Source organism: Lepus europaeus, chromosome 6 (genome assembly GCF_033115175.1).
Source record: "Lepus europaeus isolate LE1 chromosome 6, mLepTim1.pri, whole genome shotgun sequence".
In the NCBI taxonomy this organism is placed as follows: Eukaryota; Metazoa; Chordata; class Mammalia; order Lagomorpha; family Leporidae; genus Lepus; species Lepus europaeus.
Window position 1 is genome coordinate 102,750,170 of NC_084832.1, and position 71,537 is coordinate 102,821,706.

At 42.5% G+C, this 71,537-nt stretch overlaps 3 protein-coding genes and 1 pseudogene across 3 annotated transcripts in view; 3 read left to right on the plus strand and 1 right to left on the minus strand.

The window, feature by feature from the left end:
• The first annotated feature begins 3,351 nt into the window (after nt 1–3,351).
• Nucleotides 3,352–12,009, plus strand: GABARAPL1 (GABA type A receptor associated protein like 1). Its single transcript, XM_062194825.1, has 4 exons — nt 3,352–3,695; nt 8,450–8,528; nt 9,513–9,631; nt 10,739–12,009. Exons 1-4 carry the CDS (start codon nt 3,606–3,608, stop codon nt 10,802–10,804), a joined length of 354 nt encoding a protein of 117 aa, XP_062050809.1. The 5' UTR covers nt 3,352–3,605; the 3' UTR covers nt 10,805–12,009.
• Nucleotides 12,010–29,752: 17,743 nt separating this feature from the next.
• On the minus strand, nt 29,753–30,921 carry LOC133762169 (3'-5' exoribonuclease 1-like; annotated as a pseudogene).
• Nucleotides 30,922–33,049: 2,128 nt separating this feature from the next.
• Nucleotides 33,050–44,556, plus strand: LOC133762170 (killer cell lectin-like receptor subfamily E member 1). Its single transcript, XM_062195210.1, has 7 exons — nt 33,050–33,120; nt 34,082–34,277; nt 37,431–37,535; nt 38,075–38,113; nt 39,128–39,291; nt 39,411–39,511; nt 44,445–44,556. Exons 2-7 carry the CDS (start codon nt 34,100–34,102, stop codon nt 44,554–44,556), a joined length of 699 nt encoding a protein of 232 aa, XP_062051194.1. The 5' UTR covers nt 33,050–33,120; nt 34,082–34,099.
• Nucleotides 44,557–66,390: 21,834 nt separating this feature from the next.
• LOC133762485 (natural killer cells antigen CD94-like) overlaps nt 66,391–71,537 on the plus strand; it is a 5,787-nt gene continuing 640 nt past the window's right edge. Inside the window, exons 1-5 of the mRNA XM_062195484.1 lie at nt 66,391–66,619; nt 67,272–67,364; nt 67,508–67,570; nt 69,592–69,743; nt 70,906–71,009. Coding sequence (XP_062051468.1) covers nt 66,613–66,619; nt 67,272–67,364; nt 67,508–67,570; nt 69,592–69,743; nt 70,906–71,009 — 419 coding nt within the window. The 5' untranslated portion in view covers nt 66,391–66,612. The remainder of the gene's footprint in view (nt 66,620–67,271; nt 67,365–67,507; nt 67,571–69,591; nt 69,744–70,905; nt 71,010–71,537) is intronic.

Genomic DNA, 71,537 nt, shown 5'->3' on the forward strand with positions numbered 1-71,537 from the left:
AGTGAAATCTCGCACGCCTCTGGGGTCAGGTGCCAAGGCTTGTCGCTAAATCAACGGCAAGGCATTCCCTCTCTGTTCTTTCATGGTGGTCCTTGTGGCCCACAGTTGGTGAGAATCGATGTAGCCTGACCAGGTTATCTTGCTCTGGTTGTCTGGTTTCTATGATGGCCATGAGGGATTCAGTCCAGCCTGGGGTCTACATATAGGCGTTAGTTACTTTCTGTCTCAGACCTGGAATTCCCCTGAGCACAACCTCTTGAGACAATACCGGCCACCAAGCTGTTATCTGTTGGAGAAGCAAATGACCTCATGAGTCCAGTGAGTAGAACCTGCAGTGCTGGCTGTACCACTCCCTCAGTTCAGGGAGTTAGGGTATCTAGGAGAGTGGGGCCTGATGGTATTGAACATCTGCATTCAAGGCACTATTTGGGGGCTTGGTTTCAGAAGAAGTCTGGCTAGACTATGCTATGCCAGGAGACACACGTTGGGACCATAGAGAGAAGCGGTAGCCAAGGATTTCCCATTACCATAAGTGCTAACGAAGCTGCCTTCAAAGAAGTCACGGTCAGACTAAACCAAGAAAGAATTGCCTCGCTGAGCCCTACAACCCCAGATAAATGAGCAAAACTTCTAGATGATATTACTGTGTCAAGCCACCATTTTGAAGCAGTTTGTTATACAGCAAGAGCTAATCAGAACTGTAAGTCAAATAAAAAGCAATCAAGGCTAAATTAAAGTGATGGCAGTCGAGATGGAGCAAAGTGGGCACATTCACATGCTTAAGAAGGAAGATCCATTCTCGCACAGTCCTGGGAGCAAGAGCTATTCCCGGTGTCAGGGTCGAGCAGTCTCATCGTGACGGTATTTGGCATCTGTTTTGTAGGTGACAGCGTATGTGAACATTCAAATGAAATAAAGCACTCTCTTGCTTATTCCAAACTTGGCAAGTGGTTTTGGCAAATGATTGCAAGTCTCTGAACCTCTAGCCATTATATTCCTTACCAGAGGTCAACAAGCAGAAGCAGGAGTCCACCCCTGGCACTCTGATATGGGACACAGGCGTCCCAAGTGGTGGCTTAACCAGCTGTGCCAAAACTCCCGTCCCAAATGTGGGTTTTGAAAGTGGCATTTTGTCTGGTTAAAAGAGGAATCTGAAATGTTTTTATTAAATGTGTTAATTTATAAATTAGCTTCCGTATAACATTTTAAATGTCACGCTGAGAATAAAGGTAAGGAACACACTTTGGAAACTGACAGATTGTGTATTCTAAGATAAGGCATTGGCCTTTAGAAAAGTTGTGGCAAAAAGATTAACCAAAATTTCATCTCCAAATTAGTTTTTACATATTGTATAAGTTGCCTTTGTGCTTGGATATTTTTAAAATAAAGGTTAAAATCAGCATTTCAACTAGCTACGATTGTTCTCAACAACACTCTCAGCATTTTAATTGCCACCATAATTACCTTTCTCAACCGGATGTAAAGCAGTCCTCTAAAAGATTTACCTAGGTTTGAGTCAAAGCTAAAATGAATGAGTGGCGATTAAACTAATTGCAACTTGAAAATAAGGGCTGGAAATTCTATACAATGTGATAAAATAATACGAGGATTTTCATATATTAACAGAAGAACAGAGCCTACCACTGTGGCAGAGGCTTATTAAGCTGCACCTTGCCATACTGGCATCCTCTAACAGCAGTGGGTTGAGTCCTGGCTGCTCTGCTTTCCATCCCGTTTCCTGCTAAAGCGCCTTAAAATGCGGTAGAAGACAGCCCAAGTTCTTGGGCCTCTGTCACCCAAGACGGAGACCTGGATGGAATTTTTTTTTTTTTAAGATTTATTTATTTATTTTAAAGAGTTACACAGAGAGGAGAGGCAGAGAGGGAGAGGGGTCTTCCAGCACTGGTTCACTCCCCAACTGGCTGCAATGGCTGTGCCGATCCGAAGCCAGGAGCTAGGAGCTTCCTCTGAGTCTCCCATGTGGGTGCAGGGCCCAAGGACTTGGGCCATCTTCTACTGCTTTCCCAGGCTATAGCAGAGAGCCAGATGGGAAGTGGAGCAGCCAGATCTTGAACCGGCACTGCAGGCCAGGGTGTTAACCCGCTGCTCAACAGCGCTGGCCCCTGGATGAAATTTTTGGCTCCAGACTTTGGTTTGGCCCAGACGTGGCTGGTGTGGCCATTTAGGGAGTGAACCAGCAGACGGAAGCTCTTTCTCTCTCCCTCTGTCACTTTGCCTTTCGAATAAATCTTTAAAAAAAAAAAAATTGACAAATGCCACGGGGAAAAGGAATTAACAAGAAACGGGACCAACAGGACTATGAAATTCGTTTTCTCGTTTCGATAATGAAACAGTTTTGTTCTGTGGGTTTGCTTTTTGAAGGCGACGCTGATAGCCCTTGTCTAACAGTTTTCAGAACTCACAGACTGGCACACAAGGGAACCCTTCCCCTCTCTTCGCAATCTCTGCCGCCCTCTCCCTACAGACTCCAGGGATCCCCGGCCACCGCAGTGCTGGGCAGGTCTTAGGTCCCCAGGTGGTGAGGAACGGGACGCCTCCTGGCACCCGGCACCTGAGGTAGTGCCCTCCGTTCACGTGCCGGGCCGACTGTACCCCGCGCATCTATTTCTCACGAGCAGTTCTGCAGAGTTAAAGACAAACAACCACCACCCACACATCTGAGCTCCACCGAGTGAGGGGCCTCCACGGCTCGACGAGGCCCAGCTCCCGGGGTCCCAGGGGGAAGCGAGCCGTTGGCGAGCGTGAAGTCCTCGGCGCCCTCAGCACCACCACCTCCCCGCACTCCGGCCTGAGTCACGCCCTGCTGGCCGCCGCTGCCATTCGGAGAACGGACCGCGGCGGGGACCAACACAGGACGACGCGACGACGCGGGGCGGGGAGGCTGCGGAGCCCGCAGAGGGCAACACGCAACTCCGCGCCGCTCCCGCAGGGCCCGAAGGCATCCCAGGAGGCGCGGGACCCCGGCCGGCGCAGGCTCCAGGTCCCAGCCAGCGGGGGACCAGGCTGGAGGGGCGCCCTTTGTATTTGTTTTGGATCCCAACCAACAGACGCCAAGGAGGGGGAAGGAGACATCTTTACAGCCCGTTGTCTTCACTAAAACCCGTTTTTCATGTCAAGTCGCAGTAGAATAGCAAGTATAACGCGTTCAGGTTTGCAGTGGGCTCCACTCGGGGGAAAAAAAAAAATCAGGCAGGGTGAAAATCAATAGAAACAAACAAGGTTTCTGTTCACCTCGGTTCCGCCGAGTCCGGAGCGCCGGGGGCCGAGCCGGGGGCGGGGCCTGAGGGCCTGGGCGCGGCTTCGTGACGTCACAACCCCTGCGCGCCGCTGGGGTGTTTTTGTGTTCCCTGCGCTTGGGCACAGCCGCCCGGGTCTCTTCACCTGGCCGCTTCCCACCTGCAGGCCGGGGGCCCGAGGTGCCCCTCCTGAGCGCTGGGCCAGGCGGCGTGGCAGAGGGCGCGGACGCTCCCGAGGCGGTCCTGGTACCCCCAGAAGTTGGCGGAGGGCAGCGGAGCGCGAGAGACGCAATCGTCCGCGAGGGAGGCAGGCCCGGTCCGGGCGTCTCGGAAAACCTGCGGTGCATCATGAAGTTCCAGTATAAGGAGGACCATCCCTTTGAGTATCGGAAAAAGGAAGGAGAAAAGATCCGGAAGAAGTATCCGGACAGGGTCCCTGTGAGTGTCGTGGGGGCGGGGAGGACGGAGGGGGTCGGGGCCCGTGGGTGCGGGGCGGCGGGATGGCAGCCCTGCGGCGCGGAGGGGGCTCCGCGAGCCTCTCCCGGCCGGGGCCATTCGGCCTGCGGACCTGGTTTGGGGGGGGGGGGGGGCTCACAGCCCTAGCGGAGGCCGCTGGTTCCTGGCGGCAGAGCCCCTGTCTGCGGTGACTCAGCAGTATGGAGGGCTCGTGCAGGTGCAGGTGCAGGTGCAGGAGGGCACGCAGTGGTGCCTGTCTGCCCGCGGTGTGGGCGTGTGGATGCGGGCCGCTGTTCAGCACGCAGCGGAATTGTGATGGGAGCCACTGATGCCTTGGGGTTTGCCTCTGAGGATGCTTCGCCTTTAATTACCCAAGTTGGCTTTGGCCCTCGTGAGCTCTGGGCCTGGGAGGTCCTTTCTTGATTTCTCTTAGAACTAGGGAGGGGAGGGCTGGGGACGCCACGAGACGGGCCTGGCCCAGAAAGCAAGGTCACGTTCTCTGCGCAACAGCCGCCTGCCTCAGCCTTCTCGGCCCCGGGGGCCCGTGGGGGGCGGGGAGCGGCCGGCCTGCCCTTGGAGCTGAATGTGATCCGATGGGGCCTGACACCATAAGGCGGGACTGAGGACTTTTTCTTTCGGATTTGGACACTGGCTCACGTCGTTAAAGCTGGTGCCAAGAGCGAGGAGGAAGGGACATGAAGCCATCTCTCAGCATCCGGGCGTTTTTCCCGTTGCCCCCTCCCCCGCCCACTTGCCCGGCTCTTGTCTAATGCAGGTTGCGTAGCCCAGGAAGACTTGGGCGTGCGGGCCAGGGGCTGCAGCCCTTGGGTGTTTGGAGATGGGGGCGCAGAGTTTGTGATTATTTCCATCTTCAGACAGGGACGGTGGAATGTGTTCCGTGTGACTTGAAGATGTCAAGAGTTGCCATTATGTGATGTGGCCTCTCCTGACTCACACGGACTCTTTGGGAATTCTCCAATTCTTCCCTAACTCTCATGGTCTCATTGCAGCCAGAAGCAATCTGGGCTCTAGCCCCGCAATGGAAACTCTCTAGCCTTGCCATTCCTCAGCTATTTTGTACACAGTGGTTTTGGGCTACAAAGGGGAGCTAATCGTTACCCAGCGCCCTGTGCGATTACCTGCCTCTTCCTGGACCTAGGGTGCTTGCTGTAAATGTTTCTCCCAGATCTAGCAATTCTGGAGGAATGAGGTTTAAAAACAGCGGCTAGCTTTCACCGCTGGCTTACAGCAGGCCGCGTTCTCAGCGCTCTAATGTCATTCACTTAATCCTCACATTGCAATCCTCACTCTGCAGATGAAGACTGGAACCACAGAGAGATGAAGTCACTCCCTAAAGACTTGACCTTGCGAGTCTGTGGCAGAGCCTGGATTCCAACTCTGTTCCTTAACCTCCTGTGCTGTTTGGTTTAATTTCTAATACAGTTCTGGCATTGTGCACCTCACACTGCTGAGTAGTGGAAATGAACTGCTGCTACCCTCCAGAGTTCACAGGGTAGTCTGGTGCCAGACAGGGCACGTGGTAAGCAGAACGACTGTGAGCCTAGGTTCCGGTAGCTTTACATGGATGCACCTGCTCCTAGTTAGCATTCTCCTGTATTTTCTCAGAACAGCGCTTTCCTTTTCAGCCCTTTCTGTATATCCCCCCTCCCTTTCCCCCCGGGTATTTCAGCTTATCCTTCCTGTTCTTTCTGTGCTTATAGTTTGGAGTTGGATGTCTTACTTTCTGACAACTAGTAAGCCATTCAGACCACCCCTCGGATGGCAGGAGTCCACCAGTTAGGGTTTAACCAGCTGTGAGCCTCCCTCCCAGCCACTCAGTGGGTGCTTGGCCTCTGGACCCTTTTCTAGCTGTGACGCAGGAAGAAGAGTTCTGCCCTGGAAATTCAGAGACCTGCTTCCAGGCCTGAGCTTCAGGAGCACCCACTGTGCCCTGGGGCAGAGCCTTTCATCTCCGGTGCTAGACCCCAGGAGAGCGTGAGCATAAAGCCTTTCTTTCTTTTTTTAAAGATTTATTTTATGTATTTGAAGGACAGAGTTACAGAGAGAGGTAGAGACAGAGAAGTCTTCTGTCCGCTGGTTCACTCCCCTTTGGCTGCAACTGCTGGAGCTGGGCCGATCTGAAGCCAGGAGTTTCTTCCAGGTCTCCCACGTGGGTGCAGGGGCCCAAGGACTTGGGCCATCTTCCACTGCTTTCCCAAGCCACAGCAAATATCCGGATTGGAAGAGGAGCAGCCGGGAGCAGCTGAGACTAAGCGGCACCCACATGGGATGCCGGTGCTGTAGGCCAGGGGTTTAACCCGTTATGCCACAGTGCTGGCCCCATTGTAAAGCATTTCTAAGGCCTCTTCCTTCTTGAGATTCTTGGTACAGGTGTGGTCTGCTTTCTCATAGAACCTGTACTTAGTCCCACCAATGCCTCTGCACAGCCACATACAAAAGAACATATGTGCTTTGGCCTCAGGAGAGGAGGGGTCCTGGGGTCCTGGAGTTACCGATAATAGCTACAGCAGATTGAGAACCTGCAGCATAGTTGAGTATACACCATCCATTTTTAAAAATCAGTGAACAGCTCTGTGGAGTAACAGCCACTTTTCACAGATGAGGGAAACTGAGGCCCAGAGAGGGGAGGCATGTATCCCAGTGTGCCCGGAAGTGAGGAGTGGAGTTTGGATTCCCGGAGACCAGGCAGTTTCTGGGAACTTGCAGCCTTAGCCGCCACCCTTCCCCTCCTGCACCTCCCACAGGCTCCCCCAGTTGTCACTGTAATGCGCTCCACCACTTTCTTCTGGCCCCCTCCTTTGTGGTTTCCCTCTGTTCTCACTGATGGGAGCTGCCAGGTCTGAGTTCCTGTGATGCACAGTGCATGCTCCTCCACTTCCCCTTGATTCGATGGCCCGTGCTGTCCTGTCCATCCTCATTTTGGGGTCTTCTCTGGTCTCTTGCTGAAGCTCTTCTGCTTTTTTCATCTTAATGTTTCCCTCAATCTCTTTATCCCAGTTTTTTTTTTTTTTAAGGTTTTATTTAGTTATTTGAGAAGCAGTTACAGACAGTGAGAGGGAGAGACAGAGAGAAAGGTCTTCCATCTGCTGGTTCACTCCCTGAATGGCCGCAGCCAGGAGCCAGGAGCTTCTTCTGGGTCTCCCACGTGGATGCAGGGGCCCAAGGACTTGGGCCATCTTCTACTGCTTTCCCAGGCCACAGCAGAGAGCTGGATTGGAAGAGGAGCAGCAGCACACGAACCGGTGCCCATATGGGATACCAGTGCTGCAGGGGGAGGATTAAACTACTGCACCACAGCCCTGGCTCCCCAGTTTTTTATTTTTAAATTTAAGGACTGATCATGGACTTTCTCCAATTACACAAGAGACATTTTATCATTTTAATTATTTTATTAAAACCTTCACCCCTTCCTCTTTTTTTTTGTTTTTTTAAAGATTTATTTTTATTTATTTGAAAGAGTTACAGAGAGAGCCAGAGCCAGAGTGAGAGCGAGAGCAAGTCTTCCATTCCTCTGGTTCACTCCCCAAATGACTGCAATGGCCAGAGTTGAGCTGATTCAAAGCCAGGAGCCAGGAGCTTCTTCCAGGTCTCCCATGTGGTTGCAGAGGCCCAAGGACTTGGGCCATCTTCCACTGCTTCCCCAGGCCATAGCAGAGAGCTGGATTGGAAGTGGAACAGCTAGGTCTCGAACCATGCCCATATGAGATGCCAGTGCTGCAGGCTGGGGCTTTAACCCACTGTGCCGTAATGCCGGCCCCACCCCTTCCTTTGAATAGTTCTTGATAATTTACAAAGTATTTTCATGTAACATTTTGTGTGTTACTCAGGTTCACTTCATTCATAGCATGAGTTTGTAAAATATGTCTTGGCAGACTCTTTTCCTTATTACTCATTAGAATGCTGAAGCTCAGAGAAGTTAAGTGACCTGTTATTTAGTAGTTGTTTCTGCTTCATTTTAATTTTTCTATACTTTCTGTATCTTCTATTTAGAATGATTCTATCTTCTAAACTAAAAATCCAAAGCTCATGGTTTTATAATATTTTTATAAGCTGAAATTTGTAAAAGACCTTTTATATGTTTATATGCATTTTTGTTTTCTTATTACAGAAATCCATGGTGTTTATGAAACTTGAAGGCTTACAGAAATATTTAATGTAGACACTGGAGATTCCTTGAGGTTCTAACTTAATGTTCCTGGATGCATTATTGTACCGACATATTACAGAGCATCTTTGAAAGAACCATTTTAAAACTTTTTCACTTAGTAGTGTCTTGAACATTAGTTGGTAGTCATTCTTGATAATTTTGACAAAGCATAAAATTTAAAACACATAGCTGTACCTAATGACATTGGTATGGAAGAATAAAATGAGTAGTTGATCAGGACCTTCTGAGAAAACCCAGACAGCCTTCCTGATGTTCTAATTAAATACCAGGAGGTCTGTGTCCTCTAGTGCACCTTTCAGGTCACTTGTAAAACTCTAAAATCCAGGTGTTTCTTTTTATTTTTCATTATGGGCCCTCTGTGTTCTTTTGTTACAGCAGTAATGAAACTAAAATCTTCCTTTGAAGGTGCCTCTTTTCCCATTGATGTGGAGGAGGAGAAGTGGAGAAGTAATGCTTGGACTCAGTTCCAGGAGGGTAACTGCAGGAAGCAGAAGGGAAAACAGTAGGCTGGGTCTTGTGGTTTTCATTCCTGCTCTTGTCTTCCTAGGTGATCGTGGAGAAGGCACCTAAAGCCAGGGTGCCGGATCTGGACAAGAGGAAGTACCTCGTGCCCTCTGACCTCACCGGTAATGTCCCTTTTCTCCCATGCCCTCTGTCCCCTGAGATCATGAGATTGAGAGTATTGCATGGAGTCGAAGGATCTGAGTGTGGCTCTCCGCAGACTTGGCTGACTCAAAGATGATGTCAAGTCCCTAAAGCATTTCCCTTCACTGTGCCTTGTTTGATTCAGACACAGAAGAGCCCAACACATTGGAGGAAAAGATCAGATGTCCATTATTTAAACCACCTATTAAATCAGCTTTGCTATTGTGATGTCAGTTTGTTAGAGGAGAAGTACCAGCCTAGTTTCTTGGGAGGATCACAGTTTAGAGATTATCGGTGAGATGTCTCATCTCCTCAGGCCATGTGGTTTTGTTATAGGTTTTGTATTGAGTTTGGAATTATAAAGAACATATTTGATCTTCACCTTGATCCTTAATGGAATACCTACTGTGTTCAGGAGACACTGAAAGATTATAGATCTCCTTGCTCCAGAGTTAATAGATTTGAATATTGACTTTCTAGAACATTTTCAGAATTCTCAGGAGATGTAACACACTACTTCACACTTTGTGCCCCCACACTGAATTGAGTGACCACCCTAAGACTCCTGGGGTCTGGTAGACCTCTTTCCATCTCTGGTTTGTCTTGGGGGAAGTGGGGGTGGAAGGGTGTTACAGGTCAGCTTTAGACAATGATGGGAATGTTTGGTCTGGCTATACATAGAACTCCTGTGCATCAGGTAAATCTTGGGGTGGATCTGCTAACAGTGGGTCTGAAATTAATGGGGGACAGAAGGAGTAAATTCCGCTGTGTTGCGCTTGGGACTCTGTGGGCCTCTCAGGTTTCACTTTTTATTCCCAAGGCTGCAGGAGGATGGTTGGCTCTGCTCAGATGGTCTCCAAAGCTGATACTTAATCTAGAGGGTACAGGTGCAGGAGAATTTACCCTTCCTTTAATCTCTTGTTTTCTGCTCTTCGTGCCTTCGTTTTCCTCCTTCTTTCATCCAGTTGGCCAGTTCTACTTCTTAATCCGGAAGAGGATCCACCTGAGACCTGAGGACGCCTTATTCTTCTTTGTCAACAACACCATCCCTCCCACTAGTGCCACCATGGGCCAGCTGTATGAGGTAATGCTCCTGGTCGCAGCAGTTCTGAGCAGTCTGATGCGCTGTGGCTTTTGTTGATAACACTGGGAAAGTGGGGCAGGAGGTGTTACTTACCAGGATCCTCTTACAGATGGCAGTGTCAGGCCCCGGGTGATCAGACAGCACTTGTCCTGCAGGGATGCAGTCCTCAGGACTAGATTTATTCCCGCTGACAAATCTCTTCTCAGTCTGACTGCTATTGTAATGCGGATGGTCTTCATTGAAGTGACTGGAGGTGGTTGCTGATAACAAAGAGTCCAAACATGGATTCACTGCAGTTCTTCTTTTTTTCGTTGGTGACAAATAGTGTTTAAGCAAACTATGCATTCAGATCTCAGTTCATTATTTTATTGCTATTTATTTGAGAAAGCAAATGGTGTTAAGTTTAGCCCCTTCTAGCTCTGAAACTAACCTTAAGCTCTAAACCGAAATTTTGGCTTAAGACAACCATATAGATCCACACAAGGGTAGCTCCTTATTTCTGAGTTCAAAACTAAGACCATGAAACAGATTCACCATTACCTGGGCACAGTGAACTGTAATTGAAATTGAAATGCTAATTGAGGCCCAGTCTTCATTTTGATTGATTTATCTTAACAAACAAACTTGGGGAGAATGACTTACCTGACTTGGTTTAATTGGTAAACTGTCAGAATCTAATGAGTAAGCTATAGTAAAGCACTTTCTCACATTGGAAATTGAAAGTAACATTATAATTGTTGTACTCCTTAAAGGATTTCACACGAGATGCTGCCTTCTCATGGCGCCTCAGTAATGACACAAACTCTATGGGACTCCTATTCCATAGTGTATCTTCTCCACTAATATATATTCCTGTACATGTCTTGTGGTATGTTTCCCTTGCTAATATGAACTTTAAAAAATATTTTAAATTATTTATTTGAAAGGCAGAGTGACAGAGAATTAAATGAGCTCTTCTACCCACAGGTTTAACCACTTCTGCTTACTCGTTTAATGGAGACTAGCGATATTCTTCATACTTACTTGATAAGGCTATGTGTGGCTCAGAATCCTAGGAATAATGAAGATGAATAGGTGTCCTGAGCTGTCTTCTTTTCTCTTCCCTAGGACAACCATGAGGAAGACTATTTTCTGTATGTGGCCTACAGCGATGAGAGTGTCTATGGGAAATGAGTGTTGGAAGCCCAGCAGATGGGAGCACCTGGACTTGGGGGTAGGGGAGGGGTATGTGTGGGACTTGGGGGAAGAGCAGGAGGGCTCCCACCATGAAGGAGACAGAATGTGAAGACATCGAGAAATATTACAGCACACACACTGTCATCATATTTTCACATGCTCAGTTGATATTTTTTGCTGCTTCCTCGGCCCAGGGAGAAAGCATGTCAGGACAGAGCTGTTGGATTGGCTTTGAGAAAGGATTGAGGATGGCATAACTTTACAGCTTTGCTGAGAATATTTGTGCAATTTCATAGGAGGGTCAGCGTATGGACCAGGCAGGGCCAGAGACAGTTGCGGTCCAACAGTGACTCCCTCCTCACCATTCTAGTTTTGACATTCACATGAGACCAAAAGGGGAGGAAGACAGGAATGTTTTATGACTTGTGGTGGTGGGCCGTGCCTTCTGGGGACCAAGCCCATTGTAACTGAAGCACTGTGGCCTTCCACGACTCCTCCCTTCCATCTAAGTTGTATCGTCACACACAAACATCTCAGTACCACCCCAGAGGTGGCAGTAGACACAGGCACAGAAATTGAGATGGCACTCTCTTACCTTGAAAATAGGAGTTAGTCATGACGGTGGTTATGATTACGAGGTAGTCAGGCCAGCACTGAACTGGAACGGACTTGAGTGTTGAGCCTCTCTAACCTGCTGTCTCTCTGGTGCCCCTTATCCCACACCTCTCTTGGAACTCAATGGGCCCCAGGCTAAAACTACTCTTTTAGCATATCCCTTAGAGTTTCCCGTGTATAGGGACCGAGATGTCTTAGGTATGGCAGAGGCAGGTGGATCAGCCAGACTTCTTCCTCTCCTGCTGCTGTCCCTGCAGTCTCACACGCACAGGAGTGCTGACGGTGGCCGGCTGCTTCCCTCCTTTGGTTTCCACGCTGCGGCTGCTCGTTACAAGAGTTCGGAGGGCTGATTTTCAGTCACTATCGGGGATTTTACGGATCTGTTTTCCCTGCGGGGGTTACATGGGGTGGGGGTGGGGCCCAGGGATCGCACTCAGACGTGACATTTCATTTCATCTCTGCTACTAGAAAGAGTCCTTCCTGTTGGGAAATCTGTGTGTCAGTTCTGTCAGCTGCAGGTTCTTGTCTAACAAAGGCAATGCTGTCAGGCCTCAGAAATAAAGTAATTTGCTCACCTTCAGAGTTTACATGGAGTTCATAAGTGTTGCTTTCATTCAGTGTCCGTTAGGGTAGATGGCATGCGGACTCTGAGCAGAACGCTGGGGGCGAGGTGAGCGAGTGCTCACCTCCATGATCAGATGTATACGTGTCGTCTCAGCTCGTAGCTGACCTGGAGTTGCCCTCGAGGGTGAGTGTTAGAGTGGGGCAGTGTGCCCGGTGTGCTGGTGATGTGTGCTTTGTCAGAGCTGAAGGTGGAACTGCCTGCATCAGAGCATGGTGGGCGGGTCGGGGGTGTGCGGATTACAAATGAAGATGTCTGGGCCTTGTCCCAAACGTATGTGACTCAATCACAGCGTAGGCGTCTGGAGTTTTAATAGCACCTCCTGGGACTCTGCACACTGAAGTGTGCCAACCACTGCCTTTGCAGCAGGTTTTGCTGCTTGTTCCAACCATACCTCATTCCCCCCACCCCCACTACATCTTGGTCAGATGAGAAGCCACCATCTCCTCTAGCAGCAAACGAGCACCAAAGTAAAGCTCCTGGTGTGGGAACAAACTTGACTTCGGCTCACACGAGAGTCTTGCATTCAGTCAGGAACCAGCATGTAAGCTGTAAGAGAAGGAACAACAGAGATGTTCTCTCCTTGCATGAGAACCTTAAAAGCCATCTTTAGCCTCCTGGAGCCTCTTGCAGCTGTACTCCCCGGGGTGTCTGCCTCTGTAGAGTTTTATGGAGTATGTCAGAGTCACCAGAAAGGAAGTTAGGAAGATCCATAGCAAGAGTCCAACCATCAAGCTGTGCCCAGCCAACTGATTGGGAAAGTGAGGATTGAGAGGACAGGAGAAGCCCAAGCCCAGCAGGCACTTTATGCAGACAAGTATGGAAAACCGAGGAATTTTGATCAAAGCCTTGAAAGTAGACACCTTGTCACGACAAAATGCCAGGTTGCTCTTCCCTAATAAAGCCAAAAGGAAGCTAATAATTACTTGCTTAGATAGGAACTTAGCAACTCACTATGTGGGAATGAAATTAGAAGAATGCCTAAAAGCAAACACATGGCAGACCCCAGCCCTTCTTAGACACCTGAAACAGTCCTTTTAGTGCAAGGGGCTACAGATTGTTGCTAAACTTCACAGTCTGTCCGGAGGCTTTGACTTATTTTACTTCTGCTATTGCTGAGTTTTCTTAGAGAAAATATTGTATCCTTGGATAGGATATCGTATGCCATTTTAGGCTAGCCACCTGATTTTACAGATCCTGTAAGTAGCTTGGCTAAGTCCAGAGGCAAACTTCACCAGATACTCCAGTGTTCTGATTTGGTGGTGTCTCTCAGTGCCACTCATGGTTCCTGTGTTAGACATAGCAGTTAAGATGCCACTTGGGCCATCTGCTTCTCCAGGACTGCCTGGGTTCAAGTCCTAGCTCCACTTCCAATTCCAGATTCCTGCTAATGTGTGAGCTGGGAGGCAGCAGGTAATGCCTCGAGAACTTGGGTCCCTGCCACCATGTGGATGGAGTTCCTGGCTCCTGGAGGCACCTGGCCCAGCCCTGGCTACTGTGATGTGTGGGGAGTGAGCTGGCAGATGGAAAATCTTTCTCTGCCTTTGCCTCTCTGCTTTTCAAATGAAATGAAGCAAAATAAAAATTAGGGAATAAAAGCTTAATGCCCTCAGGTCATTGTGGTACTGGTCCAAACTAAAAGAATTTAGGAAGTGTCCTTCCGATAACTGGAGCTCCATGTCCCTAGTTAGGTTATTTGACTTTGTATATTCTGGGAGTGAGGATTTAAATGAAAGTCCATTCTTTTCTGAAAAAGAGGCCAGTATAACATTGTCGGGATGAGTGAGTCCTTATCTTTTTCCATATAACTTGAGTAGAAAGATAAAAGTACTCATGTGTAAGGTAAGCATACATCCAGACTTGCCAAGGATAATCTTGACTTGTGTCTAATGTCCCGATTGAGTTACTAGTGGTTCTTTATTTCCCCAGGGGACTCCCATGGTTGAATTTTCTTCCTTCAAAGCATTGTGCACCTCTAAAATTTTTATAGACTATATTGTATAATCAGAGATCAAGATTGCAAAGGGACAAAACAAGTGATGGTTAGCTTAGGGACAGTGGTCACTAGGAAGACAAATTCACTGCCTTATATACTACCACAGTCAGTCATGTGGACAGTACTCCCCAGAGTCACGTGGTGTATAGTTTCCTGGGCCAAACAGTGGTCCTTTGGACACAGTATTGTCAGCTGTTGCTAATTGTCTTGGGAATCCTTAACACATTAGGCCCACATTTCTACCTTGTACTTTTGTCATTAACTATCAAATAGGTCTGCTGTGGTTTTACAGTTGTAAATGGAGTTGGGGGGAGGGGAGTGGGCAATGCATATTCACTTGCCCACACAGTACCAGGTCAACTGTAGTGATGAAACATTGGGGCTGGCGTGGTGCAGTGGGTTAAGCTCCTGTTTGTGAAGCTGGCATCCATACTGAAGTCCTGGTTCAAGTCCCAGCCGCTCAGCCCCTGATCCTGGGAAGGCAGCAGAGGATGGCCCAAGTGCTTAGGCCCCTGTCACCCATGTGGGAGACCAAGATGGTGATCCTAGTCCCTGGCTTTGCCCTTGTGCAGACCTGACAGTTGTGGTCATTTGGGGGAGTGAACCGGAAGATGAACAATCTGTTTCTCCCTCTTTTCTTTCTCACCCTGCCTTTCAATTAATACAGAAATCTTTTCAAAATAAAATAAAGCCAACTGATAAATTAATCAGCTTTTAAAACCAGCTGATAAATTCATCTAGTTTTTACTGTATAATATAACATCTGTGTGGTTTCATTTGAATTTTTTTTTTTTTTGGACAGATTTGAACAAGCTCATTTTCTTCTATGTATTTTTAGCTTTAGCTTTATAAAACCACCCAATGTTGTCACAGAGTGGTCCATTTTGCCCTTGGGTGGTTCTGAGACCAAGTTGTCACCCCGTCACCACTCTGAGTAATAGAGTATTTCCCTCCTGCCTCATCCCTGCTGTCCAACTGTCTGCCCACCCCACCCCTTTGTTTACAGGGCTATTACAGTGCAAAGTCTACAATTTGGTCCATCCAGCCTGGGTCATGTTGTTCTGTGGATGACACAGCTCTACAAAGCTTGTTTTCCTTAGCTATTTTGATATGTAGCCTAGGGGGAAAAAAAAAAAAGACACAAATATCCCTGTCCCTTTCCCAAAAGCTGTGAAATTGGTGACGTTGCCTTAACTGCCCTGTTGTGTTATAGGGCCATGCCTCATTCTTTCCCTTTTTTTTTTTCTTTTATCCTTGCAACTAAGGGCACTTTGATAACTTTGCAAACACACGTGGCCAGATTATTTTCCAGGTTTTAAGTAGCAGGAAGTGATCACCCTTAGAAGTAGTCACGTGACACACTGCAACATGCCACCGTGCAGGGGCGTGTGTTTTTCAACAGTGACTAACAAGATGAGGTCATCCTCCTTGTGAGTACCTGCAGCAGCCTGGGACCATCCGTTCCCACAGTTCTATTTCCAGCTCAGCCACGTATTTAAGATCCTTATGACTTCTCTTTAGAGGTTGTGGCTCCTAAAACTTGATCAAGTGATTCTGAACTCTTGGGTGAGACGTTGAAACCCACTTGTTATTGTTATACTGCTGGTAGACTTACAGTTGCCTCACCTAATTCAATAAATGCTTGCTGATTGCTTATTGATTTAAGCAATATTTCGAAGAGCAAATGTAGCAATAAAGCCATACTTTATTTGCTAATATTGATTTATTCTCAACCTTCAAGTCTTCCTCAGGTATCATCTCCAGGAGATCTACCCTGAGCACCCTCTTTAGAACAAGATTGCTTTTAAAAGTTTGTAGCTGGGGTGGGCATTTGGCAGTGGTTAAGGCGCTGCTTGGATTGCCCACATGTGGTGTTAAAGTACCTGGGTTTGAGTCCTGCCTCTGTTCCCAGGTCCAGCTTCCTGCTGACACAGACTCTGAGATGCAGCACTGATGACTCAAGTAGTTGGGACCCTGCCACCCACATGGGGACCCGAGACCACAGCTGCAGCCCAGCCCAGTCCTTAGATTCCTTACATTTGTGGGCATTTTGGGCTTGAACCTGCAGACTGTTCTGTCTGTCTCTGTCTCTCTGACTTTCAAAATAAATAAATATATAGTAAAAAATTGAATCAAAAGGCAAGTTTATTTTGGCCCCCAAACTTTGATATCCATATATATGATGTGTCTTCAAAAAGCCCATGGAAAGTTTGTGTTATGAAAAACCTATGCATGGACTTCAAAATTATTTTTGCACCAAGCTAAACATCTTATTTCATTTTCCATGAGCTTATTGAAGTCTTCTTATATAGCCATATCTAGTATCATGCTGCGCTTTGGTCTTATGCTATAGCTTTGGTGTTTCAGTTTCTCAGACTTGACTAAATTTTTTTTATAACCTTAAGACCTTCCAAATAACTTATCTAGAATACATGTCCCTGTCATTGTTTATTATATCTTAATTCTTCAAATTTTGGTTTCAACTTTTCTTGGAGAGTGCAATTAAGCTTCCACTTTTTTTTTTAGATTTGTTTATTTGTTGGGCAGAGAGACAGAGGTCTGGTCTGCCGACCCCTGGTTTATGCTCCAAGTGCCTGCAATAGCTGGGACTTTGCCAGGTTGAAGCTGGGAGTCTGGAATTCATTCCAGGTCTGTCACGTGGGTGACAGGGACCCATGAACCTGAGCCATCGTCTGCTGCCTCCCAAGGTGCACAGGGCCAGGAAGCTGGGTCAGAAGTGGAGCAGGGACTGGACCACATGCAGGCCATGGACCAGCCAGTATGGGATGCAGGGTCTCAAGCTTTGTCGTAACTACTAGATCAGGTGCCTGCCCCTAAATAACCAGTTCACCATGCATACACAAGGGCATTTCTTCAATTTTCCCGCCCTGTCATCCAGTTCATTAAGGATAGTTTTCACCCTGGATTTGTTTATAATTTTCCCCCCACTGGCATATTTTTGGCATATATCGTGAGTTCAAAAAATTTAACTCAATTGAAGGAAAATTCCCTAAAACTCAATTTAGGCTGTGGGATCATTTGATAGGACAATTTCAATATCATTCTTTCCAGACCTCTCTTCAGGAAGAATTTTCAAAAACTATGTTCTTTGAGCAAGATGGGTGTATTCCTTTCTTTCTTTCTTTCTTTTTTCTTCTGCTTTGATACATTTCTGACTCCCTGATTTGTCATTGTGTCCGTTGCTCAGGGCTGTCACAATCACCATTACCTGGGAGCTTAAAACAACAGGAATTTGTTTAATCAATTTCAGAGACCGGAATCTGAAGTCAAATTGCCAGTAGGGCCATCCTCCCGATGGTTCTAAGGTTCCTCGCCCCTGCCCAGCTTCTCATGGTGTTGCCAGTTCTTGGCATCCTTGGGCTTCAGTTACATCCTTCCAGTCTCCGCCCCTGTGGGCACACATCCTTTTGCATTCTGTGGTTGTGTCTTAAGCCATGTGCAGCGCCCAAGTCCCATCGTTTTGTAGGCAGATTCAACATGCCGAAGACTCATCATGCAGGTAAGCCTCGCATTCCAGCATGCCCTAGATGCCACGGCACCTTCCTGGAGGCCACCAGATGGGCTGCACCCCTCCCCTAATCCTGTCTCCTCTGAGTCATCCATCAGACCCTGCCCTGAGCACCACCTGTACCCTTCCTGGTTGGCGGCGGCAATTCTCTCTCGTTGTCCGTAGGCAGGCCTGAGTGTGTGTTACTTTTTGCCTGTCAATAAATCCTGCTTTTTGGCTCTGTCTCCTGGTTGTACTCTTTCAGGTGGGAAGAGCAGCAGCTGGACTAAGTCTAGCTGGGAGTCTTGGTTCCCACTGCATCTTCACGTGGCCTGGTAAGGACGACAGGCTCTGGGTCTAAGGTCCACCTTAATCCGGTAAAACCTCATCTGAACTGTTTCCAGAAAAAGGTCACATTCTGAAGTGCCAGGTAAACATGAATATTGGGGGGAACTCTATTCTACTCGATACAACTGCTAATAAACTCTGGTTGCGTAATAGCTGATTAACAATTTAGAACCTTGAAGAATCTCATAAACCAAAAGTAACTTTTCAAGTTTGTTTTTCTTCTGAAAAATAATATTTTTGGTGAATTAGTTAATATGTTAGCTCCAGCATTTCAGCAGAGCAAATTAATGTTTAACAATGTTTTGGGCATGTGTACTATTAGCATCTCATAGAAAAATTTACAAGTCATAATGGACAGTTTGAAATTTAACTATGTTTGTGTAAAAAGGACACACCCACGTATTACATTTAGCACACACACGTGATTTATTTATCTATGCCTTCTATGCTTACTGTCACCTGTCCCTCAGGTGAAGCAATATGAGCAGTATAAACACACACCATGCTGGGGCAAGCGTTTGGCACAGTGGTAAGACACTGCTCAGGAACCCACAACCCGTAGCAGAGTGCATTGTTCCAGTCCCTGCCCCTTCACGTCCCCTCCAGCTTTCTGCTGATGTGCACTTTGAGCGGGGTGGGGGTGGGGGGCAGCAGAAGATGGCTCAAGTCACTGGGACCCTGATACCCATGGGGGAGACCTGGACTGAATTCTGGGCTCTTGGCTTCAGTCTGGCCTATCTGGGGCTTTTGCAGGTATTTGAAGAGTGAACCATTGGATGGAAAAATCTCTCTCTCTCGGCCTTTTTTTTTCTCTTTCAAATAAAATGAAGATACATTAATAAGATACTAACAATGCCTGGTTCTATCTTCAGGTGTTAGTCATCTATTTGAAACAAAATTTAAAATGCAGTTATTTATTTGGTAAGAAAAAAAACATATCAGGGCACATCCAATAGGAGGCAAAAGAAAAAAAATGTAGTGTTTGAGATAGCGCAGGCCAGAGCTTTAGTAATCTGCAGTTTTTCATGGGACCCTGAAGGAAATGACTCTTGGCAGGTGGTGAGGGCCATCCACCTGCATTCCTCCCCGGGCCATGAGAAACAGAGCTACCATCTGTCTGGGCACAGGTGGCGTGCATGCCCGCAGGTAGCATGGCCTGCCTAGCGCTCATCAGCAGCAGGTGCTACTTGTTAACTATTTGCAAGGCAGAGTGACAGTGAAGGAGAGACGGAGAAAGAGATCTGCTCCTTGGTTCACTCCCCAAATGGCCATGATGCTCAGGCCAAACTCCATCCAGATCTCCCACATGGGTGATGGGGGCCCAAGGACTTGGGCCATCATCCACTGCTTTCTCAGATGCATTAGCAGGCAGCTGGATTACAGCACGTAAACCAGTGCTCCAATATGGGGTGCAGTCGTCACAAGTAGCAGCTTAACCAGCGGCGCCACCATGCTGACCACTTTTGAGAAGTGCCTGAAATTTTCTGCAGGATTGTCTGCCGAGGACTCAACTGAAAAGTGAAAGCCATCCTCTGGGAGTGTAGAGGGGTTCAAGCCTCTTCCTCACGCAAAACATGGCAGCCGTGTCTCTGCGCTTTGCTGTGCGCCAGGCCTCCACCTCTGACCAGCAAGGCTGCACCTTGTTCCACCCCAGGTCACCTGGGAGAGCTGAGTCATGGGAGGACTCCGAGTTGTCCAGTCATCCAATCAGCAGGAGACAGCTTCTTGTTTTTCCTTTTTGCTGGCAGTTGCTCTCAGCTGCAGATCCCTTTGTGCTGATTCCTGCCACCCCTGCCAAACCACTAGGGAAGAGCAGACGTAACGTTTACCTCTTACAGATCCTTTTAAACCCCATTGTTTTTTCTCTAATCCTCACTGCATCGTCTCAACATCCAGGGTTCACCAGCAAAGAGTTCACATCCAGCAGTTACAGAGGAGGCAGCGGCCTGCCTTTCTGTCTTCAGGATCTGCTTTCTCCCCCGTAGACTACGCGTACTGCCAAGTGCAGCTGTGGGCTGATGACCAAAGAGTAAATAGGGAAGCCTCAAGCCAAGTTCTCGGCTTGGGTACTGGGTAGAGGCTCCCCGCCTTCTACTGTGAACTGGGGAAACATTATGACTCACGTAAGAATGAGATCCAGGTCCTTGTCATTCTGGGCTTGTGTTTTGCTTCACACGATGACCTCCAGTTACAACCATATTATAGCAGATGAAGGGCTTTTGGTGCAGCTTTTATTTAGAGCTTTCCCCTCGTACTCCTAATACAGGTCTTTAGGGAGAAACTGGGTTCCATGACCATAAATCAGTAAAAGAGAAAGAGCATGGGATTTAAACATAAAAATGGGGATGGGGTTCGCAGCTCTGCCAGTGAAAACAAAAGCAGCTGGAGCGGCAATGGTAAAAAAGTTAAGAAAACAGAAGGGCCTCCTGTAATGCGGAACACTTCCTCAGCCTAGCCGGGAAACCGGCCTGAGCTAGAAGCAAGTGTGTTAATAGAGATTTCGGTGATTAGGAGAAAAGCAGGCTCCGGCGCCAAGGTTGCCCAGAAGGCCAGGTGGCGGGAGCTGTCTGTGTCATGTCAGGAGCATGCTAAAGACAATCAGCTCCTCCGACAGGCCCCAAGACAGACCTAGTTCTCTGTCCTGCAAGTCACAACCACGTGGGAGCAACAGATCAGACGGCAGGAGAAGCGCACTGCACAAGGAATGCTTAAAGGGCTTTGTACAAACTTTCCAATGGGCATAAAACCCCTTGCTGGCTTCCGTTCAGTGGCTTCTTCCTTCTGAAGAAGCTCCTCCTGGCTGCTTTCTTGGGCACTTTCTGTCTGCTCTTTTCTTTGTTTTTGATTTATTTATTTATTTTAAAATTAGCGTTACACAGAAAGAGGCGGGGCAGAGAGGGAGAGGTCTTCCATCCAATAGTTCACTCCCCAATTTGCTGCAACGGCCAGGGCTGCGCTGATCTTGGAGCCAGGAGCATCTTCTGGGTCTCCCAGTGGGTGCAGGGGTCCAAGGACCTGGGCCATCTTCCACTGCTTTCCCAGGCCATAGCAGAGAGCTGGGTCAGAAGTGGAGCAGCTGGGTCTCGAACTGGTGTCCATATGGGATGCTGGCGCTTTAGGCCAGGGCATTAACCTGCTGCGCCATGGCGCTGGCCCCATCTCTCTGCTCTTTTCGATCAAAGTCTTTAGCTAACAATTTCCTTCTTGGTTTGTCCATCTGCTTCATACTTCGATGTGGATAGAACAAGTTCCTAGGATTCAAACCAGCTCTAATGAGGCATAAAATCCTGCATAAGTGTTTGCACTCCCTGAGCCTGTGGCTCATCTCTGTACATATGTAAGATAATAAATCACCTATCTGCTGTCAGCAGTCTTTGGTTTTGAATTGATGTTGATATGCCCCTCCCATTTCTCTGGCAGCGAGGATCAATTTTGAAAATAATTACAGGGCCGGTGCTGTGGTGTAGCAGGTAAAGCTGCTGCCTGCAGTGGCAGCATCCCATATGGGTGCTGGTTTGAGTCCCGGCTGCTCCACTTCCGATCCAGCTCTCTGCTATGGCCTAGGAAAGCAGTGAAAGATAGCCCAAGTGCTTGGGCCCCTGCACCTGCACCGGAGACCCAGAAGAAGTTCCTGGCTCCTGGCTTCAGATCATCCCAGCTCTGGCTGTTACAGCCATTTGGGGAGTGAACCAGTGAATGGAAAACCTCTCTCTCTGCCTCTCTCTAACTCTGTCTTTCAAATAAATAAAAATAAATCTTTTCAAGAAACAATTATAGGCATTGTACTTTGTCCAGTAGGTGGCAGGCCTGATTCATTTATTTGCATTTATTTAAAAAATTTATCTATTTGAGAGCATGACATAGAGAGGGACAGATACACACATACAGAGAGAGTTCTGCCATCTGCTGGTTCATTCTTCAAGTGCCTGCAACAGTCAGGGCTAGGCCAAAGCCAGGAGCCAGGAAATCCTCCTGGGTCTCCTACTTGGGCCATCATCCACTGCCTCCCAGGAACATTAGCAGGAAAGAGTAGAGTAGCTGGGACTCAAACCAGGTACTGCAAAATGAGATGCAGGCAACTTAAGTGGTGGCTTAACGTGCTGCGTTGCACTGCTCACCTGGCCTGACCCTTCTAGCAGCTCCCTGCAGTCTTAATGATCGTTGGCTGGAAAGATCATCTTCTCTTTTCAATGAATTTGTCTTTAATAAAAAGGCATGTGAATTAATTGTAAATAAACACCATAGACTATGAGATAGCTTTGTTCATTGACTATCAAATTTTTCTATCTTCTCCCAAAGAAAGGAGATGCGTTACACGCCCTCTCTAGTGTCATTACACGCCCTCTCTAGTGTCATTACACGCTCTCTCTTTCAGAGTAACACTGCTTTCAGACACATGGACATGCTTCAGTTCAGAGTTGACAGAGGTGGGCGTTTGATCTGGAGGTTCAGATGCTGGTTAAGCCCACATCCTGCAGCTCACTCCTGACTCCAGCATCCAGCCATACAGACGGGAAAGCAGCAGAGCTGGCTCAGGCAGTCGGGTTCCTGTCACTCAGGTAGAAAACCTGGACTGTGTTCGTGGCTCCTGCTTCGGTTCCTGCCTTGGTCCGGCACCTGCTCTTAGGAGTATTTGGGGAATGAACCAGTGGATGGCAGATCTTTCTTTATCTCTCTGACTCTGCTTTTCAAATAAAAAATGAAAATAAATGAATTAAAAACAAGTAGTCAGCACTTTTGTTAGTTGTCACTATCATTCAAGAATCACTTATCAATCATAAATTCCTTGAAGTTTCTCTGTTCTCAGAACTGACTTACTCTTTCCCGCAGCCTGAAGAGCAAACTGATGGAGAACTTCCTTAGGCTAAGCTGAGTAGTGAAGGATGAGGCAGGGAAGAGGAAAAGAAAATGAATATTTCCTGAGCAACCTTTTCCAAAATGTACAGTACTCCTTGTTTATTTGGGAAATTAAGATTTCTAACAAGGAGAAAAAGATTACAATTGCATTTTGTTGTTGTCTTATGAAAAGAAACAAAAGGCAAACAAAATGATAAAAAAAGCCCCTCTCTAATCACAAAACCTGCACTTCAGTAATATTGTTTATAATGTTCCAACTTACTGAAGAGATTGCATTAGTTAAAGAAAGTGATGCATTGAAATGTAGTTGGTGAGATGAGACAAGAAACGATGGCATCAGGTGGATGTCAGTCCCAGAGCGCAGATCTGGGTGAGATTTTCCATCCACAGCATAGGACGGCTGTGACTTTTCACTTAGAGTTGCGTAAATACAGCAAATGACAATAGGTGGGCTGGAAATTAGGTTTCTGATCTCTGGCTCTACAATTTCCAGTAGGCGCCTCCACAGTCATCACAAGTTTGGGAGTGACTCTTGGGCACTCACCTACTTATTCCTATGGTAGTCAAAGAGACTGAAGAATCCTGGAAGACCTGACCAGGGAGAATGAATTTCATCAACAATTATTCCTTGGTCTTGTTTTGGTTGTGCTCAGTCATTAAACTGTTTTAGCTTTAACAAAAGATATTTATTCAACATCATGAGACAGGGACAATGGCCAAGGGAATCAAGGACAAAGCACATATCCAAAGTAAGGAAACTTACTTCAGAGCAGACAAATGTGTAGAGCTAATCTCTAGGAGCATGGGTTCTGAGGAGCCCAGGTCCTGGAAAGATGGCAGGAGAATTGCTTTATCTGTCCAGGGGGAAGAATTGAGAAAGGCTCTCTGGGACCGACATCAATCTGATGCCATCGTTTCTTGTCTTACTTGATTGTGTCATCATGGCCTCTGATGTCAACCATTGATTTCTCTTTTTCCTTCTACTTTTACTCCCCTATAAAATTAAAAAAAATTCTTTTAAAAGATTTATTTATTTGAAACGCAGAGTTGAAGACAGAAAAGGGACACACACACACACACACAACACAGATTTTTCATTCATTGGTTCAGCCCTCAAATGTTCTCAATGGCTGGGGCTGGGCCAGCCTGAAGCCAGGAACCGGGAACTCCATCCTGGTCTCCTTTGTGGGTGACATGCTTAAGTACTTGGGGCCATCTTCCACTGCTTTCCCAGGCACATTAGCAGGGAACTGGATTGGAAGTGAAGCAGGGATTTGAATTGGTGTTCATGTGGGTTACCTCTGTGTCACAGCACTGGTTCTATATTTTAATTTTACCAATTTCAAGTAACTTACTTCACTCTCTCTGAGGCTGTGAACCCAGTTATGTAAGCAATGTACTGTATGTATATTATCTTTTTTTTTTTTGAAAGAAAGACAGTAAGACATGAACAGACAGATAGTCCTCCCAACTGCTGGTTCACTCCCCAAATGCCTGCGATGTCTGGGACTGGGACAAGGTTGGAGCTGGGAGCCAGGAACTCAATCCACGTTCCCTCACATGGGTGACAAGGGACCCAATTACTTGAGCCATCACTGAAAGGTCTCATTGGTATGTGGGAATTGAAAAAGTTGAACTTACAGAAGTTGGGAGTAGGATGGTGGTTACTAGTAGGACGGTGATGTAAAACGGGGAGATGATAGTCAAATGATACAAAATTCCAGTTTAGAGAGATGAAATAGCTTTTGAGATCTATTGCATAAAAAATGACAAGTATATGAGGATGGGTGGCTTAATTAGTTTGATTTCATATTCTGCAATGAATGTATATATCAAAACATCACAGTGAACCCCAAAACATTTATAATTATTCATCAATTAAAAATAATATAAGACCACCAAAACAAAAGATATAGAACAATATGAAAAATCTGGATATTTGTATTTTCCTTGTCTGTGGTTGACATTGTCTGAATCATTTTACAAGATGAGATATTTAATTGGAGGAGGGTTTACAAATAAAGATATTTTAATGTGGAGTATTAATTGTATTAGGGATTCTCACTGGAAAAAGTTTTTGTATACCAACGTAGAGAAGAACAAATATAGTATAGTTTCAAAAACGCAATGATTTCATGCTTGCTTTTAGTAAATACATGACTAGTTAATAGACTGTTGCATATATGTGTGACTAAGATAAGGTATTAATACCTTGTGTGGGAGTTTCACAGAACTTGGCTGCTGCAACTGTCTGTGTCATGTGGTTGGAAAACATGGTTCCATGATGAGCTGCTGGTGAGCTTCAGGTTTCTCATTCTGAAGTCGCCCAAGAATAGTGCCAACTAGGTCACTTCTTGTTGGTCAAAAACACCAGACAATTTTGTTAAAAATCAGTAAAATGATTCTGCAACTTCTAGCATAGGGGTTTAAGATACAACTTCTACATCATAGAACTCTGTGGTTGGGGCAAGGGTTTGACCTAGGAGTGAAGACAAGCTAAGATGCTGAGTCTCGGATTGGAATGCTTGGGTTCTGACACCTGTCTCTGGCTCCTGACTCCAGCTTCCCTCCAATGCAGACTGTGGAGATAGTGGTGATGTGCAAGTGGTTTCGTAATTCATTTAATCAAGAAAGCTTGAGTTTATTCTATTTGCCAGCAAAGATGCTACTGTTACGTAATTTTATTAGAAAATGTAGTGGTTTTTCCTCAGACTTGATATAGTATTTTTATAGTTTATATGTATCATATTTATTAATTTTTTAAGGTTGCCAAGAATTTACGTCTTTAATTATGAATGTTTAAAGAGCAAAAAAATTTGCTTGCTATCATAATCAATTCTTTTTTTCCCCAATGGAACATTTTACAGATTTCATAAGTACACCATTAGGAATATAGTGATTCTTCCTACCATACTTGCCCTCTCACCTCCACTTCCACCCACCTCCTCCTCCCTCTCCCATTCCCAGTCAATTCTCCATCAAGTTTCATTTTCAATTGACTTTATACACAGAAGACCAACTCTATACCAAGTAAAGATTTCAATAATTTGCACACACACACACACACGCACACACATACACACCTGTTTGAGAACAAGTATAACTCTCATAATACAACTCATTGAGGACAGAGGTCCTGCATGGGAAGTTAGTGTACAGTGACTCCTCTTGTTAATTTAACAATCAACACTCTTATGTATGACATCAGTGATCACCTGAGGCTCTTGCCATGAGCTGCCAAGGCTATGGAAGCCTTTTGAGTCCACTAACTCTATTTAGTATTTAGTATTTGGAAAAGGCCATAAACAAAGTGGAAGTTCTCTTCTCCCTTCAGAGAAAAGTACATCCTTCTTTGATGACTGCTTCTTTCCACTGGGGTCTCACCCACTGAGATCCTTCATGTAGGACATTTTTTGCCACAGTGTCTTGGTTCTCCATGCCTGAAATGCTCTTATGGGATTTTCAGCCACATCTGAATGCCTTAGGCCTGATTCTGAGGTCACAGTTTTACTTAAAGCGATTGTCTTTCTATGAGTCTGCTGGGTGGACTGCTTCCCATGATGGAACATTCTCTTCCTTTTAATTCTATCTATTATTATTATCAGACACTTGATCTTACTTACATTATCCCTTTAACACTTAATCCTATATATATGATCATGTTAACACTTAAAATGGCATTTTTACTACCCAGCCTAATGAGATTTGGGGTCCCATGGCAAGTTTTTAAACTGTACCTTTAGAAGTAGGTCCATAGGAATGTGTGCAGAACTATACAGCTTTAGAGTTAAAAACTTCCCCCTCTGTCTCTTATTCCTACTCTTTTTTTTACTGAGACCAATTTCACTTTATACACATTTGGTTAACTCTATGTTAAGTAAAGAGTTCAACAAATAGTATGAAGAAAAAAAAAAACTGTTCCTTGACAGTTGAGACAAGGGCTATTCAAGTCTTGCTTCTCAAAGTGTCAATTTCACTTTTACAGATTTTTTTAGATACTCTATTAGTTCTTAACAGATTGAGGAGAACATATGGTATTTGTCCCTTTGGGATTGGCTTATTTCATTAAGTATGATGTTTTCCAGATTCATCAATTTTGTTACAAATGAGTGGATTTCATTTTTTTTTTTACTGCTATGTAGTATTTCATAGAGTGCATAGCCCATAATTTCTTTATCCAGTCTTCAATTGATAGGCATTTAGGTTGATTCCATGTCTTTGCTATTGTGGATTGAGCTGCAGTAAACATGGGGGTACAGATAACTCTTTTACTTACTGATTTCATTTCTCTTGGGTAAATTCCCAGGAGTGGGATGGCTGGGTCAAATGGTAGGTCTATATTCGGATTTCTGAGGTATCTCCATACTTTTCTCCAAAGTGGCTTTACTAGTCTACAATCCCACCAACAGTGGACTAGGGTACCTTTTCCCCCATGTCCTTGCAGGCATTTGTTTGTTGATTTCTGTATGAAAGCCATTCTAACTGGGATGAGGTGAAACCATCATTGCTGCCCCTCAGGGGCATTAGCTGGACGCTGGATTGGAAGCAGAGAAGGAGGTGGGTCTTGATCCAGGCACTCCTATTATGGGGTGAGGCATTGAAAATGGCAACCTCACCAGCTCTACCACAATGCATACTACAAGAGTATAAATTTTAATCAAAATAAAATGCTTCTAATCAATAGCTTTTACTTATTGATTTCATTTTTTATTTTTTTTTAGAATATTTTATTTATTTGAGAGTTAGAGTTTCAGACAGTGAGAAGGAGAGACAGAGAGAGAAGTCTTCCGTCTGCTGGTTCACTCCCCAAATGGACACAATGGCTGGAGCTGGGCCGATCCGAAGCCAGGAGCTTCCTCCAGTCTCCCACGTGGGTGCAGGGGCCCAAGGACTTGGGCCATCTTCTACTGCTTTCCCAGGCCATAGCAGAGAGATGGATTGGAAGAGGAGCAGCCAGGACTAGAACTGGGGCCAATATGGGATGCCGGCGCCGCAGGTGGAGGATTAACCTACTGTGCCATGGTGCCAGCCCCTATTTATTTTATTTTTTAAAAAGACTTATCTATTTTATTTTAAAGTCAGAGTTACAGAGAGAAGGAGAAACAAAGAGTGAGAGAGCGAGAGCAAGATCAAGAGAGAGAAAGGAGATATACATAGAGAGATTTTCTATTTCCATTTTTCACTCTGAAATTCTACACAGCAGAGAGATATTTTCATTCTCCAGATGGTCCCAACATCCAGGGCTGGGCCAGGCTGAAGCCAGGAGCCAGGAGCTTCTCAAGGTCACCCACATGGGTGGCAGGGTCCCAAACACTTGTGCCATCTCCACTGCTTTTCCCAGGCCATTAGCAGGGAGCTGGATGGGAAGTGGAGCAACCGAGACACAAATCGGCACCCACATGGGATGCCAGTTTTGTAGGTGGTGGTTTTACCTGCTATACCAATTTTTATTTATTTCAGTATTTTAAAGAAACTTACAAGCGGGTCAAAATAGCTTCTGCATATTAGATCAGTAACAGAATTATTCAAATAGTGGTGACAACTGTTCCTTTCCTATCTTTTTTTTTTTTTTTTTTTTAAAGAAAGCATTATTTGGACGGTGCTGCGGCTCTTTAGGCTAATCCTCCGCCTATGGCGCCGGCATACCGGGTTCTAGTCCTGGTTGGGGCGCCGGATTCTGTCCCGGTTGCCCTTCTTCCAGGCCAGCTCTCTGCTGTGGCCTGGGAGTGCAGTGGAGGATGGCCCAAGTGCTTGGGCCATGCACCCCATGGGAGACCAGGAGGAAGCACCTGGCTCCCGGCTTCGAATCAGCGCGGTGCGCCGGCCGCAGCGCGCTGGCCGCGGTTGCCATTGGAGGGTGAACCAACGGTAAAGGAAGACTTTTCTCTCTGTCTCTCTCTCTCTCTCTCTCACTGTCCACTCTGCCTGTTAAAAACTGAGAAAAAAAGAGAAAGCATTATTTGACTTCATTGATATCACCTGTTAATACTGAATACAAATTTACAAATTTAAAATTTGTGGTGCTCCTTAATTTTATTACAAAGCATAGTATACTCTCACAGATTTAGGAATTTGGGCAGATATGTCACAAGGAGTAGGGGAACCAAGCAATCACATGTGAAAAACCTCCCCACTGGTTTATTTATGTATTGCTGAATGTGAGCTATGGAATTTATGATAGTCCTTTAAATAGCATTTTCTTCTGACTATGCGTTTACCTCATTGCCAACTAAGTCTCTAAGAAAATCTAATCTCTCACAAGTATTTCAATCAGGAGTTGAAAAGAAACACAAGGAGAAGAAATTCATCACATTTACAGTTCATCCGAGCATTGTTTGCATCACATCTCGTTCCTCTGGGTTGTGTGCTATGCACTCAGGGCCCATCATGGTTGTATGTGTGTGGAATTTTTTTTCTTGCCACTATTCCATAAACAATACAGGATCGCAATTATTTATACAGCATTTCATTGTTTTAGGTATTGTAAGTAATCTAGAGATGATTTAAAGTATACAGGAAGATTGTATAGGCTGTGCTCATATGCAAATATTATGCCATGTCTATAAGGACTTGAGCATCCTCAGGTTTTAGTATCCACAAGAGGCCTGGAGCCAGTCTCTCAGGGATATTGAGGGGCAGCTGTCATTGAACTTCTCATATAAAATCAAAAAAGGACTATGATATTCTCAAAATCCAAAGATCAGATAAGACCTGCCTTCCAATCTTTTGTGCATTTTAAAGAGTTGTTTAATTTAATGATGCTAATGTAGAAATATGTTCTGTATTTTTACATCAATAAGAATCCGACATTCAAGGGATGAGCCAATAACATTTTCCATTTTCAAACCAAAAAGAACACACCTTGGACATCTTAAATTGTAAGATTCAGTTCAAAGCAGAAACTGTTACTGTGTAACAAAAACTGCTCATACTAAAAGTACTGGTGACAGTTCAACACGCCCTCTCACAAAAGTTGTTCACATATGCATACGGCCATAGCTATCTATAACTGTAACAAGATTTTAAATATTTAAGGTGCTTGAAGTTTGCACTGTAGAACTGAGTCAGGACAGCTCTGGTGAGAGTGAGCCACCCACACAAACGCAGCTGCGGGCTAAAATGTGGCATTTGTGGAGCTGGAGCGCCCTCTACAGGTAAGGAAGAGGACGCACTCGGCCGTCGTGCATGCATTTTATCATTGACTCAGAGTCCACATCCATCCTGAAACATTGGGCCTGTTATTAGGGCGATGTCCTGAGTCATCACGACCACTGTGAGGCCTCCCATCATAATCCATTCCTAATTTTTCAAGCATTATTGTCAGTTTGGTTTGGCTTCTAGGAACCTTGTAGAAGTTTCCCTATGATCTTCGAATACTGATCCACTTTTTAGCAATAGGAGGGTATTTCAGCCTGCTGAGTTGTCCCTAAATGTTCCGGAACTTACTCATATCCCATGAGCCCCTTGTTAATATGCCATGTTTATACTTTATTCCTAATTCCTTCAATTTACCTTTCTTAGCACCTGAGGGAGATTATCAGCTTTGTCTATCTGATCCTGAGTAATCCCAGCAAGACTGATGCAGAGATCAGAAAGCTGTGTGTTAGCCTCTGGTCGCACGTACCGCTGAAACATGTCTTCTGTTTCTAAGGTTGAGTATTCAGTGACACAGCAGGCAATTCAAGGACGTCATGAGTGAACGCAGGTGGGCTACCCTCTTCACAAGCGGCTTCCAAATCAGTAACGCAGATGTCCTGTAGTGACTGGCAGCACAGCTGCTCTCTCCACAGTAGCTTCTGCTTCTCCTAAGAGCTTTTCAGTCTCTTGTTTCAAGCTTGAGTTCTAAAAGTTTAGCTCCGCGTTCTTGATTACTCATTCTATGAATACAACCATTCGTAGTGGCGATCTCTGGAAACTGGGTCTTTGTGATCACTTGTGCTGGAGGCAATGAACTTGGACCCCTTTGTTTCTTGACCGTGGATTCCACCTCGTTGCTTTTTCTCCAGGTTCCAAGCTGTGTCCCTGCCTGCGGGAGCCTGGGCCTCACCGCCACGCTCCTCGCCTGGGAGCCACACAGCTGCTCATTCCCAGGCCACCGAGCCCAAAAAACCCTGCTTTCTCTGTCGAAAATTACAGGGCTCTGGTTCCTGCGGCGGCGGCCACACCATCCCTAGCTTTCTTAACATTATTTTATTTCTTCTGAATGTCACTCATAGAAACGTGCCCTTCAGTTTTCTTTGCAAGCCTAGTATTTCTCTTTATTGCATTGTCGAGTTGCGCTGCATTTCCATTTATTTGCATTCCATTTATTAATGGAATCCTGTTCTAAGCTTATATGGATGTGTGCACGTGCATACCATGCATCAGTGTAGGATAAAAATCACATAATATTGTGGGAAAATGCAATCCCCCCAAAATCATGCTGATGGGAAAATACAAATTATGATACAAGGAATGCAACAGTAATGACACAAATCAACAATATGTTCCTATGATTCAGCTACATGCATACAACCTCTTCTAATCTTTCCTTAGCATATGCAAAAAAATGGTCTGGTTAATTACATATTCTTCATTGTGCAGAGATGACATACTGGTTCCCCAGAAGAAGCAAAGTTTTCCTTAAAAACCACATTAAATCAAATTGTTGCTCTATAGCTTATTGAAGTGGATAATACTCCTATTACTGAAGACATCAGATTGTCAAGTTATAAGTAATGGTCTTTGCCCTCATATTCCTTGATGGCATTTTAAGAAAAAGATTTATTTATTTGAATGGCAGAATTACAGAGAAAGAGAGAGATAGAGAGAGAGAGAGAGAAAGAGAGAGCGAGCACGAGCATGGAGACAGATCTTTCATCTGCTAGTTCACTTCCCAAGCGGCTGCAAATGCCAGGGCTGGGCCAGGTTGAAGCCAGGAGCCAGGAGCTTCTTCTGGATTTCACGTGTGGGAGCAGTGGCACAAGCACTTGGGCCCTCCTCTGCTGCTTTCCCAGGTGTATTAGCGGGGAGCTGGACCTGAAATGGAGCAGCTGGGACTCAAACGAGGGCTATGGGATGCTGGCATTGCAGGCCAAATCACACTCAGCTCACAGGAGGTATTTTCCTCATAAAGATGTGCTGATTAGGAGGCAAATGAATGCCGGGATTCAGTGATAGGTGAACCAAGAAACAGGCTGCACCTAGTGATGCCGAAGTGCGGCGCTGTCTGGCAGAAGAGCCTGGGATGGGCAAGATGGTTGCGGCTGAATTTGGAAAACACAGCTGGCACGTTCACCCACTGCTCTTTGTGTCTTCTCGGTTGCACGGCCGCATATTTCCAATGCATTTTCTATCTGTATTTTTTTTCACTTGCCAGTTAGACATCAAGCTCTTTCCAAGGGTTTTGTCCTTATAATCCACAGAAGTGATTTTATTAAGGCAAACAGCAACTTATATATTGCTAAGTTCAATAAGAATTTTGAAGTAACTATATACGCCATCAGCCCTAGGTGGTCCCAGTGTTTTAAAGATAATTTGGGCTTTTACCTGTTTTCCCAGCATAATTTCAATATTGATAGCAGAAAGAAAATAGGAAGATTCATCAATATGTGGTGATTAAATAGCACGCTCGAGGCCGGCGCCGCGGCTCACTAGGCTAATCCTCCGCCCTGCGGCGCCAGCACACCGGGTTCTAGTCCCGGTTGGGGCACCGGATTCTGTCCCGGTTGCCCCCCTTCCAGGCCAGCTCTCTGCTGTGGCCAGGGAGTGCAGTGGAGGATGGCCCAAGTGCTTGGGCCCTGCACCCCATGGGAGACCAGGAGAAGCACCTGGCTCCTGGCTTCGGATCAGCGCGGTGCACTGGCCACAGCGCGCCGGCTGCAGCGGCCATTGGAGGGTGAACCAACAGCAAAAAGAAGACCTTTCTCTCTGTCTCTCTCTCTCACTGTCCACTCTGCCTTGTCAAAAAAAAAAAAAAAATAGCATGCTCCTGAATAACTAATGAGTCATAAAAGAAATCAAAAGGGAAGTAAAAAAAATCTTGACACAAGCAAAAAATTAAAATATAACATAATATTAGACTGGATAACCAAGGAAAGAGAGGGAAGATTATAATAAATGCACACACAGATATTTTTCCTTATCTGACCTGAGTTCCAAGCAGTGCTCTCACCTACCTTGTGGGTGCTAAAGGCAAACACACACAAAACAAGCGAGCAATTTCCTCCTGGTTGGCAATGCAACACTACCTGGCAAGCACTTTTTCTGCAGGGTTCTGCATTTTCTGATTCTGTTCTAGCTGACACCCACCCACCAGGTCCTGCCTCCTCAGATTCTCATGTATTGCATTTTTAGCCCAAGTCTTTGGAATCTCCTCCTCCCTCCAGGTATGTTTCACCATTTCTTGTTCTTTTGAAATTCTCCTTCCCCAACTCTTGAAAGTTGTAATCAATAGACCATCCTTTATTTTGGGCTCTTTCTCTTTTTGGACATTTAAAAATAACAAAAACATGACTTTTTCCTGACTTCAAGATATCAAAGTTTTGCTTTATTTAGCTCTTTTTTCATTGTCTTTTGTGCATGTCTAGTGAAATTTCTTAGTAAAATTTTTCTGGAAAGTTTAATTAGGTATTCATCAATCTGACAAATAAGTGACTTTGTCAGTCTAATATAAAATATTTACAATAAAACATTCTTCAAATGTTTAATTTTAGATATTTTGGTATTCAGTTCATTTTGGCTAGTTATTTTTAATAATAAAGATTTATAGAAAACAGAAATAGGTGAATAAGTCAAAAAACTGCACATAAATGATGGGTAATTTTTACTGAAATCTTAAGATAGTATAAAGGATCCCTGTCCATTAGCCATGTTTTAATTATGGGGTCACTTAGGAAAACTGTGAAGGGCAAATGCTAGTCCCATGCTTCAATCACAAATTGTGCAAAGCTTCCTGGGGAGCTCAACTGATTATAGCCGAGAACTAGCTGCGTACTATGACCTGATTTCAAGATGCAAGCTATCATGATGCTAGAGGGGATAGGCTTAGAAATTTTAGGGATTAATTATTGAAGATCTATAATTGATATTTTCCATCTTATATTAAAGTGATAACAACTTATAAGAATTGGCTAAAAGGTCCCAACTCTTTTAGGGTTATTTTATTTCTTTTGCTTTCAAGTGTTTGGTGGTATGTTTTCACATATTTGGGGCTTCTTAGTGAATATGCACCCAGAGAAAGAAATGGGCTTAAATACTTTCCAGTACAGACTTTCCCCTCTCCTTGTAATTATATACCTTCCCAAATTATAGAATGATATGCTGATACTCACACTCTATCCCACACAGATTTTTTTCTTTATAAGGATGAATGAGGAGTTCATATTTTGTGCTACACAAAACCAGAAGCAGAAGCACACAACAAAAAGCAACCTTGAGAATAAATTTAATTCAAACGAAATGCCATTAACCAAGGGAGAGCCAACACAGCACACAGTTTTTAAAAAGTTCAGAACCACAGCAGCGGAAGATGTCACTGGTGAAGGTAACATGATGTATGCAGTAAACATGTAGAGAATGTTCAAAATCTATAAACTGGGAGATAGGAAAATATAGCACGTGGGAGCCCGGGATGGAGTTGCTGGCTCCTGACTTCAGCCTGGACCAGACCTGGCTGTTGCAGCCGTTTGGGGAGTGAACCAACCACTGGATGGTAGATCTCTCTCTCCCTTTTTCTCTGTTGCTTTGCCTTTCAAATAAATGACTCTATAGAGGAAGAATAAGATGAGTACTGAAAGGGTGGGAAAGTAACTCCCTGGTTACGAATGTCATCAGGTTGCGGGAAAATTACTGGGTACAGCTGCTTTTGAGGGGTGGGCTTCATAAATGATGCTGGAGCCCTGAGGATGTCACTGAGTGGGAGGCAAACATGGGCTTGGACTGATGATTCCGGGTGAGAGTGGTATGGGCCTGACAACAGTCTTCAACATTGTTATTATTGCTTACTCAAAAAGCTTGATTTTTTAATTTAGCTGTCTTACTATGTGTTTGTGTCTTCAACACTTTCACAACAAGTTTCTGTTCTGTGATAAGGAAAGCACGCTTGATCCTGTCAAAGACGAAATAAGCACGCGTGGGCCCCCCACAGGCCCGCTGACGTGGTTTTCATTTCAGACAATCTCATACGAGCACAGACCCCTCAGTCTGCATGGTGCCTTCCCAACTTTCTTGGTGTAAAGGCAAACAGTTGTATTTCCAGTCCAGCTTTGTTAACTGCTGTATTGTAGGAAAGCCTATGGCCGTATGGCAAATGCCAGAATATTCTGAGTGTCTCTTAACCCTGCCCTGAGAGAGGACAAAGGACCTACATTATTATTTTCTGAAACAAACACAATGTAAATATATTTATTTCAAGTTTGGAACTGAAAATAAGCTAGCTCTCAACAAAACTAAAATTAAACCATAGGTAGAGTGAGGTTGAATGCAGTTAACATAAAGTTGCAGGTCATGGCTTATTTCTAGAACTTGGAGTCTGATTGCTGCAGGCTTGTCTTTTCCAGACCTGATGGCCTAGAAAGATATGAAGACCTAGATGGAAGTTGGCTGCTCTGAAACAGCACAGGCCAATTTCATAGACTGTTGACAAAAATGAGTTGTTGAGGTTTAGGTGGTAGTGGTGGTGGGAGGGTTTTCCTTGTTTGCACAAACATAGGCATATATCTCTAAGTATTTAAAAATACTTTAAAATTTATTTGAAAGTCAGAGAGACAGAAATAGAGTATCTACCAGCTGGTTCATTCCCAAAATGCCTGCAAGGCAAGTGCCAGGACTGGACTAGTGCCAACACCAGGAGCCAGAAACTCAACTCAAGTCTCCTGCGGGTGGTGGGAACCTGAGGACTTGAGCCACACTGCTGCTTCCCACAGAATGCATTAGCAGAGAGCTGGAGTCAGGAGCCAGGGGTGGCTACCAAACTCAGAAACTCCAATATGGGACACAGATATCTTAACACCAGGCAAAACATTCACTTCTACAAGCTTATTTTAAGCTGTTAATAGAATCCTAAATTAATATGTCACTTTTAAGGAAAAATACTATAAGTTATAGCTGATTTGTTGACTAAATAAATACATGCTTACTAGAGAAAATGTTAAAAATACAGTATACATTTTAGAAGTCACTCAATACTGCTTTTTGTAATATACATATATGTGTTTCAGGATGTATAGTTTTATATTTTTTATATCTTGGTATTTCATACAATAAATTATTATTTTTTTTTTGCCAGGCAGAGTTAGACAGAGAGACAGCGAGACAGAGAGAGACTTATAGACAGTGAGAGAGAGACAGAGAGAAAGGTCTTCCTTCCATTGATTCACTCCCCTAATGGCCGCTATGTCCAGCACTGCACCGATCCAAAGCCAGGAGATTGGTACTTCTTCCTGGTCTGCCATGCAGGTGCAGGGCCCAAGCACTTGGGCCATCCTCTGTTGCCCTCCTGGGCCACAGTAGAGAGCTAGACTGGAAGAGGAGCAACCGGGACTAGTACCTGGTGCCCCAACCAGGACTAGAACCCAGGGTGCCGGCAGAGGATTAGCCAAGTGAGCCACGGCGCTGGCCCCTACAATGAACTTTTAAACATAATGTATTATTTCATGCATATAACATTTAAATCAAACGAAATTATCCAGTGGCAATAGAAACAAAGGTAGTGGTTGTTGTTTGATAGAGGCAGCCCCTCAGTTACTCAAGCAGGCCCTAGGAGGGACACACCTGGGTCTCCCAGACATCATGCTCTGTGCAGTCTTGGGGGCACACACCAGGCCTGCAAGAGGCTGGTGGTGATACACACCAAAGCAAGTCTGTCTTACCAAGGTGCAGATTTCTGCCTGATACCAGAACAAGTTCAGAGACTCTGCCCACAGGGCTTTGCCTTGGGACAGAAATCATTCTGATCTGCCCAGCACTGGGATTTACCAACCCAGCTCTGAGTCCCAAGACAGCCCCATGGTTGCTTGCTGTCCACCCAACGTTGGAGGACAGTGATAAAATCTGGCTACCCGAACTGGTCCCAGGCTGCTCACAACTGCGTCCCATAGTCACAGAGCCCAGCAAAGTCCCAGAGGTGTCTGCCAAGCCCAGCAGAAGCCAGTGGTGATGCATCATATCAAAATGTGTCAGTGCACCTGGTGTTGGGCAAGTCTTGAGGCTCATTCTGTGCTCAGTGATGGGGCTAGAGGCCTGTGAGCTTTATCAGATGGGTCTCAGCGTAGTTGGCTGGGCTCTGTACTCTGAGGTATGGTCCTAAGCTCCCACTCCTGGTCTCACAGTGTGGCTGGAGTTTGGGTTTCTGCTGGTGACGTGGCAGAGACCACGTGATTGTAGGTGCTCCTAATATTTGCTCACAGTTGTGGACCTGGGCACTAGGATGGAGGTGAGGATGCTCAGTCCAACTGAATTTTTTCACAGTGGGCTTATTTATTCATAAAATCATAAACTGTAGTCACCCCACTGAGTTTTGTAACGCCAGGGAGTCAATCCTTTCATATGACTCTAATTTGGTACCCATTATCCAATCTTCTGCTAATGTCCTCTGACCCTTCCTTGTGTTTGAATGGATTTTTAACTGTAAAATGTTCTATAAACATTATGTTTATTCATCCTGCCATCTTGCTCTAACCACTCAATGCTCTCTCAGGATATTTCTCCCCTTTTCCATGGAGGCTCATATCTGTGGTGCTTGGTGTCCTGAGCCTTGTCCTGATGGCCACAGCCATCACAGCGGCTGTGTTTACTGCAAAGTGTGAGTAACAGAAGAGTCTTCCAGCTGACTTCCCCTTGGAGAGGTACTTCTTTCCTAGACCATGATAAACAGCACAAGTCTCACAATAATCTACCTCATCCAAATTGTTCCTTTAAATATTTTCTTCACTACTGATGTTTTGGAGACCATTGTCTTTTACAATTTCTGGTTAAAAATTTTAACAGACGTACAAAATTTGCACATATTTATGGAGTGCTATATGTCATTTCAGTACATATATGCATTGTGTAATGACTAATCAGGATAAATACATTTATCTCTTCAAACATTTAACATCCAAAATCCTATCTTCAAGTTTGTTTATTTGTCAATAGAAAAATATATTAAACATTAATACTATCTGTGGTTACACTCTGTGAATAAAACCCCAAAACTTCTTACTTCTATCTGCTTATAACCTAGTACCCATTAGTCAACACTTCCTCAGCCCTCTTTCTGCCCCAAAGATAGCCTTTACTGTTTTATTTTGATGTGCCAATTTAAAGGAAAGTCTAATTGTAATATTGATTATTTTGCAGCATCTTCCAAAAGAACGTCTCTTGCAATCCCACAAAAAGGTATGCAATGATGTTTATAGCTTAACTTCTACTGAATTACGCAGAAAAACATTTATAATTTGTATCACTTCCACAAACATGGAACCTTTCTAGGCAAGGTGCTTTGGAATGTGTTAAAGGAAGTATGAATCATGGGCCCAGACAGGAAATAATCTACATTCATATTAGTTTCATGTCACATACATATGGCAAATGTAATCAGACACACAGAGAGGTGAATTCTTTGTAGAAATTCTTGTAAGATCCCAAAGGTTTATAAAGGAATTCAATCAAGTCAAGTGAGAACAAACTTTGGAGATGTAGAGTTTATATTGGCAGAGCAGAATTTCAACCCAAATTAATCTTATAGTGATGGATGGGAAAGACATTCCAGTCCCTAATGGCTTGGGAGTAGGAAAGCTAATGGTTCAGCTACTCCATAGATACATAGACCTCAGAAATCTAGTGTTGCATGATGTGTGAAGGATCCTAAAAAGTAGCATCATGTTGAGAGAAAAATAAAGGCAAAAAGTATGCATTTCTCTATTTTTTTTTTTTGACAGGCAGAGTGGATAGTGAGAGAGAGAGAGAGACAGAGAGAAAGGTCTTCCTTTGCTGTTGGTTCACCCCCCAATGGCCGGTGCGGCCGGCGCACTGCGCTGATCTGATGGCAGGAGCCAGGTGCTTCTCCTGGTCTCCCATGGGGTGCAGGGCCCAAGCACTTGGGCCATCCTCCACTGCACTCCCTGGCCACAGCAGAGAGCTGGCCTGGAAGGGGGGCAACCGGGACAGAATCCGGTGCCCCAACCGGGACTAGAACCCGGTGTGCTGGCACCGCAAGGCGGAGGATTAGCCTAGTGAGCCGCGGCGCTGGCTAAAAGTATGCATTTCTAACTCATCATTTTATTATAACTATTTTTTCTTGTCTTTATATAGTGTTACTATAGGTCATAACATGTACATCTGTTTGCAAGGCGTGTTGTAACAAGTAATAAGGAAAATTAGACTTTGTGAATCTTTTCTGTGCCATGTTAGAAAATCTTTGTCCAGGACCTCTTTATCACCCTTGTCCAAAGAATTGGGTATGGTTCAAATTCAGTTGCTACCACTTCTCCAAGGAAGAGTTAACTTGGAGAGAGAGTCAACGTGCCTGCTCATCTCTCAATGCCAGTCTCATGAGGATGAACAGTGAAGAGATGGTAAGTTTTTACTGGGTGTCACAACAGTACATAAGACATGTGAAACTGAGTAAGGGATTTCTGTGCAGTTGATTAAAATAACGAGAATTTTATATTTGCATGTGGTTGGTTACAACCAGCATTTCTTCTCTTTGAAATCTTTCTTTTGGATCGGCATCTACCGTAAGGCAGCTGATAAGCACTGGCTATGGGAAAATGATTCGGCTATTCCCCCTGATATGTGAGTATCTGCCTGCCGCAATGTGTTTAGTTTCTCACTGCATTTGTTCCAAGGATTGAATAAGGGGTATCTGGGAGCATAACTTAAAGGACATTTGGGGAATTAGGGAAAAAGACAGTAACTTAAATCCCACCGTCTACTTAGAACTGTTGGATTCTAGAAGCAGATACTCAACTCCTTCGTTTGTCTTCTACTGAAATTTCTCTTACAAACTCTCTTAGTTTTGCTAGAGATGGCATAAAAATTACAACATACTGGGTGATGTAAACAACAGAGATTTTTTTTTCTTATCCTGAAGGCTGGATGTAAGCTGCCTGGTTTCTTCTGAGGCCCTTTCCTTGGCTTACAGATGGTCGTCTTTTCCTTGTATCTTTATATGGCTTTTTCTCTATACCTGCCTTTGTCCACTTTTCCTTTTATAGAGATATCATCATATTGTATTAGGGCCTATCTTAATGACCTCATTTAACTCACTTAGTTTTATTTATTTATTTGAAATTCAGAGTTACAGAGCAAGAAGGGGACACACTCACACACACACACAGAAAGAGAGAGAGAGAGAGATCTTCCGTCTACTGGTTCACTGCTCAAGTTGTCACAAAAGCCAGGGCTGGGCCAGGCCAAAGCCAGGCATCCCAGCTTTGTCTGGGTCTCCCATGTGGGTTCAAGGGCCCAAACAACTGGGGACATCTTCCACCACCTTTCTCAGGCCAAAAGCAGGGAGCTGGATCGGAAGTGGAGCACCCGGAGGACGAACTGGTGCCCATATGGGATGCTGGCATCACAAGTGGCAGCTCTACTCATTAAGACACAATACCAGCCCCTCACTTAGTCTTTAAGAAAAATCCTATCACCAAACATATTTGGAGGTACTGGAGGTTCGGATTTTCAACATATGAATTTTTGGAGCTTGTCCCTAATACTCTGATCTCTGGCTCCCCAAATTCTGTCTCTTATATTCAAAACACATTCACCCCATCCCAACAGTCCCCCAATTCTGAACCCAAATCAGCACCAACTTTCAGTCTAAATTCTATAATTATCATGTAAATGAGGGATAGGTAAGACTTGAGGTTATGACTCATCTGGAAACAAAATCGTCTCTAGTGGTGAGCCTGTAAACCCAAACAAGTGGTCTGCTGCCAAGATACGATGGACACATAGGAATAGGATAGATATCTTGATTTTAAAAGGAAGATAAATCAGAAAGAAGAGGTGACAGTCCTAAGCAAGTCCATAACCCAACAGGGAAAATTCCATTAAAATCTTAGGACACCAAATGAATCCTCTTTGGCTTAATGATCTCTCCTCTGGCCCTACCAGGGTGGTGGCCTTGCACCCATGGTCCTGGGTGGCAGCAGCCTGGTATGCTGAAAATGAGTTGGTTTTACCTAAAACTGAGGAGGTAGCCTAGGTCTCTGGAATCAGTCAGGGACAGCCTCACTCCTTGGGCCTGTGCACTTGGGTATTTGGCAATGGCAATGGCAGCTCTGCCAACCTGGGAACTGCTTTCCAGGTCATTCTTCTCTTTTCTTTAAGGATAACACATGTTTTCAGCTGGGCATCTCTACTGGTCTGTACTGTAGAATGCCAGATGGCGTAAGGACTTGCTTCATTGTATTCCTTCTTGTCTTTGCTTCTGGGGGTATTTCTTCTGGAAAAAAAATTATCAAAAATCTTGTTGGCTTCTCAGGAAATTCATGTGGTGTCAAAGCCACCAGACAAGTTCTTCCATGGCTTTTCCTGAATAGCCACATCTCTGATTCTACATTTTGCTTGAGATAGTTTTTTGGACCCATGAGTCACACTCATCACTATAGCAAATGATTTTCTAGACACACACTCGGTATGACCTTCAGACATGCTTTCTCTCTCTTTTTTTTTCAAAATTGATAATCTGAAAATCTTCCAAAATTTGATCTGGACTCCTTTTTGGATAAATTTCTTCTTTAATTTATCTCTGTTGTTTCACTTTTCATATTCCAGCCATATCAGATTAAGGTCCGCTCTAATGATCTCATTTTAATCTACTTCTTTGAGACTCTATCTATAAATATAGTGATTCTGAGATACTGGGCAACAGGACCCAACATACAGTATTTGGAAGCATACATGCAGGGCACAATATAAGCAATGGCTTAAAGTCTACTTATTTTATTATTTCTATAAATTGTAATTTATCAGTTCTATAAAAGCTAACTTCCAGTCATTTAATATAACCTTAAAGTCTTCCTGATCTTTGATATTCTACTCACCAGAGCCTAAAGACTATGATGTCCAAAAATATTTTTACCCCAGTAGAAAAATTTAATTAGGCTTGTTATTCACTGGCTTTTTATTTTATTTTTACTTTGTCTCTCTACCTTTACTATCAAATGCTAAGCAGCGTGCTTTCCTCTTAGTCTCCTATCCTTCATTGAGATATCAATTAATGTTCAGTAACCTATCACTAATCATTTTACTAATATTTTTATATATCTGTGCCACTACTAATAGAAATTAAATTATACCAAATTCCTTATATGTTATGTTTCTAAAATTTATATGTAAAATGAAAGTCTTATACTTCTTCCTTTTAGGATTTGAATGTTGTAAAATTTCATGACAACTGTGACGTTTCTTCTATTTTAGGTTTTCTCTTGCTCTGCCTCACAATCAACAAGCTTGTCTTTCTTATAAATCAAGAGAAGTTTATGCGAGTGAAACATGTGAGAATAAACAGACTTATATTTGTAAGAGTCAGCTTATTCATTCTATGAATTCATGGGAGAGATGAAAATTAGTCTTGTGCTAGCCTATGTCTTGACAGTTCCACCAGTGGTCACTTCATTGTTCTCTGGAGAAAATATGTAAATTTACACCTTTGGTTTAATAAAAAGAAAATGTTGTAAAAACAATTCAGATGCCATTTTTTCAAATGTACTATAATCTTGTTGACTGGATACAGTTTGATTTACATGACTTTTCATGAAAGAACACTGTGATATATTTAAAATATATTTGTAAGTATGCATTTTAGGAGACATTATAATAAATGACTTTTGAATTAGAGATAAGGTCTGATTACTGGACATTAATGAGGTATAAGTAAAGTCACATTAAGCAGGTCCTTCAAAAACTACATGGAAGACATGTAATGAAAAAATTTTGCATGGGTTTCAAAATTTTTTTGGTACTAAAATGAACTTATCTTTTAATTTTATTTTAAATTTTTTGAATTATTCATTGTGTGTGTTTGCATCTATATTTTCTTTGTCTATAAAATTTTCAAGCTATATTATTAAGTGAGAGCAAAGAGATATGATACTGGAAAAAAATTAGTATGACCACACAAGACATAGAATCGTTCCATAAATTTTGAAATTTAGTTTTCAGCTTGATTGTAATACAAAAGTCCAGCATATTTTACAGTCTTGTTGCCCTGAGACAACTGATTAGGGTAACAAATGCAAGTCAGGGTGTGGTGCAAAAGGACTTTGTCTTAAAATATTGATTGTAAAATTTTCATTTCTTTAAAATGTTCTCTTACAAGTATCTTTAAAAGATCAAACATGAACAATTAGCAGTTATTTTAATTCAACCTATTTAGAGCTACTAAGACAATAGGGATGACAATTGTGGCTTCTTCTTTTCTTAGGCCTCTGAACTTCTATGGCTTCTACACATGTGAATATTGACATAGTAAGCATCCTTCTTACACCATAAGACTTGGTGTAAAACTATTCTCAAAGATTTTAGTGCCTGCATTGTGGCACAGAGAGTTAAACTGCTGGCACCCTGTATCAGAGTACCAGTTTGAGTTCTGGTACTGGCTACTTTGCTCCTTTTCCAGTTCCCTGGTAATGAACCTGGGAAGCAGTGAGTGATAACTCAACTAGAGTTCCTGTTAGTCACATGGGAGAACCCAGATGGAGTTCCCAGCTCCTGGCTCCATCCTGGCCCAGCCTTAGCCAATGTGGCTGTTTGAAGAGTGAACCAGTGGATGCAAGATCTCCCTCTCTTTGCCTCTCTAATAAATAAATACATCTTTAAAAACTTTAAAATAACTTTAAAATAAATCTTTTAAAGAGTTAAAAAAAACCTGGTGTATCAATTTTATTCCAGCAGAAGCAATGTAATATGACAGAAGAAGTAGATGTTCTGTTTAGGCTTAGCGCCTAGTACTGTTTCCTTTGCTTCCACTGTAGCTGATTTACTGTATACAGAACATCCCATCCCACATGGTCACTCTAATCCAAAAAAGAAAATTAGTAACAACTTCCCAGAGTTTAACTCTGGTATGTGTTGTCATGGTGCTTTTGTAAAAAGAGGTTGCTTACAATAGCAGCATATTTACCCACTTTTGTCAATACAAGGCATTTATAGAAATGATGATTGTGACTACAGAGACTACGCTCAGTTCCTCAAATACTACAAGATTCAGGAGCATGATTGGCAACAGAATCTAAAGGGAAACTACTTTGTAATAAGTATTTGTGTTTTTCCTTCTTCTTCTTTTTTAAATATTTTATTTATTTATTTGACAGGAAGAGTTACAGAGATAAGGAGACAGAGAGAAAGGACTTCCATCTGCTGGGTCACCTCCAATTAGCCCCAACAGCCAGAGCTGGGCTGATCTGAAGCCAAGAGCAACCACAACACCAGACCTGGGAAATATTTTCTTCAGCAGAAATATATAATATAGCATATTATTAGAATCCATTTTTTATTTTCTTGTTAATAACTTTGTGCAGAAAAATTTTTGGGCTACCCACCCTCATATTCTAGGCAATATCCCATAGGATGACAGAATGATGATCGTGCTGTGGTCCATTGAGAGCAGCAGATGATGCTAATAGCACATGGGAAAAGATTACAGACATGGCCAGGATGTAGACAAGCAAAGAGGAAAGCTAAAGAAATACGTTTCCTACTTTCTCCTTCTGTTTTTTAGTCTCCTGCCCATGGCTGAATCCAGCCAGAAGCCAGAAGGCATGAAAGTTGTCAGTGATACAGTTGCTAGAGTTCAGCTTCTAGGGGGGACAGAATATAGCCAGGAAGCATGAAAAATGGGTGTGGGGGTGGTAATGCCAAAGAAAACATCACAGATCACACCCACGGAAGTGGTTTGTGATGCCAGTGAAAGCTCTACCTGTGCCAGTGCTGGGTTAAATTATGTCCGAGTGTTTCTGGTGTACTGAAAGGATCCCCTTGGGGTGGAGAGCAACTTGGGGGTACACCTTGAATTCTGTGAGAGGCCAATGGCCCCAAAGGTTCCCAGGTCCCAATTCCAGGAACCTATGAATGCTACCTTATATGGCCAAAGAACATTTCAAAAGAGATTAAGCTAAGGGTCTTGAGATGTGAAGCTTCACATGAATTATCTAAGTGCACCCTTGGACCATTACAAGAGTCCTTGCAGGAGTCCAATCTGAAGAGGAAAAGACAACTGGGCGTGGAAAGAGATTAGAATGATGTGGCCACAAGCCTAGGAATGTTGGACCAAATAAGCAAATCAGACAGGGAGCAAACTTTCTCTTGAAACTTGCAGAAGGAACCAGCCCTATTGATTTTTTTTTTTTTTAATTTGACAGAGTTAGCATGAGAGAGAAACAGAGAGAATGAAATCTTGATATTAGCTGTGTAAGACTTACTTTGGAAGTTCTAGCCTCCAGAAGTATTAGAAAATTTGTTTTGATTTACTACTTTTGTGGTGATTTGTTACAGCATCAATAACAAACATAGAAACTATGCAAGACCATCTACTCGGACAGAAGACAGGACACAGGATGTCTTTGAACTGAAAAATGATATTCACCAGACCATAGCTAGTACAGGTTCATGTCCCAAGTGATGGGAGGGAGCTGCAAGTCGAGGGGCCCATGGGGACTTTACAAAAAACTCCCTCTAACCTTTCACTGAGATAAAGTCTCAACATTAAAGCTTCTACCATATCAAGAGAATTCAGTTTCCCCAAAGAGGCAATTTTCAACAGTGACATGATACATGCCTAATTTTGTTTTCATTCTACAAGGCTTTGTAAATTTGGTGTATTCTATCTAGGAACCTTGTATTTTACATATGTGGTTTTCCTCTTTTGTGTTACTGTGTTTGGTAGCATAATTTATTTTTATCATTGAAAGAGTTAAAATGTGAAATTCCATTTTTGCTCAATGCATGCTCTGAGACATATGTATCACACTGACCACAGGGGCCTTTGCCTTTGTCTTTGATGGATAGAAAACAGCTTCACTGCAAAAGTGTGTTGTCTGACTGGGAGCTCAGTGGGCACTGGTTGACCTTATATTTTTTGGAAGATAATAAAGATGATGGTTAACTTCATACATACATTAATATTTGAGTACTTGTGCATTAAATTTGAGTAAATGGTGAAATAATGGAAAGAACAGATTAAAGAATAAAAAGCATATGAAAAAAAAATAAGTAATTCAAAATAATCTGTAAAGAGGGGGAATGACCAAGAGCATTCAGGGCAATCAGAAAGTACAAAATTATGTGGTTTATGACAACTACAACATATTGGGACCGGCACTGTGGTACAGTAGGTTAATTCTCTGTCTGTGGCCCTGGCATCCCATATGGGCACCTGTTCTATTCCTGGCTGTTCCTCTTCCAGTCCAGCTTCTGCTTATGGCTTGAGAAAGCATTGGAAGATGGCCCCTGCACCCGTGTGGGAGATCCAGAAGAAGCTCCTGGATCCTGACTTTGGATCGGCTCAGCTCTGGCCATTGTGGCCATTTGGGGAGTGAACCAGTGGATGGAAGACCTTCTCTCTGTCTAACCCTCTTTTTGTCTGTAACTTTACCTCTCAAATAAATACAATCTTGAAAACTACAACATATTGACAGTTAATATGAAGTCTGTAAATATTCTAATAAAATATTTTCACTATGGGTCCTTAAAATTTTAAATGTTATGTATTATTTATAAATGTCACATCTAGTAAAGATGCGGAATTTTTGCAAATGAAAGATGAAAATATAAATAATGCAAACATGAATCAAAGTATCCCAGCTCTTAATATCTGAAAAAATGTACTTTATGACAAAATTCAAGATGAGTCTCTTAAAAGGATAAAACTTTTAATTCATCAGTAATATGTAACAATTTTAATATAACCTTTTAAATATAACGTCAAAATATAGCAAGGGCTAAATGATATGTATATATTGAAAGAACAATAAACAAAGTGCAATCATTTGGAAAATGTTAACACATACTGATATATCAAGCAGACCCTCCCCCACACACAAAAATCACATTTGGATGATTTAAAGGAGATTCAAACAGCACAATTTCTTCTATTGTATGAGGATGCCAATTTCTCTCATGGTTCATCTTAAAATATATATTTGTTTTACTCAAATACTTGAGGAAAAATGACTGAGTATTGAATTCTATCTTTTTTTTATTAAACTTTTATTTAATGAATATAAATTTCCAAAGTACAGCTTATGGATTACAATGGCTTCCCCCCTCCCATAACTTCCCCTCCCACTCGCAACCCTCCCCTTTCCCGCTCCCTCTCCCCTTCCATTCACATCAAGATTCATGTTGTGTGTGTGTAATGAATTTAATTTTTTAAAATATTTTATTTATTTACTTGAGAAGCAGATTTAGAGAGAGGGAGAGAAGAGAGAAAGGTCTTCCATCCTCTGATTCACTCCCTAAATGGCTCCAATGGCCAGAGCTGAGCCAATCTGAAGCCAAGGGTCAGGAGCTTCTTCCAGGTTTCCCATGTGGGTTCAGGGGCCCAAGCACTTGGGCTATCCTCCACTGCTTTCCCAGGCCATAAGCAGAGAGCTGTATCAAAGAGGAGCAGCCTGCACTTGAATCTGTGCCCATATGGGATGCTGGCACTGCAGGCAGAGGCTTAGCCTACTTTGCCACAATGCTTGCCCCATGAACTGCTGGTTCACTCCCAAATCACTGTAATGAGTGGGGCTGGGCCAATTTAAGCCCGGACCCAGGAACTCCATCCTGACTTCTCACATGGTTTGTGGGGGTCTATGTGTTTCGGCCATTCTCTGTTGCTTTCCCAAGGACATTAGCAGGGAGCTGGATCTGAAGCAGAACAGATGGGACTTGATTGAACACTCTGTTATGGGATGCCATCAGCACAAGCGACGGCTTAACGCACTGTGCCACAGCGCAGGCCCCCAGTTAACTTCCTTCTGATTTCCACTTCTGCTGTTCAAAACTCAGAACCTAGAATCAATATTGTTTGCTTTCAGTGACTGTTTTTTCTCTCACGTTGCATTTGGAAGTGTATTACTGTTACAGTTTTTACTATAATGATTAATACGTGGATTTCTTTCTTTGTATCCTGATGAACCTTAATCGTACTTCATAAATCTGTGATTTGCTCTCATTATCACTGGATTGGAAAAGTCACAACCACTGCCTCCTGAGGAAGCACCGCCCTTCCTCTCTTCACTCTTCATGGGATGCTTTCTGAGGCCTTGGTTTAAACAGCTTCGCGTTCCTTTTTCTTGCTTTCTCTTTATTCTCTTTGTGCTATGTTTCGGTAAATGGCTTCAGAAATATCTTTCAATTCAAGTCGATGTTAAACCTACCCAACATTTTATTGTTTTATTTTTACAAGGTTTATTTATTTATCAAAAGGCTGAGTAACAGAGACAGAGGGAGAGATGAGAGGGAGGGAGGGAGGAGGAGGTGGAGGAGAGAGAGAGAATTTTTTGTCTGCCAGTTTACTCCTCAAGTGGTCACGATGGTTGCAGCTGGGCCAGGCTGCAGCCAGGAGCTGGGAACTCAGTCCTTTCACATAGGTGGCTGGGACCTACCTGATCCATCACCTGCTGTCTGTAAAGGCATGTATTAGCAGGAAGGTGGAGCAGAGGCAGCACGCAAACCCAGGAGATCTGATATGGGATACAGATGTGCCAAATGGCTCTGAACTACTATGCTAAATCTCCAACTTCAATAACCAGGTTTTTTTTTTTTTTTTTTTTTTTTTTTTTTGACAGGCAGAGTGGACAGTGAGAGAGAGACAGAGAGAAAGGTCTTCCTTTTGCCTTTGGTTCAACCTCCAATGGCCGCCGTGGCTGCTGCACTGCGTCCGGCGCACCACGCTGATCCGAAGGCAGGAGCCAGGTGCTTCTTCCTGGTCTCCCATGGGGTGCAGGGCCCAAGCACTTGGGCCATCCTCCACTGCACTCCCGGGCCAGAGCAGAGAGCTGGCCTGGAAGAGGGGCAACCGGGACAGAATCCGGCGCCCCGACCGGGACTAGAACCCGGTGTGCTGGCACCGCAAGGCGGAGGATTAGCCTATTGAGCCACGGCGCCGGCCTTCAATAACCAGTTTTAACTTTATAAACAGATGTTGCAAAGATACTGTATATAAAGGAACAATTTCTGGGGCCGGCACTGTGGTGTACTAGGTAAAGCTGCCGCCTGCAATGCTGTTATCCCATATGGGCACCTGTTCGAGCTCCAGCTGCTCCACTTCTAATCCAGCTCTGCTATGGCCTGGGAAAGCAGTAGAAAGTGGCTCAAGTCCTTGGGTCCCTGCATCCCTGTGGGAGACCTAGAAGAAGCTCCTGGCTCCTGGCTTCGGATCAGCTCAGTTCCAGACATTGCGGCTATTTGAGGAATGAATCAGTGGATGGAAGACCTCTCTCTCTCTGTGTCTCTTTCTCTCTGTGTCTCTCTCTCTCTGCCTTTGTAACTCTGCCTTTCAAATAAATAAATAAATCTTAAAAAAAAAAGAACAATTTCTATAAATTCCTGCTGTATTTCTCTTCATTTTCTGGTTCTACTGGTGCTATCATGCTAGGGTGACTGGTGTCAACCTGGATTAGAACACCATTTCCTTATTTGCTTTAAAATATTTATTAATTTATTTTCATCTATTTGAAAAGGGAGGAGGGTGAGAGGGAGGGAGAAAGAGAGAGAGAGAGCGAGAGCGAGAGCGAGAGAGCATGATAGCATCCATTTCCTGATTGACTCTCCTAAATGCTTGCAACAGGCACAACAAACAGAACTGTGCCTGATCAAAGCCAGGAGCCCCAAACTCCATCCAGATCTCCCATGTGGGTGACCTGAACCATCATCTGCTGCTTCCCTCATTGATTAGCAGGAAGCTGGATCAGAAGTGGATAAGCAAGGACTTGAATCGGCACTCTGATACGGGATGTGGGAGTCTCAAGCAGCTGCTTAACCCACTAATCCACAATGCTGGCCCCAATTCTCTTTTTTTTCAAAAACACTTTATTATGACTTGTAAAATAATTTTATCCCTTTAGATTGCATTATTACTAAAACCAACAATTAAGTAGTCTTTCTACTGATAAGAGTGGGATGCTTCTTTTAAAATCACACTGTTTGATTCACCTTTATTACAGGAATTATTTTTGCCATATGTTATCTCTCATTTCCTTTTGTGTGAATTATCTTTATGTCTGTTCCAAAACTTTCTGTCATAATCACTGTTCCATCATGATAAATATTCATCAGGAATTCAGGGACAAGCAGTTCTTCTGTATTTCCAAAACTTTAAAAAAATTCTTTTTGCATCCACAAGTATCATGATAATTTTTTTGCATAATAATTTTTTATGTAACATTTTTCTCCATAGCACCATGAGAGGTTGTTTCTTTTGTGTCTTTACCTGATTGTTCTTTCCGCCTTGAAACTATGCTACCTCTATATTCTCTGTCAGAAGGAAATTCCAGGTAAAAATGATCTCATGGGAAATAAGTTTCTGGTCCAATTGGTGCTCTATGCCCTTCATGTTATTTTTTCTTTGTGTCCGACTCCTCCTCTCTTAGTGGGTAAATGTTGTCACGGCCCTAAGCACAGTGCTGTTTCCTGTGGTCACTTGGTGGAGTAACAGAAATAACACAGTGACAGCGATAGTGATCAACCGCTTCCACACTTACAAACTTCGCCTCTGGTCTCCTTCTCTCCTCCCCAGGTTGTGTCTTTTGCTCCTTACCCAGGTACCTGCTTGACTCCCAATGTCTTTTGCAGCAGCGTCTTGGTTCTCATCAGATGTGCCGTTCCCTCTGGTGTCATCCAGTCAGCTCATCTCCAAGCTTGTATAGTCACATCAGAGCTAGTGTGGCTGTTGCTGGTATTTCAAGCAGCAACAACTCTGTGGTTGGAAATATTCTGCGTGGTGCAGTGTGATGCGTCAGCCAAGCCTTTCACACATGTGGAGGGTTTTGAGCTGACTACTGAGGTCTGACCGTAAGTGGGCTGGGGTCATATCAGGATCCAAAGATTTCCATTCAAGTAAAATTAAAGTTAAATCTACAAAATTACTATAACTGATGTTAACTGGCCTCTGTCCTATGAGCTTTAAAGTGTGTGCCTGTATTCTCCCTCAGCACTAATTATGTGTTAAATACTCTGTGCAAGTTCATAAAAATGTGGAATTGAAAAGTAAATTTATGCTGGTGCTGAAACTTTTTTTTAAAGACTTATTTATTATATTTGAAAGTCAGAGTTACACAGAGAGAGGAGAGGCAGAGAGAGAGAGAGAGGTCTTCCATTGCATGGTTCACTCCGCAATTGGCTGCAACGTCTAGAGCTGCACTGATCTGAAGCCAGGAGCCAGGAGCTTCCTCTGAGTCTCCCATGTATGTGCAGGGGCCCAAGGACTTGGGCCATCTTCTACTGCTTTCCCAGGCCACAGCAGAGAGCTGGAATGGAAGTGGTGCAGCCGTGTTTCGAACTGCTGCCCATATGGGATGCTGGCACTTCAGGCTAGGGCATTAACCTGCTGTGCCACAGCACCGGCCCTGTCCTGAAACTTTTGACATCTCTGCATATGAGGGGTACTTCAAAAAGCTGATGGAAAATGTACACTATGAAAAAAATGCATGGGTTTCAATTTATTTTGCATTAAAATAAATTTTCATTTTAATTCCACTTATCAATAACCTTTTGGATACTCCCTCGTATGCTCACATAGTAATCCAGTCTCAGGAAACATCTATTTGGTTGCATTTTACCTTTTGCCAATGATGAAGACAAATCTTAAAGGAATTATGCAATCTACTCAAGTTTGCAGATTTGGAAAAAAAACACTTGTAACTCAGTGACCACCTAAGGGTTTTTTTTTTTTTTTTGTTTAACAGGCAGAGATAGTGAGAGAGAGAGAGAGAGAGAGAGAGAGAGACAGAGAGAAAGGTTTTCCTTCCATTGGTTCACCCCTCCCTCCCACCCCCCCAGATGGCTGCTATGGCCAGTGCGCTGTGCTGATCCGAAGCCAGGAGCCAGGTGCTTCCTCCTGGTCTCCCATGCGGGTGCAGGACCCAAGCACTTGGGATATCCTCCACTGCCTTCCTGGGACACAGCAGAGAGCTGGACTGGAAGAGGAGCAACCGGGACAGAATCCGGCACCCCAACTGGGACTAGAACCCGGGGTGCTGGTGCTGCAGGTGGAGCATTATACTAGTGAGCCGTGGTAGCGGCCCACCTAAGGCTCTTGATATGAGCTGCTTAGGTTATTGAAGCCTTTTGAGTCCACTAACTCTATCAGTACTTGGACAAGGCCTTAAGCAAGGTGAAAGTTCCCTTTAGAGAAAAGTATATCCTTCTTTGATGGCCACTTCTTTCTTCTGGGATCTCATTCACAGAAATCCTTCATGTAGCACATTTTTTGCCACATGGGCTTTTCAGCTAGACCAGGAAGCATTAAGGGCTGATTCTGAGGTCAGAGTGTTACTTAAAGGGATTGCCATTCTATGAGTTTGCTGCCTCACATCTTTTTCTACATGGAACAGTATTAATAGAATTGAAATCTTTCACATAATAGAGAGGGTAGAAATTTCCTAATTTGAATGCATTTTTGACTTTTTCTGTGTTTTAGGTTCTGGATCTGTCAACTATTTATAGATCGTTTTGTTTTGCCTTTTTATAATGTTTTATTGCTTTTTTGATGATTAAAAATCTTGAAGAGACTATATATAAAGTTAGGATGGATATGCAGTGTAGACCACAGGTTTGAAGTTAGATCAGAGAGTCATTGGGAGAATGGAAGGGTATATATGGGGTTAGTACAATGATTAAATGAATGAGTTAGATCACAGACTTTTACTGATCTGATTTTTTTTTTTTAGTTTGAATGGGAGAGGGAGTGAGAGTAAGAGAGAGAAAGAGATTCCATCTGTTAGTTCACTCTCCAAAGGCCTACAGTAACTGGAGCTGGACCACGCTAAAGCTGGGATCCTGAAACTCAATCTGGGTCTTCTGCGTGGGTGACAGGAACCTGGCTGCTTGAGCCATCACTGCTCCCTCCCAGTGTGCATGGGAGTGAGAAGCTGGAGTCAGGAGTGAAGCTGGGACTTGAAGTCAGGCACTCTGATATAGGAGTCCAAGCGGCATTTTTTTTCTTTTTTCTTTTTTTTTTTTGACAGGCAGAGTGGACAGTGAGAGAGAGAGAGACAGAGAGAAAGAGGTCTTACTTTTCTGTTGGTTCACCCCCCCAATGGCTGCTGCAGCCGGTGCGCTGCGGCCGGCGCACTGTGCTGATCCAAAGCCAGGATCCAGGTGCTTCCTCCCGATCTCCCAAGCGGGTGCAGGGCCCAAGGACTTGGGCCATCCTCCACTGCACTCCCGGCCCACAGCAGAGAGCTGGACTGGAAGAGGAGCAACCGGGACAGAATCTGGCACCCCGACTGGGACTAGAACCTGGGGTGCTGGTGCCGCAGGCGGAGGATTAGCCTATTGAGCCACGGCGCTGGCTGACATTTTTTTTTAAGATTTACTTTGTTCATTTGAAAGTCAGAGTTACAGACACAGGCAGAGGCAGAGAGAGAGAGAGAGAGAGAGGGAGAGAGAGAGTGAGCGAGCAATAGAGATCTTCCATCCACTGGTTCACTCCTCAAATGGCCGCAATAACCGGAGCTAAGCTGATCCAAATCCCGGAGCCTGGAGCTTCTTCCTGGTCTCTCACAAGCTGCCAGGGCCCAAGGACTTGGGCCATCTTCCACTGTTTTTTTAGACCATAAACAGAGAGCTGGTGCTGAAGTGGGCAGCTGGGACTTGAACCGGTGCCCATATGGGATGCTGGCACTGCAGGTGGTAGCTTTACCTGCTATGCCATAGTACTGCCACTTTTCCCCTGTCCCATCGTCAATGACATCCTAAGCACCGTACCAAATGTCTGCCCCTAATCTGATTCTTAATCCTTTTTGGATACTGATGTGGTTTTTATTCTTAGGGAATCCTTTTACTTCCCATGTATCTTTTGTTATGACCAAGTTTCCTAAACAGATAACTGATCATCAAACTGCAGTGTAGACATTTTTGCCTAAAGGCCAAAAAGAAGCTCAGTGCCATTTCGCTGATACCAAGTGAAACTACTTGAGCTTTAGACTCAAGAAATGACCAATGTGTCAACCTAGATGTGTTATTTCTGAATGCAAACCAAAGACTCAACCCAGGTTCACCACAGTGAAACTGCTCCCAGCCACATGGAGCTGAGAACCCACAGGAGCAGCTGGGCTCTTTGCAGCTTGTTTATGAGGTCCTGACACCTTGCTTAAGTCCCTTGTGATCTACTGACCTATTACTTAGAAAATATGTACATTAAGGGTTGCAGTGAATACATTTTGAAATAGTTGCATGTTTTCCTCACTCTGGCTTTATAAATGTCTCCTTACCCTCTACAATGCCAGTGTTTTATTAAAAATACTATTGATTATTTGGTCATTATTTGGGTACTTATTTTTCTGTGTGGACATCTCATTTTATAAAATGGTTATCAGTCAGTGTCAATTGCAGAGAAATATCTTGTATGAGTATATCCAAAATTTGCATACTTCATTTCTTTCAACTAATACTGAATAAGCTATTCCCAAATCAGATGCAGAATTAGTTGATTTTTGGGTTTTATTGTTTGCCTATCTATTTATTTTAGTGGAAAGCAGTTCTATTTGTATATTTAACTTGATTCAGATGTAGAAGGGGAAGCTTTCATATGTGATGTCTCTGGTCAATATCTGTGAGTGAATTTGTAACTATTAGGTAAAATTGCAACTGTGAAATTATGCCATATATCTAAAAACAAGGCAAAACCAAAACCTAATGTAATTTTAAAGACATTGAATAACCCATCAGAGATTAAATTAAACTACTGTATTGAGAACTGAATCAGCATCTTTACCATGAAAAGCTTTTCCTCACTTGGATTGTAGCTACAAGATGGCCATAAGGTGGTCATCTCTTTAGAGAAGGCCAGAGCAAAGCTCATTAATAATCCTGATGGGGCCAACACTGTGGTGCCACAGGTTAAGCTATCACTTGTAATGCCTTCACCCAACACCATCAGTTGGGGTCCCAGCTGCTCCACTTCCAATCCAGCTCCCTGCTAATGTACCTGGAAAGGCAGCAGAAGATGATCCAAATAGTTGAGCCCTTTGCCAACCACAGGGGAAACCTACGGCCATTTGGGTAGTGAATCTGTGAATGAAAGATATATTGCTCCCTTTGTCTCTCCCCCTCTCTGTCTATAACTCTGCCTTTCAAACAAATAAATTTTTCTTTGAAAAAGAACAGTCCTGTTGAATATTTAGAAAAATTCCATGGGTATAGGAACTGAGTGATCAACAAGAAATTGGCTATTTAATTTAAAACAATGTCAGAATCTTTAACTCTAGAACAAAAGTATTAAGAGGCAGGAGAGATTTAAATGATTTCCTATTGGTAGGTTTATGAGAGTACTTCAAAAAGTTCATAAAAATGCACATTATCTTTTAATTCTATTTTCCACAAACTTTTTGAAGTATGCTACTGTTTACTGTGCTTCTTCACATTAACAGAAGTATTGAATGTAACTGAATTCCTGGAGGTATTAAGTTCCTACATCAGTAAAGTGGTGGAGTGTCAACATATTTCACTCATGATGTGTATTTTTTAAAGGATTTATTTATTTATTTGAAAGTCAGAGTTACAGAGAGAAAGAGAGAGTCAGAGAAATCTTCCATGCCCTGGTAAACTCCCCAGATGGCTGAAACAGCTGGGGCTGGGCCAGGCTGAGGTCAGAATCCAGGAACTTCTTCCAGGTCTCCCATGTTGGTATCAGTGGCATAAGCACTTGGGCCATCTTCTTCTGCTTTTCCCAGAAAAATAAGCTAGATGGATGAATTCATACTAAACTGTTCTAGCTACTTAAATTTCAACATCTGGAAGACTATACTGTAAAGGTAGAGGTCAAGGTCATGCTAATATCTGAAAAGAGAAAGGGGACAGTAATTAGAAGGTTAAGTGAGGAGAGATTTTGGGTTCTGATCAGCTGGGGCTGTTACCAATAACAGTAATCACCCATCGATATTTCCAAATCCTATTTCTCATATAAGATTATGCTCAGATTTTAATTTCATAATGAGACATTTCTTCGTTTCTATCTGAAGTCATCTCTCTTGCCCCTATGACATTGTTCTTGACTACAGTGAATTTGGGACAGATTTTGAGTCTTAACTTTTTTTTTTTAATTAAGCAAAAGCTGGGATGGAGAACTGAGCTCTCTGATTTTCAGCATTTCAGCTAGAAGTATGGATGAGCTGATTTGGTCTCAAAGCAGTTATCCCATGGATTCTTTTGGGAAGCTATACATTACATTTCAATATTAAGCTGAACACTTTGAATCAGATTGTTAGACATTGAATGGACTGTTGAACAGATTACCTGGCCAAAATTTTGTGCTAAAATACTCATTATAGAGTTTGGTAAAATTGCAGGATATAAAATTAGCATACAAAAATCAATAGCCTTTGTATACACAGCCTTTGTATTCCTTGGTTGCTAAAGAACTTGTAAGAATGGTCACAATAGCTTCTAGAAAATTTAAATTTAGCTAACTTAATCAAGGAAGAATAAATTTAACCAATGAGGTCAAAGATCTCTATGATGAAAATTACAAAATATTAAATAAACAAAAAAAGGGACACACACAAAAATGGAAAAAATCTTACACATTTGTGGATTGGAAGAATTAATATCACCAAAACGTCCATTGTACTGTAAGCATTTTACAGATTCAATGCAATCCCAATCAAATTAAATGGCATTCTTCTCAGATCTAGAAAAGAACGGTTCTAAAATTTACTTCGAAATGCAAGAGACCTCGAATAGCTGTCTTAAACAACAAAAATAAAGCCAGAGGCATCACAATATCAGATTTCAAGACATACTATAGGGCAGTAATAATCAAAACATCCTGGTACCATCACAAAAATAGACACTTAGACCAATGGAATAGAATAGAAACCCCAGAAATCCATCCATGCATCTACAACCAACTAGTCTTTAACAAAGGAGAAAAAAATCAATTCTTGGAGAAAAGACAGTCTCTTCAGTCTCTTCAACAAATATTTTTGGGGAAATTGGCTCTCTGCATGCAGAAGTATGAAGCAAGAACCCTACCTTACATCTTATACAAAAATCAACACAAGGTGAATCAAGTTTCTAATCTATGACCTGATACCATCAAATTACTAAAGGAGAACAATGGAGGAAATTCTGAAGGACATTTTCATAGGCAAAGATTTCATGAAAAAGATCACAGAAGCACAGGAAATTAAAGAAAATATTGACAAGTGGGATTACATTAAGCTAAGAAGCTTCTGCACTGCAAAGGAAATACTCAACAAAATGAGAGGCAACTGATATGATGGAGAAAATATTTGCAAATTATGTGACTGATAAAGAATTATTATTCAGAATCTATAAATAGCTCAAGAAACTCAATGGCAACAAAACAAATAGTCTGGCTAAGAAATGGATAAAAGACTTGAATAGACATTTTTCTAAAGATGAAATTCAGATGGCCAACAGACATGAAAAAATATTCAGTATCACCAACCATTAGGGAAATGCAATGAGGTTTCATCTCATCCCAGTCACATTGGCTGTCATACAGAAATTAAAAAAAAACCATAAATACTGGTGAGGATGTGTGGGAAACCATACTTTAATCCACTGTTGGGAATCTAATTAGTACAGTCATTGTGGAAGATATTATAGAGTTTTCTCAGAAATCTGAAAATAGATCTACCATATGACCCAGTTATCTGTACTCCCATGTTCATTGCAGCTCAATTCCCAATAGCTAAGATATGGAATCAATCTAGATGCCCATCAACTGGTAAATTGTTGCTGTGGATTCGTTCTGAGAGGAGGAGCGAGGTGGGGGGAAGAGGCGCGGAGTCACCACACAGACCCTGGGAGTCGGGTGAAAGCGGGCTAGAGGTGAACAGCCTGAAGACTTATTTATTTCAGTTGGTACAGCAGCTCCTATTGCTGAGGCAGCCAATCTGGTCAAGGGGCAGTTTATGCCCTAACCAATCACAGCCTGTTACCAGGCAGGCTCCATTGCCAGGTGGGTTCCGAAGCCATTCCTGAGTAACTGATGCTTATTTGCCAATGGCCGTCTTGGCACGGCCTTCTCATTCTACCACATTTCCCCCTTTTCATTTATTTTTGAGCAATGGGAGGCATGATCCTTGGCCATACCATTATTGACTCCATTTCCATGTGGTCTCTGTACGTGGCTGTGCCTGTCTTAGATTGTCCCCCAGGGGATCTTACCCGTCGTTGACTAACCAGCCCTCAAAATGGGAGACCACAGGAGTGCTTGCTCAGATAGGGGTAGGAATGAGGAACAATAGTAATCAGGAATGGCAAGACCACACGTAGGCTCTGGGCCATTTGAGTGGCTGACCAGTGCTAAGTGGGGTATAAAGCAGTAGTGGATGTGGCTGTGGGCAGTTAGTTACTCAGGGCAGGATGATAGAGCAGCAGCTTGATAATTGGTAGCAGGTGCATCCGCTAACAAGGCAGTCTCTCAGTCTTGTTCAGCCGATTCTGGTTGACTGTCATTTGCAGGCTTGATGTTTCTGGCTGGGATCCAAATGGGCTGTCCCGGATTCTCTGGAAATACACAACCATATCCTCAGTCCTTGGTTAGCAGAAGCCTTTTTATGGGCATTGGAATTCAGGGCCTAAATTCTGCGTTCACTTCAAGATTAACGGCAAACATGAGGATGGGATGGGGTCTAGTGGCTGCCCTGAGAGCCTGGGGTGCCCAGGGACTGCCACAGATGTGGGGACCCTCACTGGGTGCGGATATGATGACCTCACATGGGTTATCGCCTCGAGGTTGTGTAAGTTCATCCCATGGATATTTGGGGGGTGGCTGACAAGGCATTGCTGCGTTGTCTGCTATAATGTCATTTTCATTGTCAGAGCTCTCTCTTTCCAAGTCACGAACTTTTGCCTGTGAGGCAGTGGCCTGGAGTGACAGGCTCTTATCACTCACAGATTCATTATGTTTGATAATCTGTGTGGGCTTCTGAGAGGGGGGTATCTTTTCAATGTTTGAGTACTTAATAGCTGCGCGTCATGCCAACTCTAGCCAAAGGAAAGACACCCACAGCACTGCTGCCATAACAAAACAAATTCCTAGCACCTTAGTGGCTGACAGCATTACGCAGGGGGTTCCCTAAGTTAGATGAGCAGACAGTGGTGTATCAGATCGTAAGTATGTCCTGTGCTTAGTTGGGGACTTCCTTGATTCGTTAGGTCAAGGCTGTATGCCCACACGGTGTCTCTGGAACGTCACCTCTCTTGAGTGAGGGAAGATGACTTGGTTCCGAATTCTGGGATGATCAATCCCTTATGTGAATTCATTGGGTGAACTGAAAGTAAAAGGAGGAGCCAATAAGTGGTGTTACACTTCTTGGTGATGTGTGCCTAACCTGGGGTCACTTCGACCAAGGACAAGGAAAAGGAAAGGGGCATAGGAGGGGGTTTTGTGCTCATCCTCACAGAACTGAACAGCACACAAAACACCAAGGGGCCTACTTGCCAAAATCAAGGGGGGACCTCGCCAAGTCCGATGCGCTGTCTCTTTCTCAGAGCCAGGTGGAGGCAAGAGACACGGAGTCACCACACAGACCCTGGGAATTGGGTGAAAGTGGGCCAGAGGCAAGCAGCACGCATACTCGTTTGTTTCAGTTGGTACAGCAGCTCCTATAGCTGAGGCAGCCAATCTGGTCAAGGGGCAGTTTATGCCCTAACCAATCACAGCCTGTTGCCAGGCAGGCTCTGTTGCCAAGTGGGTTCTGAGCCATTCCTGAGTAACTGACACTCACTTGCCAGTAGCCATCTTGGCACGGCCTTCTCATTCCACCACAATAAATGGCTAAAGAAAATGTGATATATATATACACCATGTAATACTACTCAGCCATAAAAAAGAATGAAATACCATCTTTCACAACAAAATGGATGCAACTGGAAGCATTATACTTAGTGAAATAAGCCAGTCCCAAAAGACAAATACTATATGTGTTCCATGATCTGTGGTAGCTAATAGAGTACAAAAAAGTAATGTATATGAGTGAAATTGACATTTTTAGAATGGATTATTGTTTGAAGTCCTTATTTCTACTGTCGAGGAACAGTGTTTTTTTTTCTTACTATTTTGTTGAATTCTTTAGTTAGTGGGAGAATGATTATAAAATTATAAAATAAGCTGAAAGTATGTCATTGTAAAAATAAAAAATACTCATTATAAAGTTGCACAGGATGCCTGAAGAGCACAGCATGCAAGTATTTAGCAGAATTGAAAAAAACTCAGAAAATTTATAACTAGCAAAAATAGATTGCTACTAATGCATAAATATATAGATAACTATGTTTCTGTGGAAATGAAATATTCTTAAGCATGACTAAAGCATATTTATTCAGTATTCTTACTGTGTGATGTGTGATTTAAATAAACATTAGGTTAATATTTTGCCTATTAGTTGAGATAAAATATACAATCATCATTCTAATACCTTTTTTCAATTAAAGTAAAATTTCAGTCTTACTCATTTTATTATTTAACAACTAATTAGAGCATTTTGAATTATAACAATTTTAGCTAATATTTATCATTTATTTTAGAATTATGTAATAATATTAGAGATGTGAATATAACAGTTGGTTCATTCTTTTAAGAAAGAGCATCTTGCTATGCTTGCACTCAGAACCTGTGTGGGGCAGGCATTTATCCTAGTGATTAAGACACTTGCATCCCATGTTGGAGACTTTGGGTTTGATTACTGTCTCTTGTTCCTGACTCCAGCTTCTTGCTAATACAGGCCTTAGTGGGTAGAAGAGATGGCTCAAGTAGTTGGATTTCTACTACTCATGTGGGAGATCTGAATTATGTTCCTGGCTTCTAGCTCCAGCTTGGTCTAGCCCTAGTTGTTATGGGCTTTGGGCATATAAACTAGTAGATGGGAGATGGAAGCTCTCTTTATATGTCCAAAAAAAGGTTGTGTGTTAACTCACTGTACAAAATACAGGACATACATGCTTTATCCACAAAGTTTCCTTGAAGTGGGAGGTCCTGATCAGATCTCTAACATCTTAGGCAGTGTGGTGATACAAGTCACTTGTCCTTTATTTCCCTTAATTCAGCAAACACCTCCCATAAATATCATGGGACATGGATAGTACATCTCACTTTTGTGATAAAGATGCTTGTGTATCTTAAAGAACTTGGATTAATATTCTTATTTTGCATTTCATAACTTATTTCAGACATTGATACTATAGTTGAGGCACCTATGATGTGGTTTTATCATCTCATTGCGTAGCATGCCAAGAGTAAATGAATTCCTTCACTGCCATCTTCAGTTACAGAGACAATGTGATGCTCAAACCAGAACTATTTTCACTCTTGAATAGGGTGAAAATTGGCGGAATAAACAGAATAAACTTGCTATATGGTGATGATGCATATTAGAAAATAACACCTTTCAAAGTAATTCAACTCTAATTAAAATGAGTTGGGAATTTTGCTTAAATTTTTAAAACCAAAAAAAAAAACATGGATATGCTTAAAAAATTCAAACTACAGAAGGGCTTAGAATGAAAATCAAGTTTTTTTTTTCCCTTTGTGCTAACCCTGGGCCTGCCTCAATGGGCAACTAATTTTCATTACTTTTCAAAAAAACCTTTTCTAGCTAGCTTCCTCTGTAAAGGTATTTTGAGTTGTTTTGTTATATTTCCAGCCAAGGATGAACCTTCAGGTTCAGAAATTTTTTTTTTCATATTCTCATTAGAGTTTTTTATTTTTTTCCTCTGCTCCTTCTCTGTGCTGAGGGCTTAAAGAATCTTGAAAGCAGCAAGGAACAGGAGTGCCTAGATGGTGTTGAATTGTGTGAATGTTATGTCTTTCTTTTTTGTTTAATCACATTTATTTATTTTAGCAATAAACATTTTATTTGAGGTATACAAACTTCATGTATTTCATAAATACAAATTTAGGAACATAGTCATTCTTCCCCCCTTACCTCCTTCCCACCGCACTGCCAGCCTTCCTCTTCTCTCTCCTATTCCCATTCTTATTTTTTACAAAGATCTATTTTCATTTAAAACCACTGTTCCTCAACAGTCAAGACAAGGGCTATTCAAAAATCATTGCATCTCAAAGTGTCAATTTCACTCAGAGATTACCTTTTAGGTACTGTATTAGTTACCGCAGATCATGGACAACATGTGGTATTTTTTTAGGGGGAGTCTGGCTTATTTCACTAAGTGTAATGGTTTACAGTTACATCCATTTTGTTGGAAATGACAGGATTTATTTTTTTTTTTTACCGCTGTGTAGTATTCCATAGTTTTCTGTTGATGGATATCTGGGCTGATTCTGTATCTTAGCTATTGTGAAATGAGCTGCAATAAACATGGGGTACAGATAATTCTTTCATGTGCTGATTACAATTCCTTTGGGTAAATTCCCAGGAGTGGGATGGCTGGGTCATATGGTAGGTCTATATATTATGTCTTTCAAAAGGAGATTGTCTCCAGATAACAGCAAGAAGAACAGTTAACATACCTCTCTGAAACAGGAAATAACAAATACTCAATCATTTAGAGGGTTGGTTTTCTTCAGATGTTTATTCAACTCCCACAGTGACTCAGGGCACTGAGGAGGGGAAGTGCTGCCTTGACTGACAGATGAGTGCCACCCACTGCAGCCTCTCCTCTCACAGTGTGGTCCCTGCAGGTCAGTAACGCTCAGTCCTGCCTCTCCAATCTCTCCCATCCTCTTCCTCCCTCCCCCATCATTACCCCAATAGATTTGTTCTCTTTTCCCTCAAATCAGGGGATTTTTACTCAGCCTGGGGATGGAGAACACATTTGCATTTTTTTCTTGATATATGCATCTCCATAAATTTCCTGCATACTAGAGAAGCAAAAGAAGCTGGAGTATTTATACATCAGCAATTTCATCCAGTATCAAGCTTTCTCCCTCCTCCATTTTATTTGAAAGACTGAGAGAAGAGAGAGGGAGGGAGGGAGAGAGAGAGAGAGAGAGGGAGAGAGAGAGAATCTCCTTCCCAGATGCTTGTTCATTCCCCAAATGCCTACAACATCTGTATCCAGGCCATCCTGAAGCCAAGAGCCTGGAACTCAATTCTAGAGATCCAAGGTGGGTGACAGAGCCAAGCTATTTGAGCAGTCACCTATTGCTGAAGCTGGAACCAGAGCAGAGCCAGGATTGGGATCCAAGCCCTATTATGTAAGATGTGGACATCCCAAGTGGCTGCTTATTTGCTCCACCAAAAGCCTGCCCTAAGCTTAATAATATCCCAGTGATATGATAAGTACGAGGTACAGACAGAGTCATGGAAGATCTACGTCTATTCATATAGTTACTAAGCCCTTTCTTTCTACTGTAGGACACACTCTGACCCAGATTAGCAGATTAACATGTGAGATGTTTTGTGATGTTTGTGGTTGCACTACATACACAAAAGAGATTTGGGCATTATGCATATCCATTTTGTTTGGTGTCATTTTCCAGGAAGCCATGTTCCATCATACAATAGATTCTAGTTTTACTGTATGTTTTTGCCATAAATTATTTTAGACCTCTGATACATCCTACCGGGAATTGGCTTCCTGCTGGTGTGCATTGCGGAAAGCAGCAGGTGATGGCTCAAATACCTGGGTCCCAGTCACTCATGTGGGAGATCTGGTTGCAATTCCAGGCACCTGCCTTTGATCTGGTCAAGCCCTAGCTGTTGCTGGCTTTTGGGGAGTGAACCACTGGTTGGAAGGCCTCTTTCTACCCGTCTAACTCTGATTTTGAAATAAAATGAAAATAAACAGATTAAAAATTAAAATAAAAATTTTTTTTTGCTTAAGAAGATATACCCTGCCAAAAATATCCCATAGATAAGGATTTTGATAAGCAAAAGCCACTGGTGTTTTGTAGTAGGTTTGCCATTAGCATGTTCACAAGAAGGTTTTACTGTGTCAGAATGATCCTTTCTTTCTTTCTCAGGATCCTTCCTTCTCTCTCTCTTTTTTCCTCCTTCTGTCTTAAAAGGAGAATAATTTGCAGCCTGCTGCTAGCAATTTTCTTTCCATTCAGAGGATGTAAAATTTTTTCCAAAAAGAAGAAATAAAAATAAATTTTCATTGCAGGTTTTCTCATATATGGATAACTATGTTCTGAGCATTTTAGCTATAAATTCTCAGGTGAGGAAAGAGACTTTGCTGTTCATTTCTTTCCCTGCTCTTTGAAAGATGTTCAGTTATTGAAGTCAGCACTTGCTTTGAGCAACGGCACAAGGAAATTAGAAATGGAAAAGTAGCTGCCTGCAGCAGACATCGGAGCAGAGGTCCTGCAGAGATGTGCATCTTTTGGAAGGGCACCTGATATATCAAAAACAAACTTAGATGGAGTGCAGCTGAACATCTCAGCAGAATTTCAGAATTCTCACTACAGCAAACCTTGAGAAAGGTTTTGCGTAGGACAGAGTTGCATCAAAAGTTGCCTAACTTTGCTTGTTTTTTTGTGCTATGTAAAATTGCCTCGACTAAATAGGAATTTAGGATTTTGCATTTAGATTTGTTTTGAGGCTGAATTTGTGACAGAATACACAGTAGGGATTATTACTATGCTCTCAAAACCAACAGAACCACATCTATTTGAAAGTTGGTCTAAATTTTCAAAATCAACAATCCTTGTCCTGTTTGTTTTATCTTCATTCACTGACTGAGAAGTAAAAACCCAATGAAGAATAGATTTTAAGTAAGCAAAGGATCGTTTATCAACTCAGACAACTAGGATTTGCACAAAATTTGCATGGAGGAAATTTCATGTTTACAGTCTCCAGCTGATTTATATTTTAGCAGTTTTGGTAATTTAGTGAAAACACTTCCATGCACACAATGTAAATTAAGAAGACAGAAAACTTCTGACGTTATGGCAATTGAGAAATCAAATCAGTCCTGCTGTTTTTCTTTTCTGGTTGAAAAAACATCTTTTACATAAGGTTTACAAAATTACATAATTTGGGAGTCTCTTTGTGCAGGGGAAGGGATGGTAGATCATATTTCCAGAAACCAAATCATAGATCAGAGTCCCTGCTCTCAAGACTTTCAGTCTACCTGTCTATTCCACATTTGAAATTCTCACTAACAGTTTACTTTTCTGAGGACAAAAAGCTACACTGAAGTCTCAGTATATTATCTGAGTGAAATAACACAGTAAGCAATTATGATAGCATATTAGTAAAAATAAGAATTATAGACCAGCTACAGTCATGTTCAAAGGTCTTTAAGGGAACAGTCTGTCCAAAGAAGCTTTAATAAGGCACTGAGATGTTGGGTTAGACCTGCTGACACAGACATGGTGTGCAGGTAGGGGTGCTTGTCTGTGTGTAGAACAGTGATGGGAAGCCATTCTGATTCAACCTTTTTGACCTTTGTTGGCATGACTGGCTTAATGAGACATGGAAATACCGACCACTTGATGCTAAAGAAAAGGAAACTCTGCAACATAGGTAGATACACAGAGATGGACTTGATTTGTGTCTGGAGAAAGACTGCCTGCTTTTCAAACTTTAGCATCCTTTGGCAAGATACTTAGCAATATTATGCCTCCTTTTTTTCACTGGGTTTGGTATTGTGGTGTAGTGGGTAAAGCCTCTGCCTGTAAGGCCGGCATCCATATGTGCTCTGGATTGAGTCCCAACTGCTCCACTTCTTTTTTTTCATATATTTCCATTTTTTTTCTTCTAGAAACCTTTTATTTAAGGCATACAAGCTTCATGCATTTTATAAATACAACTTTAGGAATATAGTGATTCTTCCTATCTTACCCTCCCTTCTTCCCTCTCTCCCACTCTTCTTTCTCCTCCATCTCCTATTCTCATTCTTCTTTTTTTTACTGAGATCTGTTTTCAATTAACTTTATACACACAAGATTAACCCTACACTATGTACAGAGTTCAACAAATAGTATTAAAAAAAAAAAACAACAAAACTCGACTTGTGATCCAGCTCCGTATTCATGGCTTGGGAAAAGTAGTAGAATATGTCCCAAGAGTTTGGGCCCCTGCTTTCACGTGGGAGACCTGGGTGAAGCTCCTGGAGCCTGCCTTCAGCCTATCTCAGCCCTGGCTATTGTGGCCATCCGGGGAGAAGTGGACGGAAGATCCCTCTCTCCGTCTCTCTCTCTGCCCTGCTCTCTGTAACTCTGCCTTTCAAATAAGTAAACAAATCTTTTTTTTTAAAAGTTTTCTTATTGGTAACACAAGGATGTTTAGGTATCTTTAAATCATTTTCAGAAGCAAATAAACTAACTGATGCCAGGTGCTTTAAATTGTGTTTAGCACAAATTAAATCATAAATACTTGTTAGTATTAAAAGAAAAGAAAGTTGTGTTTGGAATTTTATTATGCTAGATTTACCTTTTACCATTTCCCAGATAGCTTTGTAAGATAGCTTTGATGTTCAAACACTTAAAAAAGCTCTTTTTCACCTTTTTTTGTTCTAGGCAGAGTTCACATTATGATTGCGTGCTGAGGATTTCCTGTATTGTGGTTCCCGGAACATTTCAAGCACTTGTGATTTCGCTGTTTCTTGTTCATCCTATATGTAAGTTCCACCAGTGATTCATGAACATCACTTAAATACGTGATTTTTCTTTTTCTTTTTATATATTACGTTCTCTACTTTTGGATGCTGTAGCCTCCAGCTAAGCTGCATGATCCCGCGCCGTTCTTAAACAAACACACCTGTGCCTGCACTGCACGGAGCTTGGAACATCAGTTCCCATGGCAGGTATGTGAACCCAGTCCTGAGGAGTTACCCATCTATTGTTTACTCATCACACCTGGTCCAGAATGCACCTAGGTCTTCTCTTCCCTATAATCCCTCTACAAACCTCTCAGCTGCTGGACGTGTACCTGAGCAGAGACCAGGTTAGGAGAGGGCACACTCTCAAGGGGTGTTATTGTAACAGTGATGGAAGTGTGTGAAATGAAAGACTGTGGATCCAGGACAATTTTCATCTGATTTGTGACTTTGATACTTATCAGCTTTGTTAGCTTGACAAAATAACATTGTTATTGGATCCCAGGTTTTCTCTTCTATCTAATGGGAGTCATATTATCATGTGATTTTTATTGAGAGAATAAAGTAAATATGTTAGTTAACCCATAAGATAGAACTTGGTGCTGTTGCTCTCTTCTTCCTGCAGATGTCTAAGTTTCTGTGCCAACTTAACAAAAGAAATGGTGAATTCACCTTCTGAGAAAGAGCAGAAAGCAAAGCAAATGTATGGATTATCGCACCGAAGAATGAGGTGCATCACATAAAAACCTCAGCATCAGTTGGAGTTCTGAGTGGAATGTTTTCATTTTTTTTGTGGTTTCTGTGGCAAGGTGACTGTGTTATCCAGTGAAGTCATTACTTTGTCTGTTTTTTTCTACAGTTTCTCATACGACTCTGTGGAGGTTCATTTCTGGGATCTTGGGAGTAATATGTCTCTTGCTGATGGCTACTTTGGGAATTGTGTTGAAAAACTGTAAGTTTTTCTTGTCAAGTCAACATACAGATTTAATGATGATGAAATCACTTAATAATAAATATTTCACTTTACTAATATAAAATATTTATAATTTCACAAGCCAATAACTAATTAAGTGAATTTTTAATAACTTCTTGTAGCATTTGCTAAGCAGAGTAATCAGACAACCTTCTCTCCAGAGCCCATGATGGAACTCCAGGAAGGTAGGCTCTGAACTTTGAGAAACTTTATGATTGATAAAGGATAAATAGTAGACAATTAAATAGACAATTTCTTGTTTTCATACATAAGAGCATGACGAAATGTCACACTTAGTAACACAATGTGTACTCACTGGAGGATGGCCTCATTTCATTGTTCCCTAATGTACCAATGATTAAATTACACTGTGCATCATTTTCATAATTAACTAATCAAAAAAATAGTAGCCAGAACTGTCAAATATTTTTCCTATATAGGTGCTCATAATGAAGTTACAAATAAAAAATAAGCTACAATAAATATTACTGCAAATTCTAATTACGTGTGCCTGTGCTTCCATACTTTTGCATTGTATTTTTCTACGAGTCAGAATATAGTGCCCAGGTCTACAATTATAAACTTTAATTATCTAGTGAAAGCCAGCTCAAAATCCAATTTTTTGAACACACACACATATATATATATTTCAAATTCCCCTCAAATTGTTTTACTGTACTCTGTGATCATATAGCACTATATTTATTTGTATCTTATCTCAAAGACTTCAGTACCATTCAATCGGCAAAGATTTGAGAGTATACCATGTGCCACAACTTTTATTACTGAGATTATGATATGTGGAAGAGAGTATCACTGGTAAACTATCTGGTCAGACTTCAACAGAATTGGTTTATTTATCTTCATTTTTGAAAAATAAACTATCCAAGCATATAAGAATTTTCTTGGAGCCAGCATTGTGGTACAGTGGGTCAGAACCCTTCCTGCAGTGCCACCATCCCATATTGGTGCTGGTTCAACTCCCAGCTGCTCCACTTCCAGTCCAGCTCCCTGCTAAAATACACATAGGAAAGCAACAGAAGATGGCTCAACTGTTTGGGCCCTTGATACCCACATGGGAGACCCAGAGAAGTGCTTGGCTCCTGGCTTTGGCCTGACTCATCCCTGGCTGTTTTGGCCATTTGAGGAGTAAATTAGCTGGATTTTGTTTGAAAGGCAGAGTTGCAGAGAGAAGGAGAGACAGAGCCAGGAGCTTCATCCAGGTCTCCCTTGTGGGTGGCAGGGGCCCAAGTACTTGGGCCATCATCTTCTGCTTTCCCAGGTGCAGAATTAGGAAGCTGGATTGAAAGTGGATCAGTCAGGACTCAAACCAGCATTCATATGGTGAGCCAGCATTGTAGGAGGTGGCTTAACCTGCTTTGCCACAATACTGGCTTCAACATATCTTGAAAAAAGAGAACTATCCCAGTGTACCATATTCTTTTCTTTTGAAAAATATTGATTTATTTTCATTTGAAAACCAGAGAAAGGGAGAGAGATCTTTATTCTCTGATTCACACCTCAAATTCCTGCAACAGGCAGGGCTGGGCCAGGTCAAAGCCAGGAGCCTGGAACGCCATCTGGGTTTCCCACGTGGGTAGCAGGGACACAGGTGCTTGAGCCGTCCTGTGACACCTCCCAGAGTAAACATTATCAGGAAGCTGGATCAGAAGCAGAGGAGCAAGGACTGGAGCCTGGCACTCAGATTTGAGATGCTGGTGTTGCTAGTGGTGACTTAACTGCTGCACCAAACCCTGCTCTCATGTTCTTTTCTGATTCAGAAAATACGCTGAAATTTTTTTCTCCTTTTAATCTCTCTTTCATTTAGTTATCTCCTATTTATACTATTCAGCTTTGGGATGTTTCCCCAAAATTTTCTTCCAATTGTCCCTCATTTTATATTCTGATGTGTGCTATTTGCACACAATGATGTTCTTTCATTTATTTACCTAAATTATCATAAAATAGAATTAATAAATGATTGGATGGGATATAATTCCAAATTTACCTTTAGATAATCTCTGTGAGGAGAAAATGTCCCAGTAATGTCTTCCAAACTATATATATATATATGATATGGATAGTGATTCTCAAAGAGTATTTGTAGAAGAAAATAAGTAGCAAATTATTTTTGAATGATTAAGTAGCATTAAAAAAATGGAAATCGCCAATGTCACCAGTTTTGTTCTATTTTTCTTTCTCTTAGGCCCTGACTGCTGTTCCTGTCCAGACGGGTGGATTGGGTATCAGTGCAACTGTTACTTCATTTCTAATGAAATGAGAACTTGGGAAGACAGTAGGCATTTCTGTGCTGTTGAGAATTCCAGTCTACTTAAGCTCCAAAACAGAGATGAATTGGCATGTTGTAAATTCTAGTTTCCCCCTTTTTATTTTTTAAAAATGATGCATTATTTACTAATTTGAAGCAGATTTCATACAGCTCATAGATAAAATTCTGAGAATATAATGATACTTTCCTCCCTCTGTCCCTCCCTCCTTCCCTCACTCTCTCCTCCAATGACATATTTTGAATTTGCTTTAGTCACAGGCATAATGCTTCACTAAACAAAGGGTTCAAGTCAAAAAGCAGAAAATCACTGTTTAGCAGGAATATAGACAAGGGCTATAAATAATAATAAAATCCAAAGATATTAATTTTACTCATATACATTAGATTTTTTGTATTCTCTATATTTGTTACCATAAATCCCTACTTTTTCTTTGTTCCAGAAAAATAGACTCTTGGTGAATTGAATACTTTGATTCAAGTCTTTAATTCAGTAGTAAATGGATGGTTATATTTGAATTAATGATGTGTGGATTACACATGCCTTGAAACATTATAAGATGTATGTAAAATTGCTCAAAGATTTACATCATAGTGATAAAAATCAAGAGTGATAGCAGATAAAGTACAAGAAATATTTCAGGGATAAATCAAAGAAAAAAATAATAGATCATCATTTATACCAATTTTGTTCAAAGAACCAAGTAAATGAGAATAACTTTCAGTTCTTCCAATAGAGTTTATAATTTATTTTATAAGTATAAATTTTTTTCATCTTTCTGGGATTAAAATATAGAACTGATATAGAGTGTGTTCATAAAAATTATTCAGTTCTTATGAAAACTTGAAAACACTCTCCGCTTGAAGAATTTAATGCTGTTAGGTTGCATAGATTATATTCATGCGATTTAACCTTCAAGTTATTGTTAATTTTGAATAAAATTTGATCATTGATACTCTGTGAAGGAAGAGTTTTTTGATAAATCTTAATTTCCTTCATAACATTTTTTGTTTTTTCACTAAGTTATATTTTGTGGAATTTTTTGGCCATAAATGAATGTGCTGGATAAGTGAGAAATTTGAGACATGTGACTATACCTTTTAAATTAGAATCTAGAAACGTTTTCAGTTGGTGTGATAGAAGGCTGAATCTTATTCTGAACACTGTTTTAAAAGTATGTTATTCCAGAGTAGTTTAAAATTCGGGTGACATGTTTTTCTGTCTTTAAGCAGAGTTTTTGGAACCACAGTCAAGAATTTTACTGGATTGAACTCTCCTCTAGGGAGGAACATGGTGCCTGGTTGCGGAAGGATGACTCTGCTCTGTCCCAGGATCTGTAAGTGTCTGTCAGTCAAGGCCATTTTTGCTCTTTGTGAATTTATTACTGGATCTGAGTAACCAAGGTGATACCCAGGATCACTGTATCATACATCATCTATTTATAGAATGGGAATATAGAAAAGAGGATAAGCATAACAGAATAACAATCTGAGTTTTATCCATACCATTCAAGTTTAGGCTCAAGTGACATGAAAGTTAATATAGTCATGCTAATCTAAGAATTTTTGACGTATACTTTGCTTTTGCCCTCCTACAAATACTTGGAGATACATGAGGAATTTTCAAAGGGTTCATGGAAAATGCATATTGTGAAAAAAATAAACATTGATTTAAATTTTTGTACCAAATAAACCTATCTTTTAATTCCATTTTCATGGACCATTGTATGTGTATGCATAGCTTGTTCCATACACAGAGGCAATACAGAGACAATGGTATTTCTATTATGTTCCCTATTCTGATGGAGATCAATATTCTTAGCATCTCCCATGTTTCAAATATTCTGGGCTTATTTTCTGAATAC

Coding starts and splice junctions, on each gene's coding strand:
- GABARAPL1 (XM_062194825.1), top strand. CDS start 3,606: ATGAAGTTCCAGTATAAGGAGGACCATCCCTTTGAGTATCGGAAAAAG. Junction 8,529..9,512: donor CGTGCCCTCTGACCTCACCG/GTAATGTCCCTT, acceptor TCTTTCATCCAG/TTGGCCAGTTCTACTTCTTA. Junction 9,632..10,738: donor CCATGGGCCAGCTGTATGAG/GTAATGCTCCTG, acceptor TCTCTTCCCTAG/GACAACCATGAGGAAGACTA.
- LOC133762170 (XM_062195210.1), top strand. CDS start 34,100: ATGAATGAGGAGTTCATATTTTGTGCTACACAAAACCAGAAGCAGAAG. Junction 34,278..37,430: donor GGAAGATGTCACTGGTGAAG/GTAACATGATGT, acceptor ATGCTCTCTCAG/GATATTTCTCCCCTTTTCCA. Junction 39,292..39,410: donor GGATGAACAGTGAAGAGATG/GTAAGTTTTTAC, acceptor GGTTACAACCAG/CATTTCTTCTCTTTGAAATC.